The sequence below is a fragment of the Rissa tridactyla genome, chromosome 1 (genome assembly GCF_028500815.1).
Source record: "Rissa tridactyla isolate bRisTri1 chromosome 1, bRisTri1.patW.cur.20221130, whole genome shotgun sequence".
Taxonomy (NCBI): Eukaryota; Metazoa; Chordata; class Aves; order Charadriiformes; family Laridae; genus Rissa; species Rissa tridactyla.
The window spans coordinates 154,863,035-154,935,123 of record NC_071466.1 but is presented as its reverse complement, the minus strand read 5'-3'; the positions used below and the strand labels follow the sequence as shown (position 1 = coordinate 154,935,123).

The 72,089-nt window shown below is 39.4% G+C and overlaps 1 protein-coding gene across 1 annotated transcript; it reads left to right on the top strand.

Annotated features, from left to right (window-relative positions):
* Positions 1-15,018: 15,018 nt before the first annotated feature.
* Positions 15,019-56,773, top strand: MTPN (myotrophin). Its single transcript, XM_054197494.1, has 4 exons — positions 15,019-15,407; positions 44,153-44,266; positions 45,437-45,520; positions 53,483-56,773. The coding sequence occupies exons 1-4, from the start codon at positions 15,336-15,338 to the stop codon at positions 53,567-53,569; spliced, it is 357 nt and encodes a 118-aa protein (XP_054053469.1). The 5' UTR covers positions 15,019-15,335; the 3' UTR covers positions 53,570-56,773.
* Positions 56,774-72,089: the final 15,316 nt, after the last annotated feature.

Genomic DNA, 72,089 nt, shown 5'->3' with positions numbered 1-72,089 from the left:
ACTGCACTTAAGGTGAAAGATATAATTTTAAGCTGTTTAAAGTTAGGACGTCATTTATTCCTCCCACCCCCTGCTAAGACCATGGAGAATACAGTAAAAAACATACCTTGGGAGGAGGGAAGGGGCGGCACTGCAACACAACACCGCTCCAGACTGTGCTGTACTGGAGATCCTCACCAAATTGAGAGCAAAAGGTTTCATAATCCATATGATCCATGTAACAAGAAGAGAAATACACCCACTCAAGGAAGCTATTCCCTTTTGCGAAAGAAGGAGAACTTAACCCAAACTGTTACATAAATAGATTATGGTAAGAGCATTACCACAGTTCTGCCTCTGTTAATATGAAGGGATAGTCCATGTATTAAACAGCAAATGAGCAAGAGAAAGAGTGAAACATGGAAAGAACAAAAGAAAGAAATCAAGAATGACAAGGAAAAGGCTGAAAAAAAGGTTGTTGCTTCAAACTAAGAAAAAGGTTGCTGATAAAAACTAAACGCCACGTCACATGGGTATCTGAAAAACACCAAAAAGAGATCTCAAGAACAGTTTTTTAGTTGATATATCCTGTCCATATTTTTACAAGAAAGACACAACTGGATACATGATTGCAATATAAATTATGTAAGAACATGGATAATTATTGTGAAAAAAAGCCATTTTTGTTAATGTAGAAAACCAAACTTTTTCAGTGCTGTGCCAGGAACAAGTATCTGTAGTGCAGCTAAGGCCTTTCTTACATCTGTTTCCAAACATATTTATTTTTTGACACAAATAGTCTGCAAAAGCAGGACATCATGAAGAAATCTACTTTTCAACACAGCATCCCAACTCTTTTTTGTTTTTTATTAATTCTTCACCAAAGACGAGTAGTAACAATCATAATTGGTTCCTCACAGTTACCTATCCTGCTTCTCAGCATATGATTGTCAGGAACAATTCCGTCAATGACATACTTAGAGTATTTTTTCACTGATACAGCATCCTTCATCTGAGATTCTCAAGGCTCTTCACAATTGTAGAGAAGCATTGGATTATGGATGGGAAAATGAAGGCATAGAAAATGATGGTTTGGACAACAGTGTCTCCCTGTGGCACTGTGACTGCTACTGTTATTGCTTGCTGTTTTTTAAACATCACTGCTGAAAACGTCAAACCCCAAGAAAATAAAGAAGTTATTGTCCTTGCCCTTGTATTTATAAGCAGACACTCATTTTATCAAACACATTAGAATATGCAAAATATTCCTTAAGGTATTAGAGTATTTAAATTAGCACAAACATACATAACTGAATGAATTTTCCTATATTATATTGAAGGTCTTTTGTTTATCCTCTGATGCTTGCAGAACAACCTACATAAAGCCAGGACCATACTGGTCTGAAATGGTACATCTCACGGAGGAACCGGTGGTCCCAATTTTATTATGGTAATGAATGGAATAGTAACATACATGTTTCATCAGTGTTTTCAAATGTTCAAACACTAAATTCTCTGTATAGAATCTGTATGATTAAATTGGACATTCTAAACTTGAAAACTGTGGTTTTGATTAAAGAGGATTTATTCCATATGTCAGAATGTAGGTACTTCCTAGAACAATGATAGCTTACAGTAAACACACAAGCTATATACACTGTAAAATCTGTGTACAATACTCAGGTAGTTGCATTTGCTTCTGCTATTTACAGCTAGATCCATAAATACTGTTCAATAAAACATTCAAACGGCAGAAATACAGCGTATTTCAGCTTTTCTATGTGGGTGATATAAATGCTTATGTTTAAGTTTCATTTTGTATCTTGGGATGTTGTTCATTTTGTGATTTGGGTTGAAAGCGGAGGGTTTCAGACAGTGTTTAAAGCACTAAAAAAATTATGACACTGTTTCAAAATGAACAATATTTGGAAGCCAGCAGTCAATGTCTCTCCTGTCTGCAATCTCGCCACCATGAAAAAAAGGGGTCCCAGGAAATTCTCAGCTCACTAATGGTAAGGAAACCCTACCACACACAGAACTACACAGTCAACAGGTGGAATATTGCAGATCTAAGAAGCAGCAGCTCCAGAGGCAGGTTTTGTAGAGACTCAAAGCGTTCAGCTAAAAGCAGACCTATGACTGTTCTCTAAATTAAAATCTGTAAGATTGCACACAGCTGTCTGCTATCTCAAGGCACTGATCTGGATGGAAATGCAAATGGAAGCAAAGAAAGGCTGAAGTGTAAAATGCTTTATTCTGGCTTATCTTGAAACTTCAAAACATTATTTTGTTTGTTTCTTCTACTTACGGTATTACCCAACCCCTCCAGTTGTTCATTCACACAACATATAAGCTACACCAACATACGCTCACTTTCCAAACTGTAGCTTTCACACAGACACCTTCTCTGAATTAGGAAAAAATGCATGAGATGTCTTTTTTTTTTCCTCAATGGCTCTCTTTTCTAAAAAAGGCAGAATTTGATTGTATGCAATTCTTCTCTACAGAGCCAAGCAATTTCACTGTTTTAACTTTTTCTAAAATACTAGAATTTCACCTATAGTACTAGAATTTAGAATTGTCTCCATGCAGCTGAGCAAGTTCAATAGCCATTTATTCTCATTTAACTAGAAAATCACGTTGGTATCACTTCTAGTAGGCAGTTGTTTATTGCTTTAACAACTAGTACCGTGAGAAAAATGATGTTGCTTATGTTTCCTCTTTGTTAGTATCGGTCCCTAATGTGCCCAACTCTGATTTGCTTACCAGCAAAAGATTTAACCTTTGTCAGCACTGCAAAGCCCAAACTGTTGTGAAAAGGCAAACTGCAACCTATTCAGACTCTTGCACCATCAGCAAAGCTTTGGGCGAAGTTCTCCTGATTGTGATGCTCAGCTATACTGAACAGTCCCTTGCTTTGGAACAGAGACTGTGTTGTCACTCCTGCCAGCATGAGCTCTCCAGCGTTTAACCCTTCACTGCAACAGTTCGCTTGAAGGCAACTTCAGCCTTCAAAGGAATAATCAGTAATGAGTGATTGACCTTTTGTAGTCATCACTTGTGAGGCGGCAGCTGGAGCGCTGCTTCCGGTTTCGGGGTCCCCAGAGTAAAAAAGACATTGACATACTGGAATGAGTCCATCAGAAGACGCCCAAGATGATAAGCTGACTTAAGCACTTGACATATGACAAAAAGCTGAAAGAAATTGGCTTGTTCAGTGTTCAGATGACAAGGCTAAGGTGGGGAGAGGGGATCTTACTGCTGTCTTCAACTACCTCATGAGAATATAGAGAGAAGACAGAACCAAACTCTTCTTGAAGAGGTAGGTGTAGGATAAGAGGTAACAGATATAAAGGTACAACAGGGAAAATTTGATTAGTTATAAAGATTTTTAATTTGTTTGTTTATTTGTTTTGTGAAAGTAGTCAAACACCGGAACAAGTTGCCAGGAAAAGCTGTGGTTTCATCTCACTTTGAGATATTCAGAACTTGACTGGAAAAGGCCCTGAGCAACCTCATTTAAGTTACCTCTGCTTTGACCAGGGGTTAGATCAGATGTCCTCCAGAGGCCCCTTCCAACCTAAATTATTTTGTGTTGCAATAATTTTAGCTTAGAGAAATAACTGAGATTATCAAGAGATAATTTCTAGAACTTCCATTTCCTATGAACTGCTCCTGAAAAGAGAAGTAAGGTTATAGGAAAAGGGTATCTTCTCTTGGGTGACGGCACAAAGACTTTAGTTCATTTTAGCCATGGAGACAGTAATAAGGACTTCTACCCATACTCCTGTAAATACCAGAACTTAAATGTGAAATAAACAAAAGAAATCTATAAAAAACTACTGGCATTTTCAAATGATACTGAAAGAGAGAAGGTCTGCAGCCAAAAGGAGATTTGTAGTCTGTGTTAATAAATTTATGGGTTATTTAGGGGTCACACTTCCAAACCATTCACCTACTAATCTTTCCGAGCGTATTTGTCAACACTGATTCACTCCTTGCTTAAATTTTCAGAGCCAGTCCCTTCTTTAGCAATTGCCAAACTGACTGCTAGATCACATTTACTAAATAGTGTCCAAGGAAAAGGCAGTTCCACTCCATGGGAAGATGCATTTCCACAGCATGCTGCCCTTCCTCACTACCAAAGGCTGGCACTCGAGTTACTGCATTATTTTCCAAGGTCCAGCCTCATTGGGATTCATGAACAAGCACCAAAGAACCAGAACTATATGTCTGACTTTGTCTGCTTCCCCTGCTATTTCAAGGACCACAACACTTACAGCCAACAGTTGTTGGGTTTCCCTGGCTGCAATCCTGTGTGACCTTGGGAGGGAAAAAAATAACTCCTATTTCCTTTTCCTTTCCACTCCCTCTTCCTTCAGACACTTCATATCACAGACAGGCAAAGCTAAACCTGGCCCCATACATACATATATATACACACACACATATATATGTGTGTTTATATATATATGTGTGTGTGTGTCTATATATATATATTTACTTTTCAAATATTTGCACAGATTTTCTAAAAGTTAGGAAGACATTTATTTGCAGTAATGTCAGCAAATACTAACCTATTTCACCAAAGAGTCACACAGCTAAAGAAAGAAGTCAGGGACAGAGGACATTCTTGTCTTTCATATCTTGTACAATAAGGTTTGAGATGCATGGACCAAAGCCCAAAAATTTTTTTGGCTAAGATGAAGTAAAACTGTTGCTGAATTCAAAAAGTAAGGCGAAGATATTGACGTTTCTTCTCTGGTAATCACCACCACAGACAAACTGCACCAAATAGTACAAATGTGATAAACAAATAAACGGAAAGACAATCAATTGTCCAGTTTTCACCTCTCAATCCTAGATCTCTCTTGTCAGTTCCATACCTTTATCTAGTCTGCTGTTAACTTTATTATTTTCTCCTCAATACAATGCATTCTATATGATGATATTTTATATTACAGCTTGGCTATTGTTGCTGAACTAACAGCTGTTGTGTATGAATTATTTGGCACTACACAAAGGGAATATAGTAAATATGAGATCAAGCAGGCGTTTTTCAATAAAACCTGCAAGGGTACCAGTATGCGTTCAAGTCTCTTGCTTGGGTTTTTATGTTGTTCTGTTTTTTATTTGGATAGCTAAATTCATTGAATTGTCTTGTATTCCAGTCTATTTGTGTACTGCCTTTATGATTTATACAAGCATATGCACTATATAATAACAACATTGTATAACTGAATACAGTTGATAATAATGAATTATGATTTGTTGAAACAGATAAATAGAAAGCCACATTTCTATGCAAAAGTATAACGACAAATATGTGAAGATACATGCAAAAAAATTAATGATGTTTATATTTCGTAAGTGAGATTCGCTTATGGAAGTGAAGCTCTGGTCAGCAGAGCAGAATGAGTCTATGGGACACGCTAGCAGGTAAGTAGCCCTTCAAAACAGGGCTTAACCAATAAGCAGAGAGATGAATTTCATCTCAATGGAAATAACTGGGCTAGAGAAGGCACAGTTGGTCGATCTAGCAGTCTTCCTCCACCTTAACTCATTATCACTCCCTGTCTCTTCCAGCCATTTAAAAGATGGGGCAATGCATCTCGTGCTGCTTCTAAAATTTCTTGCGGGCTGCGGAATAGAAATAACAGTTTTTAATCAGACAGTGAAGCAGAGATTCATAGAGAACATATAAAGACATGCTATGCTGACTGTTCTTGCTTGTAATAGATTTGGCTTGTATCTCTACCAGTGTTAAAGCAGTTCTGAGTTTCAGGATTGTAACAATAGTACTACATTTCTTTTTAAATATCTGTAACTTTATAGTGCTTTCAAGAGAAAAAAGATGTTTAAGAAATTCCTTTGCTAAATTTTTATTCACTGTATTTCTTTCTCATTTTTTTTCTAATTAATATGTCTAAAACCCAAAGTTCTTACATGCAAACCGATTTCTAGGAGTTGGAACTAAACTCGAAAAAAGGAAAAGAAAGAGGGCTAAGGCAGTGCATGCAGCTTCTAAGGCATATATGACAGCATCCCACAGTGAGAAAATGGCATCAGGTATGGGTTTTTTATTTCTGGATGCATGCCTGAAAGATCCAGTATTAGTCACTACACAGACAAAAGCCATTTAGAATTTGGGCCTGAAGCTAACCAATTATTGTACCTCTAGAAAAGGCATGTATGAGGTAGAAGGGGAGAAATGCCCGACAAAACCATGTACTTTAGGTAACAGAACTAGTAGAGTGTGGCGGTGTGCTCTCCCCTTTCCCCCTCCCCGGCTCCTGCTCAAGCCATGGCCATCAGCGGGAGTTGCTATGAGTTGCACTTGAACTGTGGGAGATGGCTGGCAACATAAGCAAAACACTGTCTGGAGTGGGAACCTAGCTATCTTGTTCCCATGAGAATATGACTATAGGTCAATTATGACTATAGGTCAATTATCTTACTCCATAAATAGCGACAGGCCAAGAGCCCTTTGAGCTCTCCTGCACGGCAGCGGGCTGCACGACAGGACCTCCCCTTGAGTGGGGACGCTCGCTTAAGGTTCTTCTCCTCGAGGTCGAGAGATTCCTCGCCGCAACAGATTCTCAGTAAGTGACTAATAGCATGCTAAACTTTGAAATTTTAGCTAAGTGATACAAGGATTGATTGCGCATATATAATCCTTTAGACATAAACCATTGACCAAGTCTGGGACTAGGACTGGATCCAGCCGCACCCAGACTCCTCTCTGAGAAGGAGTTTAGAAAGCCAGGGGGTCCTTTCCGAACCTCGTGACTCAACGGGAGGGTCTCCCTGACAGCTGGTCTGACCCTGGCCTCTATGCGGTAAATAATCAGGTGTACCCTGGCATCGAATCTCGTAAAACACTGTCGCATTCACTGCTAACTTTGTTAAATCACTGTTTTATCTTAATAAACATTTCACTACTTCTCTCTTACAAGTGAGGTTAAGCACTCCGCCCGCCACACCTGGCGTGGTCGGCAGGATGTCAGGAGTTATCACTGATTATTTACGGAGGCATGGAGTGAACCCGAGCCCCAAATTCTCAGAGGAATGGGCTCGTGATAATTGGTACAATTGGGAAGTCGTTGAAGAGCACTTAGAAGCAATTAGGGGCCGTATAAAGGATGGAAAAGATAAGGGAGTCATCTGCAAGATGTTAGGCACTTGTTTAGAAGCCGCGTACCAAGACAGGGAGAATAGAGATAGGAGAGAGCAGGACCTAGAGAAGGAAATAGAGAGCAGGAAAGCAACTGAGTTACTACTATCTTTTAAAAATGAACAGCTGCGAAAACAATTGCAGGAAGAAAAGGGGAAAAGGCAGAAATTGGGAGAAAAGGTCGAAATGATGCTTATACAGGCTCCCCACCCCCCTGACATTGTACAGATTAGAAAACTGATAGTATCCCCTGAAGATTGGGATGGAAACATTTGGGGTGATCCCCATGATAGCAAGTCAGAAGAAGACGTTCCTTTGTTTCCCACAAATCCTCCCGCATACGAAGCCAGACCCATTGTTAAAACAGAAGTAACTGCGGGACCTCGGAGTGGTAATCCACGGCATTCTACACAAACTAGCCCCTGGGATCTGTTGCAATTGACAAGTTTGCAAGAGAGATATAGCAGAAATCCCGGTGAAACTGAATACTTGTGGCGAGTATGCTTAACTGGCGGCGACAGAATCATTTTAAGCCGGGATGAAGCCAGTGGTTATTGGGGTCCAGGAGTTTTCTTAAATTTAGGACCTGATCCGGCAGATCCACCCCATTCTATCACCAACCGAGTAGCTTATTGGGCGGGAGGAATCGACACCATGGAGCTGGGTGAGCCCTCTATAATCCCCATCAGATCTCTAGGTGAGTTATCCACAGCCCTCACCAAAGCCGCTTGCACACAAGCCATGCACGAACGAGGACACCACGAGGTCCCACTATCTGCTGCAGTAGATTTTGCAATATTAAAGCCACTGGTCAGAGGAGCCCCCGCAGTTCTTAAACGTCACCTAGCTGCAAAACGGGATGAGATTAGAAGAGATACCGAATTTAATACACAGGGCAATCGTCCTCCCAGGCAAATCCCTACCTGGGCAGAATTAATGCACAGCATGGTTAACTAGTGCCGTGAAATGGGCTGGGACGACGGTGCAGCAGTTGAAAAACAAAGCCAGAAATTCCGGGGAGGAGATCACAAATTAAGACCCGTTAAACAGGGAACAGGAGTTAAATCAAAGGGAAATAAAAACTTGCAAACAGAGTCTCGAGAAAAGAGGAACGAATTGTGGAGGAAAGCATTAGCACTAGGCATTCCCAGAGCCGCGATTCAAGGTCGGCCTACTGGCATTATCTTGAGTCCGATTGAAGCATTCCAGAAACGAGATAGCGGTGGAAGCAGAGACTGTATTTCAACTTCTTTAAAGGAGGATAATCCATTTCTCCCTCTTAAGGAGGAATTGCAGGACACCAAGTCAAAAAACGAGTAATGTCCGGAAGGCAATTGGGCCTGCCTGTCCGGCAAGTGGAGGTTTATCAATGGGTAGCTGATGATGGCCCATACGTATTAATTCCAGTTGGTCCTCGAAGACAATTAGTAAAGTTTTTAATAGATACAGGGGCACAAATTTCGATACTAACACAACAAGATGCCGAGAAGCTGGGCGTGCAGTCCGGCCGGCAAAGAGTTAGAATTACAGGTGTGAAGGGGGGAACTGATGTACGTCAAACTGCTGCGGCTAGTTTATGGCTCCCGGGCGAGAAGCGCACGTCGTCTACTCGCTTTGCAATTAAAGTTCATCATGAAAATATTTTAGGTTTTGATATTTTAAACGGCCGAACCTGGTGTCTGCTGGATGGCAGCGTGTGGTCTTTCGGCTCAAGCACTGACCGTACCCCGTGCGGAAACCAGGAAGCCGCGGTGCGGGTGCCCCGCTCAGCCCCTGCGCTCCCCGAGTCAAAGATGACAAACGTACCGCAGTACCCGATCTCTGCTGAGGCACGAAAGGGCATTTCCGAAGTCATAGCTGATTTAGAGAAAAGACATTATCTCCAGAACCCACTCCCCATATAACTCACCTGCCTGGCCGGTTCGGAAACCGGATGGGAGGTGGCATTTAACAGTCGATTACCGCCGTCTAAATGCTAATACAGCCCCGCTAACGGGCCGCTGTACCAAACATTGCGACTTCAACAGCTACTCTGCAAGCAGCTGCCCGCCCATGGATGGCGACATTAGATGTAAACACTATGTTCTTTATGGTTCCCTTGAAGGAGGAGGATAAAGACAAGTTTGCTTTCGCTCGGGAGGGAATGCAATATACCTTTAACAGACTCCCACAGGGGTATAAACATTCACCCCCAATTGCTTATGCCGCGCTCGCCGAACTTTTGCAGACAGTCTCACTCCCCCAAGGTGTGAAAATGTACCAATATATAGATGATATTCTGATTGGAGGAACTTCTCCTAAGACAGTGGGAGAAGCAGCAGCAGCAGTGTGGCAAGCACTAAATAAAGCAGAAATTGAGGTTCCACCTGGAAAACGTCAGGGACCAAGTAAAGAAGTAAAATTTTTAGGTACTTGCTGGATAGCAGGCGGTGCTGTGATTCCTCCGGATACCTTAAGAACAATTAAAGAGCTGCAAATGCCACAATCAAGGAAGGAGTTACAACAATGAATGGGAACTTTAGGATAATGGAGGAAACATGTGCCTGGATTTTCGGTATTGTGCCTATGACCTTAATTAAATCTCGTGGCCCACGTGCCTGGGAAGCTACCGATAGCAGTGGTGCAAAACACAGAATTAGTGCACGATGGATTTTTCCTTTTTGTTAATGGAGTAATCCGTTCGGACTCTCCCCACCGAAACAAGTCTTTGTTTTCTCTTACAGCACCCTGCAGGATGGCAAAAGGAAGTGCTGTGTTCCTGTTAATATTCCAAGCCTCAGCAATGCTGCTTCTAACCTGTGGTTGAAGAACCCTAGAGTGGCCATGGTTTCAAGCTCGTGTTAAGTATACCGGGAGTATGGGAATACACTCTAGGAAGGGAGATTTAAATCTTTCCACTGTGGTCATGCATGGAAGCAAAGTATACTTAGGAAATGAATGGAGCTGGGATACAGATGGAACTAATGGAGTTCTCCAACTTCAGGGAACAGCAGGGAAAAGAATTCAAATAGGGTGCCAGATGATCAATGGGTCTACCCATGAGAAAGCATCTCAGATTTCAGTGTATAGCACTGTATCAAATCCAATAATCAATGGTATGAAACAGTGGGCCTCTGTAAAATTGTACCTTCATTGGTACAATTTTACCTTAGTAGAACCTGGTTTTGTAGTCTGTCTCTGGGCTTGCCATAGTGTGGGGCTATCATTTCAATTCAAAATTGACATTACTGAGCCTCATATGACAACATCCACACCAATTGTAAATGATGAGAAAACTCTATCCCCACAAATTTCTGAAATTGGACCATATATGATCAAAAATACAGGCCAACAACAAGTGTTATTTAATCCATCATGGTCTCTTAAACGACTAGAATTAGTGATGCAAATTAACATCTCTACCATCAAACCAGCCTATTCATCATTCCTGAGTACATCGTATGCAGGATGGTTAGCATGGTTACATGGGCAAACATTCACCTCTCCAAGACGAACAAGGAGAGATGCGACTGGTATCACAGGGAGAAGACTGGGAGTCTTAAATAGTATAGAAGCTGAAGTACTTGCAAATAAACTAAGCACAACAATAAGTGGTTTAAACAAATTGGAACACCCATTGCAATCTTCCCTATTAGCACTCGGAACTAACAATGGCTTTTATCTGACGTATTGCCTCAGTGGGAAAGAGTTAATAAGAGGGATCACCAATTGATTGTGGATGCCCTTGGTGTAGCCCAAACCAATGTTTCTCTAGCTCTTAGTTGTGTCCAGGCTCAGCTGTGGATGCAATCTACGGTAGCAGCAATTGTACGAGAAGGTGAAGAAGGTACCTTGCCCACTGAAATTCATAAAGTAATCTGGGATAATGCAATTGAATTTGAAAGGGAATTTCAATCCTTGTGGTATTTAGTCAATTTTACTTACGACCCCATCAACAACAAGGCTACAGCTTTTGTCCTAACAATATGCAATGCTTTGGTATACACCATATACCCCATCATTGCACTAGGATTAAATCACAATGGAACTATACACTATCTATTAGAACATAGAGTATGGGCCCAATGGAATGGGAACAAATGGCAGACCGTTGATGTTAATGCATGCATTGTACGAGAACAACAAGGATTTATTTGTGAGAGTAACACCATCAAAGCCCAAGATGTTTGTCTTGACACTGAACAGAACGTTTGTCATTTTGAGATACATCTTGATGAAAATCCTGAAACTGTACTTATATATGTTGGAAAAGGATGTGTTTGTATGAGAACCCTTTGTAATACTATATTCATAGATAATGTCACTGTAGATACAAGTAATCACTCAAATGTTTGTATTTGTAATTTCACTACAATTATGGAATGTGTCTTCAATTATTTAGCTCCTGTTACGTCTTATCAGTTGCTACAATCTAATTATACATTGATTCAAGATTTGTTGCCTACACCTATTGGAATGAATCTTACATTGGTGAAGAAACTACTACAGCACAATGACCTGGTCAGCTGCTAGAATGAATTCGAAATAATGGACACAAAACTTTAATCACGGTTCAGCATGATACAGAAGAGATACACTGTGTCTTTGAAAGAGTGAAAAAGGGTGGAGAACGCCATCGGTGGGAAATTCTCCTTGGATGGTCACCAACAGCAACGGGACTGTTTAATTGTATGCTTCACCCAGTTGTGATCTTGCTAGTCCTAATTTTAATATGTTTGTTGCTTATAGTTATGTGGTATATAAAAGTTTGGTACTTGACCAAACAAATAACCCAACTTCAATCACCCAAAAGATACAAATTAACAAATAACAAATAGCAGAGCTTCACTGTCTACTTACCATGAATCTCTAAGCGCAAAACCTATTTAGCACACTATTTATGGCACAGAGGCAAGAGGTGACCGCACCACCACTCTGTGAAAGTAAGATGAATTGACTATAGTCACGGGGTGGAGTGTGGCGGTGCGCTCTCCCCTTTCCCCCTCCCCGGCTCCTGCTCAAGCCATGGCCATCAGCGGGAGTTGCTATGAGTTGCACTTGAACTGTGGGAGATGGCTGGCAACATAAGCAAAACACTGTCTGGAGTGGGAACCTAGCTATCTTGTTCCCATGAGAATATGACTATAGGTCAATTATCTTACTCCATAAATAGCGGACAGCCCAAGAGCCCTTTGAGCTCTCCTGCACGGCAGCGGGCTGCACGACAGGACCTCCCCTTGAGTGGGGACGCTCGCTTAAGGTTCTTCTCCTCGAGGTCGAGAGATTCCTCGCCGCAACAGATTCTCAGTAAGTGACTAATAGCATGCTAAACTTTGAAATTTTAGCTAAGTGATACAAGGATTGATTGCGCATATATAATCCTTTAGACATAAACCATTGACCAAGTCTGGGACTAGGACTGGATCCAGCCGCACCCAGACTCCTCTCTGAGAAGGAGTTTAGAAAGCCAGGGGGTCCTTTCCGAACCTCGTGACTCAACGGGAGGGTCTCCCTGACAGCTGGTCTGACCCTGGCCTCTATGCGGTAAATGATCAGGTGTACCCTGGCATCGAATCTCGTAAAACACTGTCGCATTCACTGCTAACTTTGTTAAATCACTGTTTTATGTTAATAAACATTTCACTACTTCTCTCTTACAAGTGAGGTTAATCACTCCACCTGCGACATAGAGCAAGAGGGAAGTGTGAAAGTTTTTCTGCTTCAGTGATGAAACAGGGGTAAGGATACCATAGGAAAATTGTTGGTAAAATTGAAAGACTGGATTCACAGGCTAGTGAATAGAAATATAGCGACAGAAGTGTTCAGCAGAATTTTAAAAAATATGGTCACAACTTGGCTCCTTGATGCATACTGAAATATCTAAGTATACAGAATTTTAAATATGTTTGCACCAGACTTAACTCAGGATTAGTCTGCCAAAAAAGGAAGAAATTGGATTTAACTTATTAAAAAATCCGAACTAGCTTACCATTTCTGCAGACTGAAAATTCAGCACTGAAAATTTTTATTTATGCATCTTGTGGGAGCATTTACAAAAAAATGCAAGGGCACTTGACCATTTGTCTTTCACAGTTTTTTGTTTTCTTTTTCTTTAATAACATTAGGAAAAGGAACGGGGACAAAATCATGTGTTTCAAAAATTCTGTTTATAAGTGAAATCCGTAATTAATCCAACTTGAAAGGTTATAATTTTTATTTCCTTGCAAGCAACATTCTAGATATTTCATTTAAATACCATTTAATCCCTGACAAAAATCTGCAAAGCCCTACATATTTAACATTTCTGTGGTTCAGAAATACAAAGAAAACACAGAAATATCACAAGCTGTATAGCACCACCACCCCCTCTTACAAATTTTCTTTGGCTGTATGGTGGAGTGCCCCCTCCTTCTCATTAATAAGAGCATTGGTACTTTAAACAGTATCTGTACATTTTCATACTGTTGCCAGACTGGGTGTGTTGGGGACAGTCACAGTGGAGCAGCTCCAATGGTGTTTAGGATGTTGGGGGGCTGGACTAGATGACCTTTAAAGGCCCCTTCCAACCCAAACTATTCTATGATTCCGCCCCTCTGCTCCTTTCTGGTGAGACCCCCAGCTGGAGCGCTGCGTATGGAGTCCTCACACAAGAAAGACATGGACCTGTTGGTGTGGGTCCAGAGGAGGGCCACGAAGACAATGGATGGAGCAACTCTCCGGTGAGGACAGGCTGAGAGAGTTGTGGTTGTTCAGCCTGGAGAAGAGAAGGCTCGGGGGGGACCTTATTGTGGCCTTTCAGTACTTAAAGGGAGCTTATAAGAAAGATGGGGACAAACTTTTCATCAGGGCCTGTTGTGATAAGGCAAGGGGTAATGGTTTTAACCTAAAAGAGGGATTTTTTTTACAATGAGAGTCGTGAAACACTGGAACAGGTTGCCCAGAGGTGGTTAGTACCTCACTCCCAGAAACATTCAACATCAGGTTGGATGGAGCTTTGATTGACCTGATCTAGTGAGAGATGTCCCTGCTCATTGCAGGGGGGGTGGAACTAGATAGTCTTTAAGGTCCCTTCCAACCCAAACTATTCTACGATTCTATGATTCAGTATGATGCTTGCCAGAGAGGGTTAGGAAGAGCGTCTGCCTGTTAGCAGTCAGGCATGATTCACACAACAGGCTGTATGCCCCATACGCAAAACATGTGGTTTCAGAAAACAGATGCAACCGACAAGTGCCAACACATTAATTAATTATCACATACTTCCTTTTATGTCTCCCTGCTCATGTTTTGGAAGCATTACGATAATTATTTGCAGCATGTTCAGTGCCTCGGGTTTTGCAGAACAGCTATTTAGACACTCAGTTCCTCAGTGGGAACAGACACTTCAACAGGCTGAAGCTCTTCAGCCGGGTGGGAGGCAGGAGCCAGCGGTCCGCCGACCCCCAGCGCGGCCTGCCGCGCCCCCGGCCATGCCGCAGCGCCCCGGGCAGAGACTCAACGCCCCACGCGCATCTTCCGCAGGGTCCCGGGCACATGGTGAGGTAAGCGTAGGCTTGCCCACGGCTGAGTTTCACAGGGCTCGCCTGCCCAGCCGGCGGCAGCCTCAGCGGCCCCGCCGGCGAGCGGGCCAGACGGCCTGAGGGGCCCGGCGCAGGCCGCGTCACCATGGCAACCCCCCGGGGCGGCCGGGGGCGGGGCCGCCGGCGGGGCGAGGCGGCGGGAAGTGACGGCGCATGCGCCGAGCCGCTTCCCCCTCTTCTTCCCCCCCCGCCGTATCTCCGGGAACAGGGGGACGCTGACAGTGGGCGCATGCGCCGCCCACAGAGTGCCGCTTCGCGCATGCGCCCCCCGCCGTCTCCCCCCCGCACTTCCCCCCGTCCCGCGTGGGCGTTTCGGTGGGGTGGGCAGGGGAGCGAAATGGCAACCGGAAGCGGAAGCGCCGCGCGCAAGTAAACCGCTTTTCCCTTCAGTCAGGCGGACGCCGCCGCGCTTCCCTCTGCCCGCGCGCCCGGCCTCGCTGCGCGGCGCCGAGCCCCAACCGCCCTAACTGCCGCCGCCCCCCGACCAACCGCCAGCCCAACCGCTCGCCGGCCCAACCGCCGGCCGGCAGCGAGCGGCCGCCAGCCGGGGGAGGGGCTCCTGCCCGCCGCGCCGTCGCCCTCGCCGCCGCCTCGCCCGCCCGCGTCTCTGCTAGGCGGCCGCGATGTCTGACAAGGAGTTCATGTGGGCTCTCAAAAATGGAGACTTGGATGAGGTGAAGGACTACGTGGCCAAGGTAGGAGGAGGAAGCGGCGGCGAGGGCCTGGGGTGGGCGAGGCGGCGCTGCGGGCTGAGGAGGGAGGGATGTGCAGGGAGCCTTCAGGGCCCTCTGTTCGTGGGTCGACCGGGCGGGGCCGCGGGGGTGGCAGGAACCGCGACATGCCTGGGGGCAGGCTCTGTGGGAAGTTCCCGCGGTGGTGGTGAGGGTCCAGGCGGTAGGGTGCGCTCCCCCGCCCCCTCCTCGCTGCTCTCTCGGTTCCTGGGGTTCCTTTTTTCACCCGCTGCCCTGTTCCCCTCCTGCCCCCCGGGTCGACTCTTGTGCGTTCATATGTGCTGGCAGTACGTGAAACTTTCTAGATTGACAGTCCATATCCCAGTCCTGCCTTCCTGATCCTACGTGTATATGCATATGTGTGGCCTTGGTTTGGTTATCCTTCATCTCTGTGCCTCAGGGTTCATCCTTAATAGGGTGATGCTAAGCTACCGGGTGTGTTGAGGCTTAATTCATTAACCTTCTGTAAAGTGTTTTGGTATCTGGTTAGGGTGAGTGCTATTGGAACAGTAGGCACCCGTGTAATGGGTGAATAATCTTCAGGTACATTGTAGTATTTGGAGGCTGGATTCTGTCCTCATTTGCCTTCAGTTGTCAATGAGGTTTGTGGGAAAAGTGTACATAAGGGCAAGATACCGCTTCACTGAATCCTTAGTGTTCAGGAATATCGTCTAGAAACTGTTACATCAGAGCAGAGGTTTACATGTAATTTAGCTATAATTATTTAGATCTCTGAACAAGTTAATGATTGTCTTTGGGAGCTTGACACATGCTGACGTATCTTGCTGTGATGACTTGAGTTCTTCCTGCTCCACTTGTCAACTTTGGTTGAAAAGCACTACCCAAACTTATAGCGCTCTTGGCAAAAAGAAATGTGTGCAAGTACGTCCAGCTGCTTTAGTACAAAGTCCAACAGATTAGCTTGAATAGTCTTCTCTGACAGTTTCAGCTACTGGACTTTGCATCAAAGTGGCTGTGCACTCACATACTCTGCTCTCTTTGTATAGTGCTAGAGGTAATAACTGGGAATAATATAATTATCCCACTTCATCTGTTTGATAAGGGTCATGTACCTATGTGTGTGTAATGAAGTTGAATACTACATTAATGCGTCTTATTTCTTCTCTGTTTTGGGGGCCTCCAGAGTGTTTCAGCAGCAGATTTGGATTCTTGCTACAGGTTTTACAGGAATTTCGTGTATACCTAGAGAGCTCACTGCACAATACTTGCGTATCTGTTGCTGAGGCAAAAACTTTGGCAGTAACCATCTTGAATCAGTTTATATCTACAAGATCACTGCAGTACTAATTACAAAGCTTTTCTTTGTATTCCCACTCTGGAAGAGTCGCACTGCAACTCATGTAGCAAATGGATTTATGTGATCACTCTTCATCCGCTTCAGTGCAAAGTCAAATACTTAGTTCTATCTTCTACTGAAAGAGGCTTGAGCCAGCCTCGATGATGCTATAGTAAACAGGCTGAAGGGCATCATCTAACTGTACTAATGAGGCAGAAATCCTTAAAAGAGAGATACTGTCTGTGGTTAGATGATTACAGTAAAAGAAGCCTACAATCCTTGAACAATCTTACATTTTAGAACTGCTTCTAATGTAGAATGGGAATAAACTATGGGAATTTAGAACTGCTTCTAACGTAGAATGGGAATAAACTATGGGAATTTTCTGCTTATTTGCAAACAAATCTTGTTAATTTCTTTCTCCCACGTGCAAATATGCTTTCTGTCATCAGCTGTTCAGCATCCTACTTGCCAGTAACACGAGAAGTCTAATGTTTTCTTTTCAGTTCATTATGTTTTCTTGACAGATTGCGGGCTAGTAAACTCTTAGCATGGTTTCCTGTGGAAACAAAGCTTATATGAGCAAGTTTGGACTGCTCCTCTTCCTTCCTTGTGGTTTGTTAATTTTTTGGCTAATTTCTGGTTTTATAGGGGTACTGGTGGGTTTTGTGAAACTGAACGAAGAAAAGGGAGGTACCTTCAGGGAAGAAAAGAGTATAAGAATGAGCTTATGTTTCACTGCACAACAGGAAATGTACATTGAGGAGGGGCAAGAGAACTCTATAAATCCTTGGACTGTACGAGAAGCCTCAGTTGGAACTTCACACTCTTCGTTCCCAAATTAATGAAATATGTGAGGGCAAATCATGCTTTCATAGTTACAGTTCTTAGAAAAGTATCTTTTCCATGCTGGATGTTCTCTTTTGACTGTCTTTCTTATCGGCTGTATGGCTTCTGCTCCCTGCTGCTTTCCTGTTCTAAGTATGATTTAACGTTCAGGAATTTTACTTATATAAACTTTGCAGTAGCAGAAATTTCCTCTGCCTGTAATGTGGGAGGCTGTCTTATATATCTTACAGTCTGCTTCTTCATAAAATTCTTTCTTGTCTGTCTTCCTGAAACTTGATTTCCAACTTCTCATTTGTTTTGTTTCTTGTTCTAGTCTTGTTTCCTCATTAGTTGATTGAAAACAATACAGCTTTTGACTATAGTATTGCCGTTTTACTGGCAATTACAACATAAAGGGTTTGACCTCTGATTTTGTTTCATACCTGAATGGCAGGGCTTGAAATGCTGACCAGATGACCCCGGGCACTTTAAGAATAATAGTAAAAATGGATGTCATCATTCAGGCTAGAAGAGTTGAACTCTGATAATCAGATAATCTTCAGTTGTGTGTAATAAACTGTGGAGGTTCTGTCTTTGGAGCCATTAGTATCTCTTTTTTTTTTTTTTTTAATCTCAGATTTGGTTAGTAGGTACCAAGAAGATGGTAGCTTAATGTCTCTCAGACTTTGATTCAAACAGCAGGTGAAACTTACTTAAAGTACAATGTGAAAACCTTTCTTTTCAATGACATGGTTTATCTTCTGTAAGTAGAAAAAGCTTCTGCCACTTCAGTAGTTCTTGGACAAAGAAAGGTTACAGAGGCAGAAGAGTCTCCATTTGCATTTTATGTATTTCTGTGTAAAGAGATCTTGCATTCTCCTAAAGATGCTTTATTCAGAAAGAATCTTTCACAGAAACAGTAGTTTTGAGGGTGGCAGTGAAACAAACCAATGCCAAATGATACTGTTTTGTTGCCTAGTAAAAGAGATCTTAGTGCTGCCAGTCTGTGCATTTGGAAGACATTGTTGTCTTCTACTCGATAAAAATGTGAAAGATTAATTGTAAAGTTTGAATAGTCCTGTAAGATGTCTGCCTTTTGTAAGAAACACCTTATTGGTCTCTGTTTCTTGACTTGTGTCAACTTTTTCTTTATGGTAAATGTTAAATTTCTACTGAAGTACTGTAGTTAATATGTTATGCTAACACTTAATGGTGTCATCTATTTTTATGATAACTAGATTAAACAGTAGTTCTTACTGTTAGCTTTCTTTGATGTCTTCCTTTTGAATATAGCCAACATATATTGTCTTCAGAGGTGTCTTTGCAGGAACTGAGGGGATTGAAGGAATTCCGCACTCTTCCCACGTACATCCACTCAAATTTTTGAAATTCACCAAGAAAGCAGAAGCTTTCATGGGAATAGATGAATCAAATGTGCAGTTAAATGCGTAAGGAGGACCCACGCGGACTAGAGACATTTGCTTCCCTCAAGGGAGGGAACAGAGGGTTAAAAAGTACTAGTTAGAAGAAGAGCAGGGTATATTAAGCCTGCAGAACTTCTTAACGTGAATGGTGTTTGCTTTTTTTCCTTTTCTTTATCCTGCTTCCCCAGTGGCTAAGTATAATTCCTGTTCAGTCTCTACACACAAAGTTTTTGGCAAGATAAACTTGGATTTGTAAGAAAGAGGTTACAATAAATGTTTGTTCTACAGTAATTTCATCTCCCGTAGCTTAACTGAGAATTCCTCACTTTGTGAGCTGCCGTAATCCCTTATATCGTTGCTTCCTAAGCACACCACTGCTTACAGTTATGTTTGATAAATCATCTAACCTAATACTAGTTAAGTTAGTATTATAAATACTACTAAGAATATAGGACAGTCAACCAAACTGGAAGCACCAGATTTTTCCTACTGGGAAGCTGAAGTGATGGTAGGCTGTGAAACAAATGTTTTCAGAAAGTATGTACATGTATCCTTGGCTAGTAGGCATTTCCGGTGTGGAGTCTTGTTTTTTTAAAGGACAAAACAAACAAAACTAAATCCCTAGAGGACCTTCAATAACTCAACTAGAAAACAGCAACTACCTGTGCATCCTTCACAAAATTATGATACTAGTTGCAGTTCTTTGGGGAATAATGATGTTTGTATACATGTTTTGAGAAATGCAGAAAACTTGACTACTGCAAAACTAACTGAAGAGACTAAACCAAAAACATTGTTTAGAAATACCGTTTTGAAAAAGAGGTAGCAGTCAGGGGTATAGTTAAGGTTTAAGTGTTGTGAAAAAGAGAAGATACTTAAATATGTCTGCAAGAAGAATGATTATAATGGAGAAATAACTTTTGAGGGGTAACCTCTATTCTTTTGGGTGTCCATTGAAATGACTTCTACTCCTTAAGAAACAAACTAAATGAAAAGGAACGCTTAAACGGTTATTATATTTGGATGGATTACCTGAGCTACAGATTAACCATACCATGGATATATTGAAATTCACCCTGCCTCGCTATGTTGAATGCTGAAATGCATTTCATTATTATAGCTGCATTGATATCTGAATTGCCTCTGGTTTGGAAACAGTTTTCTTGCCTTTAAGTGACAGAGAGCCTGCAATCCTTGCTGGATTACAGTGCAGTGCAAGTATACTTTAGCAGTTTGTCCAGGGGCATATCAGGGCTAGCACTGACCTGTGAGCTGCTGGACTGAGTTTATCCCTTGTGGAGCCTCTTGGATATCTCTGTATTGTAACTCCTCAGTTTTATGCTAATATTTGTACTATATGGGTTTTTCTTTATCTGGAGTATTCTAGGCCTTCTGTCGTTTTCCTCTTGATCACTGTTGAGTGAGCTGGAGTGTGATTTCTAAAGATACAGTTTTGGTTTACTGCTTAGTTCTACTTGAAGTTGGTGTTCAATTTACTGTTTGTAAATTTGAACATGATGACCTAAACCTTTCTTTTATGAAACAAGACAGTTGCTTGCTACAGTAACCTGCTGTTAGCAGGTTCCATATTTGTGGTAGAATTACTCTTAGCTAAAATGCCATAAATATACTGGAAAAACTTTCAGAAGAACACAGCTTGGCAGCTGCTTTTTAGTAGTGAGTACAATAAGACGTATAAGGTTGATGGACAAACACCTTTTCAGGATGGCTAATTAATATCCCTGGTCTGACCCGAAAGAGTCTGAGGACATGTGTCAAAGAGTTGCTCACAAATATTAATAGTTTGTGCATCAATTCTGTAAGTAGTTTATAGGAGCAACATGGAGTTACAAACTCACCTGTAAACCTGGCGTTGTGGTGGAATGTATGACTTGCTAACTGAACGAACATCTCAGAATTCTAAAACCTGTCCTTTTTGTGAAGGTACAGATATAACTGATTCTGAAGCCATTTTCATCTGCAATGTAAACAGAGTTCATAAGACAGATCACAAATCTGGAACTGTTGAATGTAGTAGTATCTTTCTGAGATGTTGATGTCAGGCCTATGATTGTTTTGTTTCATAGAATCATAGGGTTGGAAGGGACCTCTGGAGACCATCTAGTCCAACCCCCCTGCCAGAGCAGGGTCACCTAGACCAGGTTGCACAGGAACGCGTCCAGGGAGGTTTTGAATGTCTCCAGAGATGCAGACTCCGTCACCTCTCTGGATAGCCTGTTCCAGTGCTCTGCCACCTTCAAAGAAAAGAAGTTCCTCCTCATGTTTAGGTGGAACTTCCTATGCTCAAGTTTGTGCCCATTACCTCTTGTCCTGTCCTTGGGCGCCACTGAAAAGAGCCTGGCCCCATCCTTCTGAAACCCACCCTTTAAGTATTTATAAGTGTTGATAGGGTCCCCCCTCAGCTGTCTTTTTTCCAGACTAAAAAGACCCAAGTCCCTCAGCCTTTCTTCATAAGAGAGGTGTTCCAGTCCCCTAATCATCTCAGTAGCCCTGGTAGTTTGGTCAGTTGGCTTCTGCGCTCTGAAACTCTTGGTGGCTTTAAGAGGTTGCCTAAGTATGTGACTCATGTTTCACTTTTTTGTGCTTAAATAAAAAAAAAATTAAGTACTTCCTTATTTGTTTCTGTTTGGGCTGTTCTTATTATACTGACTTGTCCTGTGTCTAACTGGTGTTTGCTACAAAAAGTAGAGAGAGTGATCAAAATCAGATTTTAATAAGCTATTGAATTTAAATCTTTGCTGCTGAAAGTTTTACTAATGTATTCCGTTCCTTAAATTCCTGTTTTGTCTGAGTTTGTGGTCTCTAGTATGATAAGTATGATGGCACAAAGTTAGGAATAAGTTATGAATAACAAGCAGAGAATCCAGTGGTGTGAGGAAAATATTTGCTTCTAGTACTGCTCCTTTTCCTCCCACCCTGCCTTATTCTAACCTCAGTTGTCCCTCCGGTATCAGTTTTATCTTTACCAAATCCTTGTTTTTCAAGCCTAGCTCTTGTCTTGCAATTCAGTTAGTTAATTTTGATTTCAATAGGAAGGCATACGGAAGGTGAGCTAAGCTCTCTAGAAGTCCAAGAGAACAATTCTGTAGTGGTTTGTATTCTGTCTCCATTTAAAATAATGTGCGGAAAGTTGTTTTAGTTGTGAGGATTATGCATTGAATGCTGACTTGGGTACCATGGACTTGGTAAGTCACGCAGGCCGCATAAGTTAAAATACTGAATGAATGGATGTTGCCACAGTGTCAGAATGCATAAATAAAGAATCGCATGGACAGTTCACAATAGTCCAAGTAACTTCTGTATGCCTGTTCTGAAGGAGCATATTCTTAACTGTTGAGATGACAGGACTTAAAGGTCAAACGTTCTACCCAAGTTTAAGCAGAACATAGTGGACTCAGAAATGCAGGATTCTCAAGTCCGAGAATTTTTGAGACTGAAAGGCTCAAAGGAGTAGATGAAATGTCAAAGAGAAAATTTAGGAAAGATATGGAAAGCTAGGGGATGTATAAAATTGTATTGCTTAAGTCACATATTCATTTTTCTAATACATATCTCCAGCTGAGTGTTCTTAGCTGTTTTTCTATGGCTTTGTGTTTATATTTGTTTGAACTTCTGAGTATGTGTCCAGACAAAAGTATGAAAAAAAAATTACATCTTTGTACCTAATTTGTACACTTCCGAAGTTGAAGGTTTGTAGTAAGTTATTCTTAATTTTAGTTCCCCTAGCAAAAGCTCCATCTTGTATGTTGTATTTACCAATCAATACAATTCTGTGGAAAGAGACAGTTGTCACTTGTGCAGACAGATCTCCTATTACTAGGACAAAAGCAGTAGCTGGAATTACTAGGTGCCAATAACTGACCAGTTGGTTATACAAGAGCTGTTTTTCTTACAAGTTGCAGTTTTAGCAGTTTTGAATAATTGGATATTTTTCTCCTTTAGCTTGTTATGCGGACGGGCAGGTGCAAATTAGCACAGCTCATATTAAAGAGTTTGAAATCTTTATTGGATGCTGGATATACCATTGGCTTTTTTTACTGCAGGTTGATGTTAGAGCCTATGTTGATTGCAACCACCAATGGTGAATTCTCCAATCACATGCTACAGGTGGGGAGAGAAACAACAGTTTCCTTTAAATGTTTAAGGGACTGGTATCTGTGTTGTGCTCTCAACACAGTGCAGTTCTGTAGCTTTCTGACTTGGAAAGCAATACAGTGTTAATAAGTCCTATTGAACAAGCTACGGTTCTTGTCTTAATTCTCAGTTTGACTGGAATGTACTTGTGTGTATTTTGGTGTGTGTTGTTTGTTTTTTTGTTGTTGTTGTGTTTGTTTGTTTTTATATAAATAAAGGGACAGCAAATAACTTGATGTTATCCTGAAAGTAGTTGAAATCCTGATGAAGGAGAGTAGGAAGGGAAAGAGAAATATGGTCTTGTAAACTAATAAACATGTGAGTATGGCTTTGAAGTAGCTTGAGGGACTTGGGTTTTGGTGCTTTTTAGCACTTTGCCCGTTTTTACGGTCTCTATTAGTTTTTCGTGTGCAGTGTAGTTTTGTAGTTCATTACAGATGCATATTATCCCAAGGGTTATTGTGTTTCTCCAAAGAAAGAATTTTTGTAACTCTCTTGCTACAACAAGAATGGTCTAGATTTTTGTCTTTGCTTATATCCATTGCTGCCTTCCTCACTGATTACAGGCCAAAAGGGAAATGGTGAAATCATTTTACTTAGCCTTCAGCTACACTTTGAAAATCAGAGTAATTGCATGCAGTGGCTAATAAGCTGAACAGACCAAAACATCACTAGAAAGGTATTCTGGAGATCTGCCTGTCATACTTCCAACCAAAGTTCAAAGAATATTCTGAAGCATATCTAATTATGGAGTCAGTTTATAAAACAGAGTTGTGTGCTCAAAGTTTCTTATGAGCTAAGATCAAGTCTTTATAGTTATTGTCGAATGACTGACACTTTCTTTCCCCAAACTGCAGTAACTTATGAACTTGCTTTTTAACACACTTGTGGCCTATAAATTAGTGATTAGCTTCAAGGAGGAAAGATGAGCTGGAAGGCCATTTGAGACAATAGGTAGAGAGCTGTCCATAGAACAGTTGCTGTCAGCATATCTCTTCTAAACTGTTTTGTTAATGATGCTATGAATGCAAATACCATAGGAAATAAATGTTTTAAAAGGATTTTAATGTTTGTTCAAAAACGCTTCCAGTACTTGATTCAAGTAATCCAATTGAGAGGAGGAGGTTTCAGGTTCTTATATAAAAAAGACTGGTCAGGAGAGTTCCAATGAGGTGAAATCTGCATTTCTGTGTATGGCCTGTATAAAAAATTTTGCGGGATCCTCTGTTTTCAAGTGGGGCATTTAGGAGAATCTTTATTTCTTGGATTTCTGGCTTCTCAGTAACTTTAATAATACTATTAACTCTTCCTTGACTAAAGGGGTGGATATTTAGCATGGTTTAAAAAACTTGAATCTAGCCTGTAATAAAGCACTAATTATCTGTTACTTAAATTTATCTCGGAGATAGTAACTAACTCAACAGTAAATGCATTTAATTTCAAAGTAGGTATTAGAGTATAACAGTCTTCAGTTCTTGTGACAAGTTAATAGACTGTACTTACTAAAGCACTGTCAACAGTAGTTCCTGGTAAAAACTGGAGAAAATAGCTTAACTTATGTAGATGGATTGTTTAAATTATAAAAGTGCAATATCAATATTGGTAAGTGTTAATGACAGTATTACAGTGAACTGAATACTCAAAGCGTATATAACTAGTTTACAGAACCATTCTGTGGATATTAATGTGTATGGTTTTTTTAAGTATATACTGCTTGGAAAGCAGCATTTATTTTATGTATTTAAAAATAACTTTCCTGATCAAGTTTTTTTACTTCCATGTTTTGTGTGATTCCAGTCATCAGCTGCTTCAATATATCAACAAAAATCTGTGTTAAGGCACAAAACTTATAGAACTTTTAATATTTCATATCTTTTTATGCATTGCTGTGTGAAGAAAATGTAAACTCAGTGTGCACAGGAAAATAATGACTGCTAATCTTAATATGAAAACTTCCTTAGAAGCTAAGCTTCATTGCTTTGGGTTTGACAGAACACTTGATCTTGCCTTGGCCATATCCTTTGTTCAGATTCTAGAGAAATCAGTCATGCTTATGATGCTAAGCCCCAGTTACAACATTTGAATTCAGTATTTTTTAAACTATAGCAGTAATATTTTGAAGGTATATTCATCTTCCTGTTTATCCTTTCATGAATTCATGGAGTACAACCCTAACTTTGAGAACTCGTGTTTATTATTGTGGGTTGGTGTTTTTTATTATTATTGTTAGTTTTTTAGATCATGCATAGAAGTCAAAATATCAAGCTGGCATCTATTGAAACTGAAACCAAATAGCTGGCACCTACTGTTCTCCTAGAAGGAAATCAGTCACTTCCTGTGCATTCTTTGGACAACATGTACTGAGCATTTTAATACAGATGTTGAGGCTCTTACAGTAATTGAAAATGCTTTCATTCAGAGCTAGCAACCAAGTGCAGATTGGATGGTAATGGCTTTTATTCTTTGCTCAGATGGTTAACTTTTGGAGCAATGACCTAATGATGGAAATAGCCTGAATCCTATTACTAAACCTTTGGATTGCTTTATCCTTGAACTTAATATTTTACTCTAATACAAACTTAGTGGCACCAAGGAAGTGAAGCATGGTACAGTGTATTTTTATTTGTCCAAACTTGCTTTCAGAATTCCATGATTAGATGATCTGACGTGTTAAGCTTGAGTTTGTATGAAACTACATGAATAGGTGTTTTGTAGATTTTTCTGTTTTGATAGTGTTGTCTGTTGTCAGTCTGCTGATGGTATAGTACTGAATCACTGAGCCCTCATCTGATTTGTGGTTTAAGTATGGTTGATGTCTCCTGTTTAGCAATCATTTGGCACGCACGTGGGCTGGAGTATTTTCTGCTTAGTATACCCTCAGAGTGGATATCATCAGTGGGTAGAAATCAGATCATCCAAATCAGATCAAAATGCAGCAGTGTTAAAACATGGAGTCTGGCCAGTCACTTCTGGAGGAAAAACCCTTTTAAGCCAGCTCAGTGTTGCCTGTGAAAATGGATGCTGCACTGTGTTCGATGGATACAGTACTTAACACATCTCTTTAGAATGAACGTTAGTTTTATGTCAAGGTACATGGTCATTAGACCTGTCTGTGATTCCTTACAACCATTTAACCACTAATTCTTATTTTTGGTTGTGACACATGATCATGTATGATAGACAAGCCCTCGTGCTATAACTAAAGCATTTTAATTTTAATTCCAAACTCTAACAATTCTTCTAAGCAGAGGTAGCTTGGAAAGTGTCTGATCATTGACTGTTTCTGTTTGTGATCTAGAATACTTAGTGCAGTAACACTCATCAATTAAAATAGTAGTCTGGACGGAGAGTCTCTTGTTAGAAGAAATACCTTTGTCTGCTACAGCTTATTCTGTCAGAACTAGTTGCTGCCATTACTGTGAGCTGTTGCCTAACAGGCGAGTGCTTTTGGATGAAACTTCTAAATAGGAATTCATAAGAGCTAAGAGAAGCCACAAAACTGGTCCTTTTATTCCTGTTTCATCACTTGCTAATGGAAATGGTGAGTGGTTTCCACTATTTTTCACTTAAGTCTTAGATTAAGGATTTGTGGGGGGAGAACAACTGTTTTCAATAATGCATATGTTTGACACATCTCTGAAGCTGGGATTGTAGCATAAGTTTCTAGAAGCTGTAGCTAGGAAACAGTAGGTTCGTTACTGTTCTGTTGAACAACTCATGTATCAGGTTAGTTTGTCTCTAAAAGTGCTGATACAACAACTGAAGCACAAACGGCTCAGTAGTTCAGTTTATTTGGCAGTTGTTTCTGGACTTGTATTCTTTTGACTGAGACAAAAGACTTCAGATTGCATTTGATTATGGTTGATAAGCTAAATACTTGTTTACCACTAATAAATAAAACCTGAAAGTATGCTTGATAAGTACCTTTTTGTTGACTTAAGCCAAAATAAGTGTAGAGGTGCTTATAAAAGCTTTTCGGAGTACTTTAAATGCCATATCAAGACAGGCAAAAGCCAGCATCAGGCTAATAATTCATTTTCTTAACTTGTGTAGACCAAGTATTGATGTTATCATTAGCAGCTGAGGCTTCTGTCAAAGTAGAGAATTGCAAAGTAGATACTGATTTTAAACATACATGGACATCTACATCTTCCTGCTGTGGTTGTAGAACTTGCTGCAAAATGCCAACTGGAGAGAGTCACACTATCATCAGAACAGAAGATACCTCTTTTTGATAAACCTTTGAGGGTCCTTTAGCAGGAATGTTATGCTGAAATTCTTTGAGTAACCTTTTTTCAGCTTTTTAAATATTGAAGCTCAGGTGGATGTGGCAAGCAAAACTAATAGCAAAGACTAGATGTGGATCCAGAACAGCAATGAAAACTTGCTATTGATGTCTTCGGCCTCTTAGACACAGAGATTTAACTTTCTGTATTCAAGAAGTTCCCTTCTCAACATCTGTTCATTTGATTTTACTTTTTGATCATCTGCAGGATTTCTTGTGGATGTTTTTGCTATTTTTGTTTGTTTCAGTAAAATGTGATAAGAAGGTGGTATAAAGACCGCTTGTCCCAAATATTGCCCACAGCATACAGGGTAGAAAGAAGACAGCTTTGAGAAAATTCCTTGTTGCTCCAATTTATGAAATTTAGAGGACAGGGAATAAAAAAACCCAGCAGTGTCAAAAAGGCACTATTAAATATCTCTTGCTGTGAACACAAAGATAATCAGTAGAAAGGCTTAGCTAATGCAGTTGCTCTCAGCCATTAAACAAAAACCAAGGAACTTCCAGATCTTCTGAAATTCTCTAAGTGGAAAATAGTTATCCCATATAATAAATCTAGGTCACTTGCTTCTGTTCAGTTGTCCACAGACAACTGTGGTCCACTTGGGCTACAGCTGGAAAACTACTGGAATGGTCAGAATTTGCTGAACCTCTAACCAACAGCAGCATTAGTCTCTCTCTGGCAGGCTGAATGAGACAGGGTTACATTAATTTATTTAGTGGACTGACAGTAAGTAATTTTTGAAAATATAGAGGATTTAAATGAAAACTTGAATCCTGGACAAAATTTTTGCAGTTGCCATGGGAAACTGCCGGCTTGCAGTTACAATGAGTTGATTTCTCAGCTTTGGCAGGAACTTACTGCTGGTTTTTAACTGAAGAAATCTGCTTCAAAATCATAAACAATTCACAAATTGCAACACTTAATCTTTTTCCTTTCCTTTCTACTCTTTGGACTTCACCCAGCCTTTGATTTACTAGTTACTTCACTGTGTTGTTACTTTTAGATTGAACATTGACCAGGGCAACAAGGTCATTTTTCGTGTGAATCAGAAGATGAGACAAGAAAACTTGAGACTCGATAATCTTGCTGAGCAGAATATATAGAAAACTGTTGCTTCTCCTTAGGCCTCTTGCACTGTATGAGGAGTTTTTTCAACACATCAGATTGAGTGGAAATGTGGAATTTATCTTTTCATCTGCTCTGCCCAATTCTTAGTTCTGCAATCCCTGAAGCATCACATGTCAAGAGCTTTTTCCTCTTACAGGAAAAAAAATAATGTATGAAAACTTAAATAATGTGCTGCATTGACTTGTGTTATGAGCTGGTCACTTGAATTGTTCTTGTTTCTAATTAGTAAAAATGGACAGGAATGTGAAAATGGTATGGTTAGCCTAGGGTTATGGTGAAATACCCAGAAGCTTACAAAATTGGCTTTCTTGACTAAAGTACTAAACTAGAAGTTCAGTTATCTTCATGTTTGTATTAATACAGCTGATGTGAGGGTGTGTCTACTGTAGCAATTTAAAACTGAATCAGTTTCAGTAATGGATGCAGATATTTAACCCTTCTGCTCTACCCAGCAGAAACCGCTTCAGGCTAGCGTTCCATTTAGTTACCATGACAAAATTTCTAGAGAAAATTGTGTAACCAGCTTGGGAAAAGAGAGTATTTTGAGTAGTGTTAATTTTAACCCTTGAAAACTAGAAATAAGGTTTTAGGAAAAGCCATTAGGCCTGAATTACTGAGTTCATTTTAAGGGTGTTTCTGTCGGTAATCTCCAACCACCTTTGAAAGTGGTGGCGTCGATTTTGGTTGGCTAAATCAGTTTATATCTTGTCAAGAATGAAAACTGCTTCTTCAAAGTCAGTGCTGCTTTTTAGACCCTGATACTATTCTATAGGGGGGAAAAGCTCAGTTGAACTACAATGCCACCTCAAAAAAACTGGAACGTTGTGGTATTGTTGAAGTGAAGACCTAAAGTGCAGACCAAGTGAATAGTTCTATATAGTGACCTCTGTTGTTAAGAACTGGTGTTCTATAATGCTGTCAGATTTCTTCAACGTATTTTACAGAAATAGATATATTGGAACAAAGGACACCTACAAATCTAACTTTAAGGTTAGCAGTATGTGAATCAACTTGTTGGCAGTCATAAGGTGAGAACTAGGGTTACAGAATAGAATACATACGGAGCCACTCCAGAGACAGACTGAGGAGGATGAAAGCACTTTTGATCAGGTAATATGAGCAATCTGGGCTCTCTGCACATAGGCCCATAGAATGTTTCAATAGTGAGAAAATTTCAGTAGTAAGAAAACTGAGATAGTAGCACTTGACTTTTCCGTGGTAAACATTGGTTTATTTTTTTTGTACTGGCAAAAGTAAAAAGAGGGGTTTTTGTTTGAACTCATAGCATTCAATTTTAGTTCTCTTGAGTCTTTCAAGAAAGCTTATTTAAAACCAGGGTATTTGAGGTTCCAATTATCTGCTTAAGCAACTGATTGGTGGAAGAAGAATTCAGGGGAGGTGAGCTATAAAATTCCGTTTCTATGATGGAAGATCAGATTGCCTCCTTTTTTGGTGATGTTTAAATATAGATGAGATGATACTGCAGCCTGTCTAAAGTAAGGAAGGTTAAGATGTTTTAGGGGCCTTTCTTTGCATTCTGGGACTTTCTCATGACAGCATGAGAAGTGTTGAGTTGAGAGAGTGCTTTTCAAGGCTGTTACTTGGGCATAGAGCTTGTGTCTATGGTCACAGATTTTGAGGAATCTAACTGATACACAGAGTTACACAGAGGGTGAAAGCAAAATGGCCTACTGGAAGGAATGTAGAAATATTGCACGAATGTGCAGGGTTGGAGGTAAGACAGCCAAAGTTCAGTTGAAGTTGAAACTGGCAAGGAATCTCAAGGGCAATAGAAGGGGCTAGTGCATTGATAAAGGAAGAAAGGAGAATGTTCCTGGTGAATCTGAGAAAGCAAACATCACGCTTATATTCAAGAACAATGAGAAGGAAGATCTGGGGAACTGTAGGTATGTCAGCTTAGCCTCAGTCTCTGGGAAGGCTATGGAGCAAATCCACCTCCTCCTAAAACCCATTTCACCCTGTAAGGATACAGCGAGTGACCAAGTTGAAGTTTGTGGTATATGGACTGGGTAAGTGGACTGTAAGGTTGGTGGAAAATTGGCTGGGCTGTTGGACTCAAAGCATTGTCATCGGCAACATCGCTTCTAAGTGGTGCCAGGTTACCAGTGTCATCTATCAGGAATTGGTATTATTGCTTAATATTATTGTTGGTGACCTAGACAATGGGATGCCTTTACCAATAGGGACAATAGGATAGAAAGAAGTAAACCCAGGCACCTGTACAAGCTGGGGACTAGTTGGCTAGGTAAGAGCTTTTTAGAAAAGGTTTTCAGGGTCCTGGTTGACATCAAGCTGCAGATGAGTCTGCAGTGTGCCCTTTCATTATTGAAAGCCAGCAGCATACTGGGCTTTATTAGCAAGAAAACAGCCAGCAGATTGAAAGAAATTTTTCCCTTCTTACCACTTCTGAAGCTACATATGAGTACTGTGTCCAGTTCTGGGCTTCCTAGTACAAGAAAGGGCACTAACATACTGCAACATGTTCAGAGTCAAGAGTTTGAAGACCATCAGGATTGATGAGGACATACAAGGAGATGCTGTTAGAATTGTGGTGGTTTGGGGGTCTCTTTAGGTTTTTTTGTTGTTGTGGGTGTGGTTTTTTTTTTTCCCCTGAAGAAGAGAAGATAAAGGGAAGATTTTTATTGCTCTTTGTATACCGAGGGCAGGATATAGAGAAGTTTGCCTGGAGGTGCACAGTGAATGTGTAAAAGGCAACAGTTCTAGTTGGAATGTGAGAAATTCCAGTTAGGTATAAGAGAAAAATATTTTACTGTGAGGATGATCAAGTCCTGGGAAGGACTTGTGCCTAGAGATCTTGTGGGATCCTTCATCCTTGGAGGTGTATGGAGCTCAGCTGGGCAATGTCCTGAGCAGCCTGATCTGACTGGACCTACTTTGAGCGGTTGTTGGACTAGATAACCTCCAGAGGTCCCTTTCACCCTTAAATAGTCTGTGATTCCATGAGTCATTAGATTTACAAGCTTGTAGAATTAAACTGTCCTTATATTTTTAGATTATTAGTCAAGTCTCAGGAAGTGTGGTATTTGTGTTTTCCCTCATTACCACCAGTGTTTATGACCCATGGATTAGTTATATAAAAATATCATTTTATGTTTTTACTGTTACAGCAAGTAGAATAAGGGCAAAAGTTTTTGTTTGACTTAAAATTGTGAGCTTGAAAATATTGTTTTAGAAATTATAGAACGATTGACCTTGAAGAATAAAAGTATATAGAACAAAGGGGTGTTTTTTCAGTTGTTTCTGCTGTATTGTTTTTAAGGATTCTCAGTTAAGGTGTTTAGATCTGCAGTGCTAGAGAGGTAACTTTTCGATTAGATGAGCCCCAGAGCTGACATGTGACAACAGTAAACAGTTGAAAAGTCTGTGAACATAAAACTGAAACACACACAGGTTAAGCAGTGAGCTTTAGCTTAAATACTTAAGACACAACGATTTTGAGAATACAAGTAGAATGACAAAGACAGCTAAGTGTATTTTTATCTTCAGAGTGCTTATATGTTGTTTGGTTCTGTTTTGGTCATTTCTTTTTTCGTTTTTAAAGTCTTTCCAGAGACGGGTGAATCCAGAAAAAGTTATACTGGGGAATGATTGAAGGGGTGTGAGCTGACTCAGACTTTGAGAAAAGGAAAGAGAGTATTAGGGGAAGCATAAACACACACACACACACACCCCCGTCCCCATTGTGGAAGTGTGAGATTGTCTGCTGAACCCTGTTTGAGTATATGGCTGATAATTTTTTTCAAGGTGTAGTTTGTCCAAGCTTGCTCTCCTTCAGAAGACTAAGGAATACATTCTTAAGTGATTGCGAAGCTCAGGTTATCTATGTTCCACTTAAAAAACATATAACTTACTCTTTCAGGCAATTAGGTGTGAAAACTAAAAATGAGTTAAGTTGGAAGGAAAGATTTCATTCAGTGGATACCAATATAGTTTCAGTTATGGCAAAATATGTCTTCAAAATGTATCTAACAGCATAAATTACAGTTTACTTCTGCTGGTTTCATTTTACAAAGTTAAAATTAAATTGGGACACCTGACCGTGGTATTTTCAATCAGAGGGGGATCTCTGCATTCAGAATATCACAGTGTAAGAAAGATCTTTATGTTTCAGTTACATCCAATAGCAGTGATGGAGGTATATCAAAGCTTACCTAGCTATCTACTAGGAATTTGGTTTTATTTTAAAAGACAACTCATGGTCATGAAGATGAGCATAGAAAGTAGATGCTACACTGAATTTCATCTGTTTGTTTTCAAATGTTTCTTCTGTCATAAAATCCCAGGAGGATTCTTTTTTTGTTTTTACAACATGCACTTTAAAGTGAAGAATGTTGCATAAAGGGATATTACATGTGATTCTTCTGCTATAAAGGCCATGCATTATGCTGTGACAAAGAAACAAAAAGGCACAATACCTTAATTTTACTTTTTCTTTCATTCACACATATTTGCCTATTGCTCCTACACTGGAGTAACATTAAGTGCCCAAAACCTGAGATGCTGCTGCTTTCCATTGAATTCTTAACATCTTTTGCTATAGATCTGTACAGTGAGATTGCTTGGAAATACTTCTGATAAACTATTTCACTTAGTCTCTTTGACTTTTTAAAAACAGATACAACAGTGTGAACAAAAGCCTGTGGGGAAGATAGAAAAATATGAAGTGTTCAGAAGTAATATTCTCAGTACATAGTAAGATATTGCAAGTATCTCATCCCTAGGACTTAAACTTTTCTTTGTAGGAAGAGGATTCTTCACTCTTCCTCTTTTCCACTCAGACAACAACAATAAAGTTATTGCTATATTTAAAATGTCAGAGTTATCTAAGACTCTGTAAGAATGGCCGTCTCTTGTACGCAAAGAGATCAAAGTAATGCAACAGACTGTATAGTGAGTTTATCTTTTTCCAGAATAATGGAGACAGGAATTACCTAGTAGTGTAGTTCCTGTAGGATGCTTCCCTGTGCTCTAAGGACCTCTGATTGCATGGAATCTGTTTTCCTTCATTAAAACTGGAATGAAAGGAGTGCATGAAATGTGGAGTTGAAGTTATTTCTGTATGACAGGATAAGTACAGGTGGGGACATGAAGCTGTTTCCAAATTTGAAAGAGCATCTTAATGTCACCAATATTACAGATACTGCTCTACTAATACAGTTAACCTATGCAATAGGATTTAATGAGGTCACAGTTTTGAGTTTTGATTCCTGTGGTAGAACTGCAGTGTAAGTCCCAGCTACTTATTTCTGGTGTGTTCCAGGTGCCAAGTGGTGAATCAGATGAAGGAACGTATTCATATGGAAAGAAGAAAATGACCAAGTTAATTCTCAGACTGATTAGTTCCCTCATTGGATTCATCATTCAGCTACTAATTCTGAGGCAGGGGTGCAAAGAATCAAACTGTGGCTAGGAGTAGTGATACTATAATTGCTACACAGGAGAAAATTGGTGCTAAACTGATGGGTGAGCTGTGACATTAATAGCATGGCAGTAATGTTCTAGAGCAACACTACTGTCAAACCATGGTGCCCAATTGAATAGCTGGCTTGGATTCGGTTTCAGTTGGTGTGCCACTGCAAAGTGAGCCTGTGATTTAAGCACGTGGAGTACACTGTAGGGATGCTACAGTGGCACTGGATGAGTTTAGTTTAGCTCATTTGGCTTTAAGTGTTGATACTTTTGAAACTGGCAGGAACTGGGAGAAGAGGGAGCTAGTAGGTAAAGCTGGACCAAGGAAGGCATGGAATACAGTCTCTGTAATAGAGCTTACAGAAAAGGCAGGGGCTGTTCAAGGACAGTGTTAGTTTGGTGTGGTTAAATGATCTGCCTGGAAAATAATGAGCTTTAAAACTTGTAATTTATGACTCAACTTGTTCATGCAATATATTCAATGAGCTGATGTCATAATGTGCATTAGGGACAAAGTGAGTGAAATCTGATTCATTCTTTTAAGTAGGGCTGCAAAAGAATAAGGAATTAAATTTGGCAGAACTTATTCAAGGCAGCTGTTAAGGTGCAGATCCTTCCAGATTACTCTGGGACATCCAGCAGGCTTGACAGGAGGGCAGCTTGGCTGTCACAGAACTCCTCTCTGAGCTCAGATACGAAATGGGGGAATATGAAGAGTGAAATTTGGCGTGGGTAGTCAGGAATAATTTAGGCCCTTTCCCAGGGTGTGCAGGGATGGAACTAAAAAAGCCAAAGCTTGACTGGAATTAAACTGCAAAAGGACATGAGACACAACCAGGGGTTTTGTGTAGGTATACACACATATACAAAAAAAGGTAGATCAAGGCAAATGCGTGTGATAGAGGGTAGTGGAAGAATTAAGTTCAAGAGTAACTAATTTTGACTGCACTCACTTAAGACATTAGTTAAACATATCTTTTTATGGATTGAATTGCTCCATCCACCCAGAAAGTGGGTGATAGCTGTATTTGGAGAGTGCTATAATGAACCCTACTGTTAGTTATTTAAAAAGCAGAGAAAACTCTTGAAAGTATTTAGAACTGAGCTCCAAGTTTTTATTTTCCTGTCCTTCAGTGAAAAGTTGATACCCAGCTTTCAACTGAAGCTGATACTTAAAGTCTTTCTAAGTGAATATTCTGCTGTTATCCATGTATGTGAGTTTTCTAAGTAGGACGTAAGATCAATGTGTTACAAAAGTCTTTTTTCATGCTGTCTTGTTTAGAAATGGGAGATTCACAGAGAAGCTTTTCTTTACCTGTAATCAGAGGATTAAAGCAGATAGTTGTTAACTGCTGGTTCTCGTGTTTAACGTGTCAAACTGATTTTTAGTGTTATTGCATAGCTGGTGCTCTAGGTCTTTGGTCTGCAAAGAAAAACATTACTGATGTGTTTTATGCCAGACTTAGCCTTAAATGTCTAAGTAAACTCAATGTATTCTGTAAGGTCATTAAAGAGGTGATCGTGTCTTTCCTTTTGCAAGGGCAAATTCTTTTCTGAGGCTGTGCACAAACATTTACACAATTGTTAGTGAATTTGTAGGTCCACTCTAGAAAGTGAAAAGAAATAGTCTTCATAAGTGTAGACCTTTGAAGGTATGTTTTATTTTGAAGTTGATATGATTCTTTGATTCTGACATACTTAAGCCTCCTTCAAAGTGCCCTCATAACTATTAATGTTGTTGCTGCTCTGTTAGACTCTAGAAGATGGTGGAAGTCCCATAAAAATTCCTGGGATAATTCTTCTGTCACTTTTTGTCTAATATACATAAGACTTTCTTCCTGTGGGTTTGAAGGAAAAATCATGCTCCTCTTCGGCAGTTCTTGTGGGTTCTGACCATATGCCTGTGTAGAGTATGGTCTATTTTAAAGAAAATCTTAAGCAGCTATTTGGTTCAGTCTTTGTTTCAGCCTACCAAAATATTGGTTACTTCACTGTCTGAGGTCAGTATTGAGAGTCATCACCTGGTAAAATTGCTGATACCCAAGTCATAGCATTCTCTGTAGTGTCTTTGGCCAATATTATCTAAAACCACAGTAACTTCAGAAAACTTCATATAGAGATAGCTCTTTCCTTTGAATCTGTACTTCCTGTACTGTTTCCTGCCTCAGCCTGTTACGGGCTTGAGAGACCGCTTTGTCTGATTCTGTTGACATAAATAGCCACACCTTCATCAGAGCAACCTTATTTATGAGAGGGGGCTCAAATCTTGACCTTATGCTCAGATTTTCTTTTATTGTATGAAAATGTGAATTGGCATTTGGAGCTTGTTGCTATAGCTACAATATCTAATTTCTTTGCTAATGTGAATCCTTGAATTCCCTAGTTCATTCTCTAGTCGTTCACTTTTTACATGCCACCATATAGAGATGATGTGTTTCCTATACAAAATGTGATCTGTCATGGCTGGCCATTCTGTCAGAACTGAGAACCCAACTGCCCACATAAGTCAACATCTCTCCCTGACTTAGCGGAACAGGATACTTCAAGTAGACAAAGAAGACCAAGAGAATCCAACTTGGAGTGCTCATCCAGTGAAGACAGAAATCGACAGCCACAGGATTGTATATATTAAACTTAAAGGGCAACAGCAGCTTGTTTAGATAATCTTTGACAACCTTATCTAGGATGTTAAATGTGTTTCAGATCACTGTCTAGCCAAGTAAAAGGTTTATTGTTGCAGCTGTAGTAACTACTGTCTTTGGCACCAATGCATTACCAATTTGAATCATAAGCGTTCAAGCAGTTTTCTGACTTTCCCATTTTATAGGTGATTTTATATGCAACTTGTGTCTTGGAGACTTTTAATTAAGCACATAAATGGCAGCTGGTGTAGATAAAGATCAAAACTTTATATGTTTAATTTAAATCCTATTAAAAGTTGATGTTTCCATGCCTAAAGGCACTTTCTCTTTGCAAAAGTGTAACTATAAGGATATTCTTGTGAGTTTTATAACAGTTCATCTTTAATCTGAATAACTTTTGTGTAGGGGTAATGTTTAGGGGTTTTTTTTAGTTGACCTTTAAAATTTCCACTGAAAGTGTTTAGTTTTCCAGCATGAAACTGCCTCTGAAAAAGATTACTTTGTTTCCATGAATACAGATAGAGCTCTAGGCTAGTGGTCTCCAACGCCTTTTGATCGTGTATCAGTAAAAAAAAAAATTGGGCGTGCAACACCAATGTCTATATATTTGAAGCTGAAGGAGATCTGGTACCTTCTCCCTGCCAGACTGAAGGCAGTGGACAAAAGAAGGCTAGTGAATGGAGACTAGTCTGTACTAGAGGAGGCAAGCGAACTCCCTCCTTGCCCACATCACCTAATCAAGTGCCGCTGCACAACAAGTATGAGGCTTTTGAGGAGGTAGGCCAACCTATGGATGGCATGGAACATGGTTTGGTTACACCAGAAGAGATGCCAGGACCAGCAAGGCCTACCCCCAGTTTAAGAACTGCCTCTACAAGGAAGAAGAGGCGGGTTATAGTAGTAGGAGACTCCTTTCTGAGGGGAACAGAAGGCCTAATATGCTGGGCAGACCTTCTTGACAGGGAGGTATGCTGCCTCCCCGGGGCCCAGGTCAGGGATGTCACTTGAAGACTTCACAGCCTGGTTTGCCCCTCAGACTACTACCTGCTGTTGCTCTTTCACATGGGTAGTGATGAGGTGGCAACACATAGCCCAGGAACAACAAGAGAGACTTCAGGGCCTTGGGAAGGTTAATAAGGGAGTCTGGGGCACAGGTTATCTTTTCTTCTGTTCTCCCAGTTACAGGCAGGGACACTGTAAGAAACAGACATGTGCAGTCTGTCAACACGTGGCTCCGTGGCTGGTGTCACCACCACAGTTTTGGGTTTTTTGACAATGGGATGGCCTACACGGCACCAGGCTTGTTGGCATCAGACGGGGCTCATCTTTCTGAAAGGGGGAAAAGGGTGTTTGCTCATGAGCTAGTGGGGCTCATTGACCGTGCTTTAAACTAGGCTTGTTGGGGGAGGGGGATGCTACCTGGCTTGCTTGTGACGAGCCAAGGGGCGATGCTTCAAGGTCTGAGGGGTGGCTCACTAGTGAAGGCCCTCAGCCTGTTGGTCCAAGATGGGCTGGGTACGCTGCAGCACACTTGAAGTCTTATAGGGATGAGCCAGGCACTCCTGGGGAGATAGGAACCGGGGAGTCACAGATAAAACACCCCAGAGGAAGACCACCTGAAGAGCAGCATGAAGGAAAAGCAAATGCTTCAGCTAGTGAGACAGCTTAATTGGGCACCCAGCTGAAATGCCTTTATGCAAATGTATGCAGCATGGGAAATTAGCAAGAAGAGTTGGCGATGTGTGCATGCTTACAGGGCTACGATCTTATTGGCATGACAGAGTTGTGGTGGGATGGCTCTTATGATTGGAGCGTTGTAATGGATGGATACTGACTCTTCAGGAATGACGGGCTGGGAAGACGAAGAGAGGATGTTGCCCTGTATGTCAATGAACAGCTGGAGTCCATGGAGCTCTGCCTGGGGATGGATGAAGACCCAGCGGAGAGCTTATGGGTCAAGATTAAAGGGAATGCAGGGGCAGGGGACGTTATGGTAGGGGTCTGCTACAGGCCACCTGACCAGAACTACAGAGCGGATGGGGCCCTCCATAGACAGATAGGAGCAGTATTGTGTTTACAGACCATGGTCATCATGGGGGACTTCAACCACCCTGATGTCTGTTGGAAAGACAACACAGTGGGGCACAAGAAATCCAGGAAGTTCTTGGAATGTGTTGATGACAGCTTTCTTCTTCAAACGGTAGGGGAGCCAACAAGGAGAGGAACTATGCTGGACCTTGTCCTTACCAACAAGGAGGGGCTGGTGGCGAGTGTCAAGCTCAAGGGTAGCCTCGGCTGCAGTGATCATGAAATGGTTGAATTCAAGATCTTTGGGCAGCAAGGAGAGCATGCAGCAAGCTCACTACCCTGGACTTCAAGAGAACAGATTTTGGCCTCTTGAGGGACCTGCTTGGCAGGGTAACATGGGAAAAAGTACTGGAGGGAAGAGCAGTCCAGGAGAGCTGGTTAGTATTCAAGGATAGCCTACTCCAAGCTCAGGAGCAGTGCATCCCAAGAATGAGGAAGTCAGGCAAAAATGCCAGGAGGCCTGCATGGGTTAACAAAGAGCTCCTGGACAAGCTCAAAAGCAAAAAGGAGGCCTACAGAGGGCGGATGCAAGGATGGGTTGACTGGATGGAATACAGAGAAACTGTCTGAGCGACCAGGAACCAGATTAGGCAAGCTAAAGCCCAGATAGAATTAAATCTGGCTAGGGGCATCAAGGATAACAAGAAAAACTTCTATAAGTACGTCGGGGTAAAGGCAAGACTAGGGAAAATGTGGGCCCTCTCAGGAAGGAGACAGGAGACCTGGTCACCCAAGATATGGAGAAGGCTGAGATGCTGAATGACTTTTTTTGCCTCGGTCTTCACCGGCAAGGGCTCCAACCATACCACCCGAGTTGCAGGATGCAAAGGCAGGATCTATGAGAATGAAGAACCACCCACCGTAGGAAAAGATCAGGTTCCGGGACCATCTGAGGAACCTGGAAGTGCCTAAGCCCATGGGACCAGATGAAATCCATCCACAGGTCCTGAGGGAGCTGGCAGATGAAGTTGCCAAGCCACTTTCCATTATATTTGAAAAGTTGTGGCAGTCTGGTGAAGTTCCCGCTGATTGGAAAAGGGGAAACGTAACCCCCATTTTCAAAAAGGGAAAAAAGGATGACCCAGGGAACTACAGACTGGTCAGTCTCACCTCTGTACCTGGCAAGATCATGGAGCAGATCCTCCTGCAAACTCTGTGAAGGCACATGGAAAATAAGGAGGTGATTGGTGATAGCCGACATGGCTTCACCAAAAGCAAGAAGTGCCTGACAAATTTGGTGGCCTTCTATGATGTTGCCACAGCATTGGTAGATAAGGGGAGAGCAACTGACATCATCTACATGGACTTATGCAAAGCGGTTGACACTGTCCTGTCTCCAAATTGGAAAAGCATGGATTTGATGGATGGACCACTCGGTGGACAAGGAACTGGCTAGATGGCCACACTCAAAGGGTTGCAGTCAATGGCTCAAAGTCCACATGGAAACCAGTGACGAGTGGCATTCCTCACGGGTCAGTACTGGGACCAGTGCTGTTTAACATCTTTGTTGATGACATGGACAGTGAGATTGAGTGCACCCTCAGCAAGTTTGCTGATGCCACCAAGCTGTGTGGCACGATTGACGCACTAGAGGGAAGGGATGCCATCTGGAGAGACCTTGACAAGCTTGAGAGGTGGGCCTGTGCGAACCTCATGAAGTTCAACCAGGCCAAGTGCAAGGTCCTGCACCTGGGTCATGGCAATCCCAGGCACAAATACAGGTTGGGTGGAGAATGGCTTGAGAGCAGCCCTGAGGAGAAGGACTTGGGGGTGTTGGTGGATGAGAAGCTCAATGTGAGCAGGCAACGTGCACTTGCAGCCTAGAAAGCTGACTGCATCAAAAGAAGCACGGCCAGCAGCTCAAGGGAGGTGATTCTGCCCCTCTACTCTGCTCTGGTGAGACCCCACCTGGAGTATCGACTCCAGCTCTGGAGTCCTCACCACAAGAAGGTCATGGACCTGTTGGAATGGGTCCAGTGGAGGGTCACGAAGATGATGAGAGGGCTGGAGCACCTATGCTATGAGGACAGGCCAAGAGAGTTGGGGTGCTTCAGCCTGGAGAAGCGAAGGCTTCAAGGAGACCTTATAGTGGCCTTCCAGTACCTAAAGGTGGCCTACAGGAAAGATGGGGAGGGACTCTTTTATCAGGGAGTGTTATGACAGGACATGGTGTAATAGCCTCAAACTGAAAGAGGGTAGATTTAGATGGGATATCAAGAAGAAATTCTTTACTGTAAGAGTGATGAGGCACTGGAACAGGTTGCCCAGGGAGATTGTGGATGCCCCATCCCTGGAAGTGTTCAAGGCCAGGCTGGATGGGGCTTTGAGCAGCCTGGTCTAGTGGGAGGTGTCCCCGCCCACAGCAGGGGAGTTGGAACTAGATGATCTTTAAGGTCCCTTCCAACCTGAACCATTGTGTGATATTTATTTATAAATCATACATGGACTACTGTACTAATCTATTATGTACACTATAAAACATACCAATAAGTGGAAATTAAAGATGTGATAAAGATTAAATAAACGCTATTTTTACAGTGCAAAAAATATTTTCTTCTCACACCTCAGTGGATTGTCTTGCATGCCTCTCCAGGTTTTCACACCCTGCTTTGGAGATTACTGCTCTTCATGTGGGGAGATACTCCAGGCAAAGTAAATAAGACATGTAAAGGCCAGAGAGGAATTATCTATGAAGAGTCAGCAAGTTTTCTGACATATGTGTGTTAGAGACTGCATTTAAAGCAGGTGCTTGTGGTAGGGTATGATCCCTATATATGAAATGGTTTGATTTGTCTTCCCTTCCTACTTCTATGTGTCATGGACAGGGAGTAGGAAAGGCCAAATGAAGTTTTATAACATTCAGTGGTCTGTTTTACAGTGGCTTTTCACACCCATGGAACAAGTGGATATTTGACTTTCTTTATTGCAGAATCTAGGAGTACTTGCTTTTTATTTTTGTAATTATTGGATATACTTGTTCTGTTAATTTGGACTAAAACATTCTGGTGTTTGACTTTGAATGCTGTTTATATATTTTCTCAGTGCTAGTATTCAAATCCACATAGACTGTGTTCGTGATGTCTTTGTTTGCAGCCTTTTTGCAAGATAGTACCCTATAAACAAGCTTTCATTGTCTTTAAGGGAGACTTAGAAAACTTGGTGTTTGTGTGTTGGGGTGTTTTTTCCTTCTAGAAGTTCATTTTCCTGCAGGAATTTATTCCAAAACCAGCTTAGGAGACAACAGAGGGATCTGTGGTATATTCTTCAAAAAGAAAGGAAAAAAAAAATCCTATAGTATAAGCCAATGAGCCACATAATATTTACAAGCTTAAGAAAGGGGAGCTTTGTTGGACTGTCCTAATCTGAAGATATGATGATTCTAAATTTCTTTTTGAATGTGAACTTTGTGGCTTTACTGTGTGCTGTCCTGGGAGTTAGCTTGTTTGTCCTTGTCCCTTAACCCCTTATTTACCATGTCTTAGCATGTGTCAGACATTACAGGAGTTTTTAGGGACTGTTTTGGGGTAGTAACTGCATGGCTCTTACATGGTTTGCTTCCTAAACTTAAGCGTTCCAATCCTTATGTATCTGCAAACATCACGTGTTATTTAAATGCTAGTTGTTTTTAAATTGATGGGAAGTAGCAAGGTGCAAATAAGAATATGGGTAGAGCTTAACTTCATAGATAAGCCAAGTATGTTCTGCTTCCTTACGCGCTTTCAAACCAGTGTGGCTGTTTGTATGCTGTTAGTGTACTGTGATCTGTATATATATATATTAATTGGAACACAGTTATTAACATATCCCCACCAACACTTTGTACTGAAATTCAGAAAAAGAGAAGAAAAGTTACCTCACAATACTGTTTACCAGTACAGTTGTTGCAGATAGAGTTAGACCTTCGGTTAGTCATATTGAAATTTTATGTTACAAACTATTGTACAGTGTTGACAGTCCATATAGCTAAAGCTGTGTTGGACTTTGTTTAGAAGTACAACTTGTTACTTTTCTGAAAATCATAGATAAAAGTAAAGCTATCTTTGTCCTGATGTCCACTGTGCTTCAGAAGCCGTAGCCATATTTCAGGGTCAGTAACAGGAGTTGGAGAGTCTTTTTCGTTGTGCTACTTGCTGCTACTTCATGCTACTTTGAAGCAAAAACCTTCAATAGGTGTCAAAACCAGGTCCTGACCTCTGAGACCACAGTATTTTAGTTAAACACCTGAAGTTAAACACTGTTGGTTTTCTTTGACTTTCAGCAGGGTATATTATGAGAAAAATAGAAAATTGTATTGATAGGAGAGGAGAATTCTGAGGTCGTCTTGTTATTTGGCTGGTAGTGTAAAACTGGTAATATACAACATCAAATGCAGAACAAGATTTCCTTCTGACAGTCTACTCTTCTGTTCTTAGAAGGGAGGCGATGTCTGGAAGATATACTTCAAGTCCTCTGTTCTGTGAACTTGCTAGAGATTTGGGGCAGGAATGAGGGACCTGCAGGGGCTCAGAGAAGTATGAATTGGTGCTGCAGCTGAAATTCTTTTTTTTTTTTTCTGTGTAGATGCAGCACTCGAGGTATGATGCTAAATTTACCCAGTCCCTAAAATACTAATGTTACTTGCACATAAGAACAAGAAGTCACTTACCACGTACTGTGTCAGTATTTGGTTTCCAGTAACTTCTTGTCATTACTGAAGTGCAGCAAATCAGTTTATCCTTAGTTGCACAACCCAAGGTGAAGAAACAAAGCTGATTAGGCACTCACTAAATTAAATTTTGTTTACGCCTTAAGAGATGTCTCAATCCACTGTTAGAATTGGCATTAGAATACAACTTCCTGCGTTCTGATTTGGTTGAGTGTCTTCAGACTTCTTTGTGTCATGTAGAATTGGCAGGTGCTATTTATAAAACAGAATGGATGGTTTCATAATTGGGTTTTAAGTTATGGATGGTCTGTACTCACTTGCTAGTAGCTACGATGCTGACTTCTATGTATCTCAGTATGCAAAACTTCAATATGTGTAGAAGCAAGTAAAATAATTTAGCCAGAAAACTAGAATCCCAGATGGAGTGAAGGAGAAGCAAAATGAGCCAATGTGAGCATATTTACAAGCTCTGATGTTTTTAATTATTTCTTTTTTTTAATCACATGAGTTACCTAGTGCACTTGGGTCCTCACCACACTTGAGATGCAGTGTAGAAGAAGGGACAAAGGTTATCTTACAGTCTTAAATACATAAATGAGGGAAAGGAAAGCAAGCAACTTAATTTTCATTTTCCTTGGGCAATTTCTTAAATATTTGGATGGAATATTCTTCAGCATATCTAAAGATGATGGATTTTTTTTAAGCTCTTATTGATGTGTTAGCACTAAAATTTTGATTATTAGGTTTATGTTTACATTGAAGGGTGAAGATGTCAATCGGACACTTGAAGGTGGGAGGAAGCCTCTTCACTATGCAGCAGACTGTGGACAGCTTGAGATTCTGGAATTTCTGCTATTGAAAGGAGCTGATATTAATGTATGTACATCAATTTATAAACAGATGTTAAGGGTGTTAGGGTCTCTGTCCCCACACACGCACACATACAAGGGATTGGTATAAGTGCCTAAATGGTTATTGAAAGACTTAGATCAAGCTAAACAATTTGATGCATTTAAAAATATTTGAGAGGTGGTCTCCTACAGGTTAGAAGCTCAAAATTATGTTTATGAAATGCTTTTATTTTTTTGGGCACTCTAGGAAAAGTTGTTTCTAGCTATAAAAAGTTAAATTTAATTTGACTGTGATTAGAAGAATAAATCCAATAATCACATCTAAAGAAAGTTTGCATGAAATGCGTTATTACATTTATTGGAAAGGGGCTTCAGAAGACAGTGCAATGCGTCCTTGGCCAACGCAGGATCAACTCTGTTTAAATTGATAATGCTTCTCTTTTTTTTTTTTAGACACATTTTTACTTTTACAAATTTAGTCATTTTGCTGTAGCTTGGAATGCATGTCTTTTTGTCATGAAAAGACTTTGCTGCACTGTATTGGCAATTCAAAATAGTGTAGTTCTCCGTAAAGTGAAGTTTCTAAATACTCTAACCATATATCCCAAATGCTGTGCTTTTGAATACTTGTCTGAAGGTTAACGTACAACACATCTTAGCTTTAGTCCTTAACAAAATGTCTTGGATTTTTTCTTGGTGTCTGCAAAGATTATGCCTTCCTTAGGAGTTCTAACTGGAGAGGGGGAAAAAATAAGTCAATTTCATTTGCTCCATTTCTTATTCTTTCCAGGACTGTAGTTTAGAGAGGAGAAGACAGCGCAATGTTTCAGCCAAAACTGGTTTCTGAAGTCAAGCTGGCTGAGAAATGGGAAAATTAGGAGTACTGTTTTTAAATTGGGCAAAATTTGTCAGCTGAAACCCTGCAATTTCGAGCATTGGCCTTAAAAAACAGACAAACTTTGGGATACCTAGAAGTCTTAAGGAAGAAATATCTTGCTGTTAACTGACTGTTTTTTAAACAATGACTTTTCTTTTTAAAAAAGAGAGTAAAAAATTCTAAGGGCATGCATTTCTGGATAGTATTCTTAAATCTTTACCTTCACTCTACTATTGACAAACCAATATTAAAAAGTTAAGTAAAACTTTTTACCACTGTGTGAAATTGTGCTTCAAATAACTGTGTCTCAATTTACAGGCTCCAGACAAACATAATATCACACCACTCCTATCAGCAGTCTATGAGGGCCATGTTTCCTGTGTGAAATTGCTTCTGTCAAAGGTGAGATACAAATGTTTAGAACAAGTTATCCATTAGCAAAGTGTATTACTATGATTTATTTTTTTTAATAAGATGATGATTCTCCAGGTAAGTTCAGAACATCAAACAAATGCTGTTTACGTTGCCAAACCAGAGAGGGTACTCTGATTATGGTGAAGGCAGTTGAAGGAGAAAGTTCCAGGACACTTGCAGTGTAGCAAAAGTAATAGTGACCACTAAGAAAGTGTTGTGAACTCCAGCTAGAGAGCAATTAACAGCAAAGAAAAAAAAAGGCATTCCTTCAGCAGTCAGGGAGGAGTGGGATTTAGCTTTGGCAGCTGTTTAAGTGTTTCATGTGATGGAATCTCCACTGTGAAGTTGCTCAGAGGTGTGGTTTCCCTCTGCTTTTGCCAGATGACTGAAAATCCATCTGGGTTGGCAGAGCAAGGGGAAGTAAAAGTAGGTAGATAAGCCTTTCTCTGTTATAGAGCTTGTAAATTTTGTCCTGGGGAGAATAAACTTAATCTGTTTCTGTTCTCCCTTTGATTCATATTACAAAGGTGATCCATTTTACAAAGCATTAGTGAATTCAAGCAATGTTTTGTCTCCATTCATTATGTGCTGCTTCTTTTTACACCTCACTTACTTTGAAAAGAGGAGGTTAACAGTGCATTTTCAGTATATGAAGCAATTTAAATCATTTTGCCAAAGGATTTCATGCTGTGTAATGTTTTCATATGCCACTTCCAAGGTAAAATGGTTTTCCTTAACTGCCTTAATGTGCATGAATTTTACTTTCTTCACTTCTCTGATCCTGTCTAATGTTAGTTATGCCTTTCTGTAAAGAAATGCTGTATTATCTTAAGATACAAATGGTGCATCCAACTTGCTTAAATTTTTTGTGAGGACTGATCCTTCATTTAGGATCATTATACACGTTACCTAAAAAAAGGTATCCTTTATCCCATGCTGTATTTCTTTCCATTTCTATTTTGAAGTGTTTTGCATTCTAAATAAGTTGCTCAAATAATAAATAAGATGCCTCAAAAGTTGAGTTCACACACTAATTGTCTGTCAGCTAGTAAGAGTTGTGCATTCATTGTAGTATGCGTTGGCAAGGGCATTAAGGTGCTTCCTGAACCAGCTATTTTTCACGCAGCTTGTGGAGATGTATTGATCTCTATACCATTTACAATTTGAATGGAATTGGTTACGCTTAACAATCATAAAGATAAGGAAATCTTGCAAAGATGTGCAGAATGTTATAAGAAAGTGAACTTGGACTAGGAGATGAGGTTAGAAAAATGTTACTGCAACTGGGTAGTTTGGGAAAGCTTGTATTATTTTCAGATTTCATCATGCAGAGCTAAATGTTGTACCACATCTGCTTGCATCCATTCATGTGGGCTAGCTGATGAAATATTTATGAACTGCAACTTTGCTCATAATTTTGTTCTGTTTGAGGGAGATCTTGTATTAAGAGGTAGTTCTTTGTCTTAATACGGTTATCATATGACCCTTGTTTGAATATCTGTTGTCACACCTTGTTTGTAACAAAGATGATGAGAGCACCTCTCCTGTGAAGACAGGCTGAGAGAGTTGGGGTTGTTTAGCCTTGAGAAGAGAAGGCTCCAGGGAGACCTTATAGCAGCCTTCCAGTACCTGAAGGGGTCCTACAGGAAAGATGGGGAGGGACTCTTTATCAGGGAGTGTAAGGATAGGATGAAGGGTAATGGTTTTAAACTGAAACAGGGTACACTTAGATTAGATGTTAGGAAGCGGGGTTTTTTTTGCTGTGAGGGTGGTGAGACACTGGAACAGGTTGCCCAGAGAAGTTGTGAATGCCCCATCCCTGGAAGTGTTCAAGGCCAGGCTGGATGGGGCTTTGAGCAACCTGGTTTAGTGGGAGGTGTCTATGGCCATGGTAGGGGTGTTGGAACTAGATGATCTTTAAGGTCCCTTCTAACCCAAACCATTCTATGATGAACATACAGCCAATATGCAGTCACATTTAAATCTGCCCAGCCAGATACTTGAGTTTTCTTCAGAAGTTTAATTTGTGGTCTTCTGCAGCAGTTTTAATTACATAAGAGCAAAGGAATGCTTCTACGCAGTCTGTCTTGCAGTACTGTCACATCAGTGAGTGAGATGAGCATGCTGTCTACCAGTGTTTAGCTGTAGTCCCATGTTATAGCTAAGCCAGTGCAAAGGTTAGTTGCCTGCAGAACAGGTGATGCTGTTCAGTCTTTTAATACTCTTACCTGCGTATTCCTACTGCTTCCTTGCAATAGGCCTGGCATTTCCCCTGTTCATTTGTCCCTGTTGCAAGTTAATTTTCTGTAGTTAGTTTCCTGCCAGTTGAGGCCTCCAAATTAAAGTTCTGGTGCGGATTTAGTTCGTTATGTTAGTTTATGGAATTGGAGAAACATTGATGCCAAATCAAGAGACAGAATGGAGGTATCTTCAGCTGCTGCCATGGGAATTTCCTGCAAGCATTTAAAGATCTTCTGTGAAAGGCAGGTAATCCCACAACATTAGGTTTGACCTTGAAATGTACATTAGTCAAAAATGATGAATTAAGTACTGTGAAGAATAATTTGGTGGAATTTCCTGGTGTGTTTTACAGGAAGTATTTGAAATTTGATTTTAATAATCATATAGTGGTTACAAATGAGTACTCTAGCAGGTTTAAATAGTAATTTTGCAACTTCAGAAAGCAAACAGCTCTATAATGCTGTTTTTACTCTTTGGTAAATCCTTTCTTCAGTATTGAAGTTGTTGACAATGGTTTAGGTTTTTTGGTTTGTGTTTTTATAAGTTTTGACCTATTGTAATGGTCACATGGATTTAATCCCCAATATTTTGGTTTACTTGTTTTTTTTTCTGTTCATGAAGCGTAGCAAAAAAAAGCCTTCCTGATTCCTTGTTCAGATGTTTTAATTTTGGAATCAGCAATGCTTGGTTTGATTTATTACACTATAGGAAAATTAGATGCAGTTTGTAAGGAAACGTAGATGCTTGTTTTCAAGCACTGCTGTTGCACTAATCATAGTGATCAGCCACAATCAATTACTATCATGATTTTGACAGATTGGATTCATTAAATGGTTTTCACTATAGCACAGTTCTCATCTCTGATGGTTCAGGCCTGCCCAATATAAACTAAACCAAAACATCAGTAATGTGGTAAATTAAAGATCAAAACCAAAGTTTTTGTTGGTGTGTTTAAAATATTCAAACCATGTCACTCCTTCCAAACCTATAAGGATTAAAGCTCTAATGTTGTCCTGTGAGGAGCAGGGAATTGAACTTGATGATCTTTATGGGTCCCTTCCAATTTGAGATATTTTATGATCCTATGACATAGCCCATAAATTATAAAAACGTAAATCATACTTAAGTGGGGAAAAAACCTAAAATGTGAGGCTTTATACTTGAAACTTTTCTTTACAGTATGAAAGGCTTTACCTTCCATTTAGGTACAAGATTTTAATGTTTAAATTAACAAACTACTGCTACGTGTATGCTAGATCAGCCTCCGAAAAAATTAACCTACTATTACCAGTAGGTAATAATAGAGCATCATATTAATCCTCAAAAACTGAAAGATCCCAAGTACAGAAATACTCAATGGGTGAAGATGATTTTTACTGCCCTCAACAAGGGACAGTTAAGTTTACTAAAGTAGAATGAATTCAGTCTTAAGGTATTATGCTTACTAGAAGTAGCATAAACGCTCTAGGTCAGAGTTGAAACATGCTTTTCTAATAAACACTTTTTTTGGTCAGGCTGGAGATCAGAATGCTGTATCCTTAAAACATATCTTTTGAAGTATTCGTTTTGCATAGTTCTACAAAACTACCCTTTTTAAATAATCCTTCCTTTTTAAACTATCCAGCCTTACTTATACAGTATATAGCCTTGAAATCCCTTTGGGAAAATCTCAGTATATCTTTCAAATTTAGGAAAATGCATGGAATACCGTACCGTAGACATCCTGAGGAATAGACGTATGGAGGTTTGCAGAGTGATACCTAAAACTACTCTATCAGCATCTGAGTTTCAGTTGAAAATGTTTTGCTCTTACTTACTGTAATACATGCAAGTAATTAGCTTTAGACTAAAGAGCACTCCTGCATAAAGTTCAAAGGTAGACTTTGTTGTCTTACTACTACATTAACAGTAGCTAATTATTTTTATTAATCTTAAAATATTTTTCTGGGAATTTGAGGCATATCAAAATAGCCTTTGTAATTTTAAACAGTAAATTGGTTTGCAGTGTGTTTTGACTTCAAAGTGAAGCTGTAATGTCGTATCTTGTGTTCATTTTTCCACTTCTGCCATTTCAATATTATTAAAAATGTTAAATGACATAATAATATTAGAAGATATTCTACTGTTAGGGAGGAATTGAATTTTTAGTAGCTTTTGACAGAAGTCAGAACTGAATTGTCTTCCAAAATACCACATTTTTATTTTGCTCATGTTATGTACCATCCTTTTACGAAACAAAATAACAGATAAAGTAATGAGTACTAAGAACTGGCCTGAAGCAACATCAGTTACCGTATTTCAGTTGGCTTTTATTTTTTTCAGGGATAGAGGATTTAAGGGATAGCTATTTGAAAAGCAGAAAGACACACACACATATATATAGATAGATAAATAAAATTCAAATTGCTTCACATTTTTCTTTAAGAATCTTACATTTGATTTCATAAAGTAAAAAGATACTTTTCTAGCGTAGGAGAAACCAATATTGTGTTATAATAGACAAACTATTTTGAATGTTTGTAATGGAGGATAAATTTTGTTGTGAAAGATGTGACAAATCTCATCCATTTGTTCATCTTTCAAAATAGTTCTACTTTTTGTAAAATATCTAATGCAATTTGGTCTCTGCTTTCTTCTTAAAATGTGTTATAAGAAATAGCACCTTTTTTTCCTCCTCTGACAATGGCAAAAGGGATGCCATTTGCTAAGAGGTGTGAGTTTGACCATTTCTGCTCACTTATTCCTCTCATAGTTGTTGTATTGGGGATTTTAGAGGTGCCTACATCTGTTCCATTTAAGAAGTGTTTATAGATTTGTTGTCTGAATTCATCCGTAACCTTTTGGAACAAGCTGACATCCTCCTCTGTAACTTCATCTGACAACTCATTCTGGTGGTTTGCTGCTTGCTCTGTAAACCACTCTGCTACCAGCTTCATAAGTGCCTCCAGTTTCACGGGATTTGGTGACAGCTCTGCATTGCCTTTATCTGCTGCCTTCATGTTTGGCTTTACTTTTATTTTTTTTTTTCTGAACTGCAACTGTATCCTAGTCACTCTTGTGCTGCCTTCAAAGCATGTTTAACATTTGTAACTTGCCCAGTGGCTTAAGAGGGCAAACATTCTTGTTTGTTATTACCCTACCAAAGAAAGAGAGTTTATATATATATTTTTATAAATATATGTGTGTGTATTTTAAGAAAATAATATAACACAAACATAAAGTGTTAATAGCTTTTACTTTGGGGAAGTAGACAATACTGTGGAATCACTTTACTTCTATGCACTTTTCATTAAACTTCCAGGCAGTATTGTGCTTCTGAAAACTAAAGCCCTCTTGACCCAAGCTTTATTATTTCCTTCTCATTCTATTGTATGCAGGGAAGAATCTTTCTGCCTAGCTAAGGGCCCATTTTTCTAATTTATTAACACTGAGTTTATTAAACGGTGTCCTCCTTAGGTAGTCATGACCCTCTTCGCCTACATTCAGTGAAGCTTGTTTAGAAACTCAGGTCTTGCGAGTTTGTAACAAATGTGTGTAAGGGTGGAAAGCAGTCCTATGTCTAAACTAAAAGTTCTCTTTATACTTTAAAGTTACATCAGTTAACAGTTATATCTTTTATACTCTAAATTGGTGGAGAGTTTTATAAGTTAAAGTTCTTTAAACTATGATTCAAGATGAATACTGGTAGGTCAGTTACCGCATAATTCCTTTTTTCTTCAAGCCTATGTTCTTTCAGGTTTTCCGAGGTAACCATCAAAGAACAGCTTTGAAGCCCTTTTGATTTCCACATGGACTGTAATCTGAGAGTGCTATCTAAGCAATAGAAATAATCAAAATCTGCAAAAGAAGCCTTTTTGAAGGCTTTATGCATATTTTGAAAATATGCCCAAAACTTATGCCTGTATTCTGCTACCCGGAAGGTACTAGAGAAAGTGAAGGAAGGAATTCTGGAATGCAACCTGGTCTAGTGGAAGGTGACCCTGCCCATGGTCGGAACTAGGTGATATTTAAGGTCCCTTCCAACCTAAACCGTTCTGTCGTTCTACGCATTACTGCAATTATAAGTATCCCTCTCTGAATTCTTTACTGGAGTTCTCAAGACGATTTTATTTTCTGTGACAGAAGTCTGTCTCGCTGCCCCATAGCTGACTGCTGCCAAATAAAATAGTCTGTTAGCTCATGTCTTGCAGTGAGGGGGCTGCAAGGAAGATGAATGGCTGCAGGAGGATCAGTTTGGCTAGTGGACCACAGGATGAGCACTGCTGCCTTAGAAACCACTGTAAAGCCATCTTTTTTAGAATGACAGATTGAACATTTACAAGTAAAGAGAGTAGAGATTTCAAAGATGAAAGTATTCTATGTTATGAAAAGTAGTATTGTGAGCAAATCATAGTAATGCCAGATCCAGTTTATTAGATTATTATGGGGGCTGAGAGTTGTCTTAAGAACAGACATGGTATTATGTATGAAAGTTTAGTGGGGTTTTAATGTGTATCATCTTTTATCAGTAAAGAAGCTTTTGAAATTCTAGGTCCGTTATGTTTTTTTAAAAACTATTAGGTGTCCTTTGCTATTAATCTGTGCACTTCCTTCCTTGTAATTGAGAAGAGATTTGCACTTGCTCAATGGGGAGATTATACATAAAACTAAAGACAAATCTCTGCAGTACCTGCTCTTGCCACCCACAGTGTTTTCTCTGTCACTTGATTAAGCATATTTTAAAGTGAGACTTGCATATCTTCTCAAGAGGAGGTGTTCTGGAATATAACTTATTTTCAGGAAACATCTCTCTTGATCTCTGCAGTCACTCCTGTGTTCTCTAATAACTTTTATCCCTTTATTTAACTACTCTATTTATAATTTAGATAATTTAGTCTGGTTTTTCACTTTTATGTGTATGACCATGCAGTGCTCAAAACAAACGTGACTAGGTAATCACTCTTTGCTTCTCTTTTGCTCTCCTTCCATAATTCTGGCACTGAGGCTGTGTTTGTGCTTACTATTCTGCTATTTGTCTAGTTGGTGCATTTCTATTGTCCTCTATCCTCCTGTTGCCTCCCTATTCTGTTTTGTTGCCTTTTAGGTGTAGGCATAGCTTATTCAAAACAAACTTGATCAGTTTTAGACTTGGAATGATTTGGGCTTTTTTTCTATGTAGCAATAGCGATTTTTTTCAAAATGGGAGAGAGAAGCACAGTCCTAGATGGATGTAGTCTTTTATGATATAGAAAGAAATAGTATGATTTGTTAGTAAGTAAGCTCTTCCAGAGGCTACCTGTTTAATTTAGCATGTGAAAAAGCTTGCTGCAACATAGATTTGAAAGAAGGGCGTAATACTGAATTTTTACATCCATATGAGTAGTTGCTGGAAACAAACAAAAATCCTGCTGTTTCTATCCAAGATTAACTGATAATTTGTTGATCATGCAACTTGCTGTGTGACAAAGGTTATGTGACTTTTTTTCTCGTTCTAAAGTAAATTTTGAAATTTATATTAGCTGCATACCGAATAGTTTTGTACATAAATCTTGCCTGTTTGATGTCTAAATGAAAACAATGCACTGCATTAAGAAGCTGTAATGAATATTGCAATGAATATAACTGCATTAAGAATGTAATGAATATAATTATCCAAGGTAAGTAACTTTTCTGGTACACTTCATACAGGTTGGCTTTATGAATTAACAGTCCTTCTCAATATATTTACAGGGTGCTGATAAGACTGTGAAAGGCCCAGATGGACTAACTGCCTTTGAAGCCACTGACAACCAGGCAATCAAAACTCTTCTTCAGTGACGGATGGACTGATATCTTAAATGTCTCTCCTGTGGCCTCACACTGCTGCCTGTCTGTCACTCTTTGCATCTTCCAGCTTCTTCAGCTAAATACTTTGGGGGGAGGGAAATTCTTTATGAATCAGACTAGTTAGGGGCTTGTATCAAAGATAATCTGTTTGGAGAGGGTTGAAAACTATTACGAACAGTGTCCCTCTAGGACTTCTTTTCAGTGCACAATCTCTTCCCATTTCTAGTGAAAATGGAAGAAGGAAGACAGACCATAATCTTGAATTTTTGGCTTGTAAACCTCCTAGGTTAGTACTAAGATTTTTGTTGAAAGATTCCTATAGGTGGAAGTACTGTGCTATGTACCTGAAACTAATTGTGAAGGAGACAATAGTCCCATGCTATTAGTGTCTGCCATAATCTGAAGTGTAGTAATGTAGGTGGCTGGGTTGCTTTTCTCTCTTCTCTCTCCGTGGGTAGCTTTATTCTTCTTCTGCCTAAAGCTTACATTGCAGTTTTGAGGACTTTTGATACTAGTTATTGGGGCTGTTCTTTATATTGACTAATTGGATGTCACACTAATGTTTTTCTGACTCTTGAGTAAACCAGAAAAGATCAGTTGGAGCATGGTGGTGTTACACTCCATAATATCTGCCAAGGTACTTTTGGATGCTTGAATTTGAGGTTTTTCTTTCCGATATTTGTTCTAGTCTAGGACAGATTTTTAAGCAACTGTTTTTGAGAGAATTCAAAATGTCACTGTAGTTATTTCCAAAAGGATTGTAAGATAAAATTTCTTTACTCACCATGTCAGCATAAAATTTATAGACGCATGTGAAAGCTACAGGCTGTTTGGTACACAAAGATAATCAAGTCAAATGTGGAAATGGATGCTAATTATTTAGACATTCCTATCAGGTGAATATTGTTGCTAAACTTTTCTGGTAAACTTACATGTAAGCTTTCTAAGCTCAGGTGTTAGGAACGGGAAGATGTACAAGTAGAAGTCTTGTCTTGCTCTAACTACTGGAGGAAAAAAACCCTTTTAACTGTGCAGATCTTAGAATCAGTGTTTCAGTGTTGGCTGAATGAACCTCTTAAATTTCATTAAGGCATGGGGCTTGTTCTGAAAGTTCCCAATGCAACCATACCACATGAACCATTGACTTTTAGATAAGATTAACCAGTAAGTATGTCAGTACTATGACAGTCTTGATAATTCATGGGAAGGTATTTAGTGATATTATAGGGATTCCTGTCACATCTTATGATCCTCAGGAATGTCTGAGCTTCTGGCTTTCATCTTGAAAATTTTCATTAGACTGCAGATTCACCCAAAACTGAATAACAGGTTTTATAACAGAAAAGCGTGTACCACAAACTATACATCTTTCTCTTTTGTGGCATATAGATTTCAAGTTTTCTGATAACATACACAATACAGAAAACAAATGTATATAACGTTTCATGCTGAATTCTTAAACAAAAGTAGCTGATATTATTTTGATATCACTGTTGAAATTGAGAATATGATATGTAGAAGTAGCCTGGTGACTACCACTCATATTTAATGGAGACTTAGTTTTACTTGAATCATGTTGCATATTATGATGGAATGTTTCAGCTATAAAAAGCCTTGCATTTAAACTGTAAAAGGAGAGTAGAAACTGATTTACATGTAGATATCCCGTAAGAAAAGCAATGGAGAAAACAATCAATTCTGGCCATAAACTGTACAGTGCAATTACTGTTTGCTTCTTTGAGATGGGTGGCAAGGAAGAGCAGAAGAGTTGGAAATCAGTGATAAATCAATTGGTGAGCTGCTGATAAAAGAACAAGCGTGTTTGGTGAACAGTGCTTTTAATGACTATTTAAAGAGAACTCTTTAATCTTATCTCTGATCAGTGCTGGATTGTCATGTCATTGTAATAGTGTGAACGCAGACTATAGGTTTAACTCTTTATTCAGCTATGAAAGTAACCATCTTTGGCGTAAATTTGCCTCCATATTATGCTATTAAATAATTAGCTATTAAAATACTAGTCTAGAAAACTGCAATCTGTTTTCATGTGGAAAACTTGATTATTCAAGTTTTTTGTGTTGATTAGTGTCAAGTTGTCTGGCCATAGTGTTCTTGGGGTTTGAGTTTTTTTTTTCTCTGTATTCTTTCCTGCCCTTCCCTTCCATTCTCATTTAAGTGAGCATTATCATAGTAAAGAAACATCATCTTTGTACTAACTCTTCTGGTGATTCACTGAGGCAATTTTGCCTCCCTTTTTCTACAATTATGTGGACACCTGATTTTTTTCTTACTTTACTTGAGGAAAAAAAAAATGCAAGCAAACTTCAGTGAGACAAGTGTTTAATTTGGCTGTAATATATACCCAAGCTGCCTTTTGATATAGTTGGAAGATGGCATTTAATGTTTGGCTCATAAAGAAGAAATACTTTTTTGCTTTTTGCACTACATCAGAGGTGATTGATCATTTTGCCCAGGATTTAAAAAAAAAAAACCCAAACAATAATGTGATAATAAAAGCTTATACCTTTGTAATGGTCTAGATACTGGGCTTGTTTATTTGTTCCCTTCTTGATAGCTCTATTGTGGAAAAAATAATGGGTGGCTGCCTGTATCTTTGAGTAGGTCCTAACTAGATGAAAATACCGAACTGTAAATTATTTTGCATTCTATAAACAGACTTTAAATACTTTGTCAGACTGGAATCACATATACTTGGAAATCCACTCTGTTCTTAAACCTTTTCCTTTGGAATTTGTGCTGAATAAGTTATAACCTTAAGTATATTCTGGATTCTGCTCCATTTTCTTAAGGGGGAGCAAATGGGAAAAGGAGTATGATAGTTAAATGGAACTTTATCCTTGAACATAACATCGAATTTTTTTGTAGAAGAGGCTGGTTAGAATGGAGTGTCCTAGGTCAAGCAATTGCAGTGTTGCATGCAAAATTTCAAAATGAACTTGTCTTAATTATATTTTGTAAATGGGTAAACAATCATCTTTCTACGCAGTGATGGAAGAAAATTAGTGCTCTGTGCATTTTGATATTTGACTTCCTCTTTTCACCATTGTTAACTGTTTTGACACAGTTGGGTTCATCATTATCATGGTTCAGACATCAGAATGCTAAATGATACTGTATTTTTAAGTTTGTGTTGCAAGAATGAATGGAATAAACTTGAATTGTGCGATAAGAAAATGTGGAGTTTTAGTTTGCTTTCTGCTCCTGTGTTTTATTAATCTCTGGCTACAACTTTTTATTTGCGTGGAAGGCATCTAAGGTCCAGCTCACATGTACGGTGATTAAAATCTTCAGATACTTATAAGACTTAAATGTGGAATGGAAGCTGCTTTGAGAACTAAATGTACAAAGTTGGTTTTGTTTTGCTTTTTTATTACATCCATTTAAAAAAGGTTTTGTTGATTCTCTTCTCTTGTAGTCTGCATTTCCAGCTTGAATGGTAACGCATAATGTTGAAGATCTCTTACTCATGTTAAATTCTAAGAGACAGTTTGCAGATAGAGGCATGTTCCGCCCATTACCTGTGAAGACTAAGGCAATTCACTCTGTCCTTTACTTCATCAAAGAAACTGAAACATTTATTTACAAAAAGCACAGCTGAATTATAAATAAAATGTGCATTTATTATTATTGTTGCATATTTATGGTGACTTTGCTAGAATTTCCTATTATAATTTTGCTTGTCAGTGGAGATTTAGATCAAATTGCTTGAATTGTTTGACAAGATTTATTTTAAAATATACACTTTTAAAGAAAAAGTACAGGAAGGTGAGGGAAAACTATAAATACAGAAAAAATATTTCAAAAGAAACTTAATTTGTCTCTTTTTCAGTGCTAAACTTGGAAAACAGGGACTTCTAATGCTGTATGCACAGCCTTTCAGTCAAATATTGGAAAAATTCAGGACAAGTTCATCACTAATACGAAAGCAGTTCAAACAGTGTGATGGCTAGTGGCGATTGATGTGTGTGCTTCAGTTCCTGTGTTCATTTTACTGGGTTTTTGTTTTTTAATGGGTAGCTCTTCTGTAGGAATAAATACTAGTTAAGGTTCAGAACGTAGATTTCTTTCACTCACTTTCCTCAGTGCCTGGCTAACCAAATTAGTCTTTACATGTAAGCACTTTTCCTAATATTTGTTTATGGCTGATCTTTTGGAACAAATGGATTTCTCAGCTCCCTTCCAAAAGGAAGTTGGCTCAAGAAAGCAATTTTTTCAATTGGGTCACTTGATTGTTTCTCTGTTTTCAGAAAAGTGTATTCTCAAAATATTTTTGTTCTACTTATAATCTGACATCTTGGAACAGCTTTCAATTAAGTTATGCTATAAACTTACCAGATGTGTTGCTTGGAAAGCACTTTGTTTCATGTGGTGCCTTGAAAGGCTTCAAAAACATATAGTGTTTGCATTTTTCCTAGGGACAGTGCTCCTCTCTCCCTGCCTTAGCAGTCAAAACAATGTTTCTAACTTTAAACTAAGAAAAGTTGCATTTAGGTACCATTGCTTTCTATCGTGATCTAATGTTAATTTGGAGAGCCATGCTTCGAATAGGAGAAGTCCTGGAATGTCTTGATTCTTCACTGTTCAGATTGCATTTGGAAAGCACCTGTGTGCCCATCTCCATTCTCCTCTGTCCTAAATGTTACTGGTTTTATGAATACTGCAGGCCACCACAGAATACAGTGTGTACTGTAGTACCGTACTTTTCAGTGAGTTCCTGTTTCCCACAAATATACCTTCATTTTGCAACATTTCAAAATTATAAATAGAGGTCTTCCTTGTCATGCACTGAGGTTCATCTCATGACTGTTGAAGCTGAGAGGCGGGACAGTGTGCCAAAACCACAATAGGCTGTGTGTTTCAATTCGTCTATCAAACTTGCAAAGGGAAAATTTCTTTCAGTAGTCTCAAGCTGAGCATAAATTTGAAGGATACAAAACTCAGTCTCAAAAATAATTTCTTGACCTACACTAAATTCAGGTTTGGTTCTTATATAAAATTATTTACCTTTGAAGCATTCCTTCATGTGTGTTTCTTATCGTTTTCCTCTAACTGGAAGTAATTCCTCAGTACATTCAGAAGAAAATGCAGTTTGTTCAGCAAAGCTTTGTTTCAAAGTAAAAGAAACCATTTTGTAGTTTGGATCAATGTTTAACTATGTTGCCTTAAAAGTGTTTGGAGGTGGGAAGTCTTGAAAAGCATGTAGCTTTTCATGGAAATTAAGTTATACTTCCCCTTTCTTTTTGGAATGCACTTAATTAAGAAATACAGCCTTTTATTTAAAGAGTGGCAGCATATTGTGACATAAATCCAACCACCCAGGTCTTTTTCACTTATTTTCAGTGGAAAACCAACAGATACGTTCCAGGTTGACACAAAATTTTGTGGGTTTGGCTTTTGGTTTTTTTCCCCTTCCAATTTATCAGTGCAGCCACCAAACCAGATGAGTATTCGCATGTCTCTGTGTAATGATTCAGCTTGGTTTGTGTTTGGTGTGGTGATAGCCCTGCATGAGAGCTGCATGATGCCCTAAACTTTTGTAGTATTTCCTAATCCACTATAGCACAGGGCAGGTGTAGAAGTTGAATTAGGACTAAGATTAAGACAGATATCTGAATGGGGTTGTTATTACTTAATTCAGTTTCTGCAATGCAAAAGACTTCCCGGTGTCTTATCTCTTGGCATGCAGAGAGTGAGGATAGCTGCCATTGTTAAAGGCTGTTAAACAGTAATTTGTCATTATATACTGGGTGAACTATGGCCATCATAACATGGTAACCTTCTATAATGAAAAAATATTCTAATGTTAGGTTCCAAAAGTCTTTCCCAAATTTATTCTTGTTACTTGTATATATTTTATTTGCGGGGTGTTTGGGCCTTGCATGTGCTTTAGGAAGCTTCCTAAAACAAGAATGGTTTTTAGTTTTCTTTCTTTGTCCCTTTGCATACTTCTTTGCATAAAGCAAAGCTCTAACTCTGCCTTTTAGAACAGAGATGTATCATTTACATTATTTTTAAATGAAAAACGTAGCCAATGTTAGTGTGTGCTTATCTGTTATCTAAGAAGAGTTGTACTGAAGGATACTTCACAACTATACTTCTGACAAATTGTAATGAAAACCTAGTCCTACACCTGATAGCAATATCTACATGTAGGTAAATCCTAAATAGTAGCCATAAATAGAATATAAGAGGAAATGTTTGAGTTTCCGTTTGAGGCATGTGATGAGATATCATTAGAACTGAGATGAATACAACAGCAATGGGTTTGGTTTATGACCATGCACAAACTTATCTGTGTTTCACTTCTCAGCAGGAAAACTTAATTTCTTTCCTTCTTTTTTGTGCATTTAACCTATAAGCTGATTGAAGGGTTATCTCTCAGGACCTGACATGCCTTAAAGGGTTTTTCTGTGTGTTTTGCAGTTGGTGTCAATAACCTTCTCAAAAGCACTGAAGAGCTTATTTAAAGAGATATGAAACAGATGGGAAGTACATCAATTTCTAGTGTCAGAGGGTTAAAACGTAAGAACAAAACCCAAGCTTATAAATTAATGAAATTTCTGATGACAGCTATAAATGAAATACTTACAAAGCCATATTAAATAATAACTTGAAAGAAAAAAGACCTAGCCTACAGCAATAAAGCTGCATAACCTGTATACTTAAGGAGATGCATCTAAAGCTGTGTTCTCACTATAAAGAGCTGGATATATATTGGGTTTGTTTTTGTGGTTTTTTTCTTTTAAAAAATAAATAAATTAGCACTTACTTAACAGATGGTTGCTTTGGGGAAAAGAGGATCCCCTTGTTCCCAATTTGCAAAGCTCAGAGGTTGGGTTTGAAGGTTGGGTGTTTTTACTGTCGGAGGTGAGATTTACAGAAAGTGAAATGTACTATAAATTGATGTCAGAATTTCCCTGAGTGATTTCTAAAGGTCACGTTCTGTCAACTGCATTTGTTCTCCATATGCCAGAGCTGACCTGTGACATGTGCTCCCATTCTCTCATCTTTATGTGCCCTTCCTGAATGTACAGCTTTCAAATGCTGTACTTTACCCTCATCACAGCTTTCTCTTTTTTAATAAGTGCCTAGAAAGTAGGCAGGGAACTTTTTTGTAGCTGTTACTAGAAAATACTCCATCTAAGGCTGTATGTCATCTATAACAGGAAAGGAGGAATTAAAAGCATAAGAGGAAGAATTAAGTAAAGACTCTTTCCCATCCTATTTCCTTACTACTACAGGCTTGTTCTCCACTTTAAATATTACGGTAGCATGTCCTATTTCTTTTTTTATCGGATGTTTTATCTCCTTGCTGCTTTTCTTCACATCAGGTGTCCACTGAATAGTTGGAGGATTGGAATTATATGATTTACTTGCTCCTTTTTTTTGTTTTTTTCTGAATGCTACCAGAAGACAAAGTGGTTGCAAAATACAGTAGTATCAGTGGTGCCACGGGGATCCTTGGTGCTACCCTGAAGTAAAGTGGATGTAACACAAGTGTTTTAACCTACACATTGTTTGAGTGCTTGACACCCTTTTGACTGCTTCTCTCATAATGCTACAGGTAGGTAGGAAGAATGTAAATGACTCTTTATTTTGTTTCGACCTTTGGAGCAATATAATTTTCTTAAACTTGCAAGGTACTTAATTTACATACCGAACTGTTGAGGGTTAATACATCATACTGCTGGCAGAAACAGAAGACATCATGTGTATTGCGGTTCTACTGCATTTTACAGTGTAGTTGGTCTTGCGACTCCAATTTTCTTGTTAGTTGTGATAGAGCATAATACAGAATATACCTGAGCAATTGCATCCCTCCAAGGTTCGACATTTTAATGGCAGGATGACTCAGCAACAGATATCTTATTTTTAATTAATTAGACAAAACGGTATGGTAAAGATCAGCATTTAAAAGACCAGCTGTAATGCAGAAGGGTAAAAAGACAGACCTAGAAGCCGGAGAGGAGCTGGAGTAGGCCTTGCAGAATTTTGCACCAACAAACAAAGGAGGTAAGGGAAGGATATGAAAATAAGATCCCATAGTGACTGAGTAGTTTTTCCTAGACCATTTTCTATTTTGAGCTCACTTCTTCACAATTGCATTGGAGACAAAACATTTTTGATAACAGTTATAAGCCAAATTCATAAACATCTGAACTTCAGACTGGGGGTGGTGGTGGTGGGCAATAGTTGTTGAGGTGATAAGGCAAAGAAAGCTATTACATTCAGGTTTTGCATTCAACAAACCAGCATTTGATATTTTTATGAATAAGATTTGTGTGTGCATTTGTGAGACATAATCTGTAATCCCAATGACTGAAATTCATTGGCGTTTCATATATTTTGACTTACAATGTTCTGTGACACTTCTGTGTGTTCATGCTGAAGATGCTGTTTATTGCCTTCCTGCTCTGAAATGATAGATGCAACATGCTCTATGATTTCTTTTGTTGTTGTTTTTAACTTTTTTTTTTTTAGAAAAACTTAGGTGTTTGGTGCTACTCAGCCATTTGGACTGAGAAATGCTGCTCTATTGAACTTGAGTTTTGCTGTGAAGCAGAGGCCCGTGTCAATGCGGAGCTGCCTGCTGCATGCACAAGCATTTTCCTGGCAGAGAGCAGCTGTGACACATTGTGACTTCCAAATGCATTTTTCCCACTGGTGGCTGTGAAAACCCATCAATAATTTCACGGCTATCTAGGCAGAAAATTATCACCTTTTAAAAAAAGGTTTCAACCAGATTATTGTTCTTTTCAATAGTGACAATTTACCGGAGTGAGGAAATGGTGATTTGAAAGAGGTGACATGAGCTCGACCTGTCTAGTGTAAACCTTTTCAGAAAACGGTGTATTCTACTAGATCCTCTCCCGAGGAAATGTTCAGACCATTGCCAGGTAGTAGCTGTGTGCACCTACTGAATGGCCATGTTGTCTCATCCATTTACTGAGGATTTGGGATATTTGTTCAGATGTTTTGTGTTCTGCTGTTAAAAAGCTGATGGCTGAGACCAGCAGCCTTAAAGCTGCCTTTGTCATTCTTGACAGCAGTTGCGTTAAGAAAAGCAATGATACTCTCTGTGGATGCAGGACTGAGAGGGCAGCAAGTTTCTTGTTAAGTTTTATTTAATGTAAGAGCAGCAGTGATAAGGCTAATAGCTAGTAAGGGAGTTGGCCTATTAAGGGGTTTGACTAAATAAAAACAAAAGCTTGTCTTACAGAGGTTTTGAAATTATACTAAATTTATTTTTTGACAGGTTAATAGTAAGAAACATTGTCACTTTCTAACATGTTATTGGCAGTTAGGGTTTTTCCAGGCTTTCTTTTGGCAAAATGAGAAACTCAGTCAGCTTTTTCTTTGTGTTCACAAATTCATCTACCTATAATGGTAGATGAAGTGATTATTCTGTCTCTCAGTTCTCTGTTTTAACGCTGGGATGTGTACTTTGTATGCTCTATGATTAAAATAGAATAATCCCTTGTAGCCTGGGGGAAACTTCTGTATATGTAAATAGGCAGAGGAAGAGCTAGTATAGAAGTTGATTTCTATTTTTTTTAAGTTAGTTTGCTTTCTTTTCAGAGAGAGAGTAATTTATCTTACTTATGGACCATTGATCACCAGGTAATAAGAGGTAGGAATTTCCCTGATCCATGGACTTTGATACAGTTTTGTGATTAAAAATTGATACCTTCATCAGTATATCTTTGGCAGGGTTAGTATAACAACAAGAACTAATGAAATTTTTCTACCAGTTGAATTCAGACATCCTTGTTATCACAACTGATACCTAATGTATAAGAATTTCTTCTTGAGAATTGAAGAATTCAGGGCAATTTTGTTGCAAACACATGAGGAGTTAAATGAATGTACTTGGCTTTGAGTGGCAGCTCATAAGCAGGTGTGGAAATAGTCATGGGAATCTTCTACTTCCTTTGCAAAGGCCTGACTAAACTTCTCCTGGAAAACTTTAAAAAAAAAACCAAACTCAAAAAAACCCAAAAGCCCAAACCAACCAAACAATAAACAGACAAAAACAAACAAAAAAACTACAAACAAAAAAACCCCCAACCAACAACAAAAAACAACATCAAAAATGAGCTCTGTGCTCTTGCCTGTGATAGCTGGAAGATTAATGGCTTGTCCACCAAGCTGAGAATTGCAATTTACTCAAATTCTTATCTGTGTTTTGATACAATGTCGCACAGAAAGTCTACTTGTCTCCATGCCTGTGCCAGTACTGGTAGCATCTTAAAACAGTTTTCCCCAATGTTACGTGACTACACCAGAGAAACATGAAACATTAGACATCAAGGGTTTGTGTATTAGCAATCCGCTCTCTATTTTCCACAGTTTCTTCAGGCAACTATTTCCACATGGCACTGTTTCAATGGATAGCCAGGCCAAGTGCCTACAGGACGCCAGGCCTTCTCAAAAACTTTGATTATTTTTTTTTTTCCCTATTCTATTTCTGTGAGATGTAGTGCTTCCCTTTCTTCAGAAATATTAAGGGAAAATATTAGGGAGAGTATTAAATAGTTTCACTGTTTTGATCTGCAGTGGTTTGCTTTTGTGAAGCTAAAGTCGAGCTCGGAGCGTTCCTGCAACAAGTTATTTTTGCAGTAAAGGAACTTGGGCTGATACAACATAGCTAAGTAGTATATACGGGGGGAAGAAAAAAAAACTACACATAAACCAACATATGAAAAAGTACATGTAAACCAACATATAAATAAGCTAAGTCCCCAGAAAATCCTTGCATCCCACAGTTTCATGGTTATTTAACGAGTCACTCCTTGAAAACAATGGCTTTGACCTTGGGTCAAATTATAATTTCCCTCTGGAAAGAGGTGATCAAAAGTAGGAAATACTCATGAGTGTAAGCACTGTTAACCTGTGTAATACAGCTGCCCAGTATGGTGCTACCAAGTTGAAGAATTCTGAATTTGTCCTGCTTGCATGCCAAGAAATGGTATTTGTCTGGAAAATAAAAGGTGGTTAAACAGTGGAGCCAGTGACAGGGAGGAATTTTCAACAAACACAAGACAAGAAGCTGAAGGAGCATCCAGGATCACAAGCAGTGCCTGTGGCTGTACTGTCAAAGCAGCTGCATTTGTAGGTGATAGGTGAATATCACTTTTTCATGACTTGTTGACTCATCACCGAGAGTTAATGTCCTTCCAGAACTAAGGATTGCACTGGGACTGCAGTCATTCAGCTGTATTCATGGTACCTGCTAATCAAGGAAGAAAAATGTAGGATTGAATGAAACTGAGTCTCACTCAGACCTGTGCGAATAGAGAACCTGGAAATAAATATAGTCATCCTGGCTTAGGGAAAGGGTCCAAAACATTGCTTTCTCTTTGATTATGAATTGATGAGTTTTGGAGGAAATGACATTGGAAAGTGACAGCTGCAGAGAAGATCTCTAAAGGTAATACGTGAGGGGCACAGCAGGAAATTTTTAATTTTTATTAGGGAACATAGAAAATTATCAGGCAACATAAAGAGCAAAAATAATGCAAAGTAAGCATTGCAACAACACTTGGAAAAAAAAAATACGGAATGGCAAAATATGGCCAGCATTCATATCCACGATTCTTGCAGCAAAGCTATCTTTATGGCTAAGGCAGCAGAAAGTTTTTACTCTATGGGAAAGGAGAGCAATGAGTGTCTGTTGCAATGCATTTACTAATAAACCAGGTTTACACAGTCCAGTAGTTTCTGCTCCAGAGTGAATTAGCTCAGTACAGTGAAATGAGAGTTGAAAAAAGTTTTTATTTGTTTTTTTTTAATGTTGTAATTTAGGAGACAGCAAAAGAAATAAGTCTAAACTTGAAGATATTAATTGGAACCTATTTTCAAATGAATGAATTATGCTTTTTCATTTCCTTTTTATTTTAGTTGTGATTTTAAATGCATGAAAGCTGAATAAGTGAATGTTGCAGCTTTGAAGTTCTTTGGCTCAATATTTGCTTTCTAAATGGTGCTATTATTTAATCTTGAACTGTAAAACCACTATATTCTGCAGGGTTGAAATAGCATTGTGAAATATAGCGTTGCAAAAAGCACAGGAAAGCAGTTGTAATGTTTATTCCTGAAATAGATGAACACAGCAGCCCTCCTAAAATGCAAAAGTGTGTTTAAAATTGACAGTATATAAGTGAAAAACAATCACCAAGCACTTCTTTGTACGGGCTTTCTACACTTTCAGGCTCTGTCTCTCTTCTCTTTGGGAATGCCCAAGTTCCATTTATTTATTTATAGCTGGTTGGAAGTTATGAAACTTTCTTCTGTTTACATGTAGACTCCTTATACAGAAAAGTTTGAGAACCAGTCACCCAATCCAGTAATCCTTAATGCAGAAATAACAAAGATAAACGTATATTTCAACATAAATAAACAAGTGCTAAACTCTTTCCCTTTCGTAATAAGCAATCCCACTCGAGGCTGGGAAGCACAAATCTATTTGGCTGAAGGTTAGCTAATCCGGTGTGACAAAGCTTTGAGTCCTGTCCTTGAGGCAGCTCCCCCTCTTCTAGCTTGCAGTGGCAGGAGTGCCTGCGTAGGCTGGCTGCAAATGACTTCATTTTTCACAGCTGTCACCTCTAAGTTCGCTTTAAGCACTGCTACAGACACCTTTTCAGTAGATAATCTCACAGGCCTTGCTTGATGAGCTTCTGTGAACTGCAGTGGAGGAGGAAGAAAATCGCTATTCAAAGGGGTCTGGTGTAAAGGGTTCTTATGCAACTGGTATGAGATACAGTGGTGTAAGCGGTCATGGCTTTTACAAGTGTGTTGCTGTCACTGCTGCAGTAGTGGGAGAATTGCAGTGTACAGAAAGACACAGTGGCCAGTAGATTATTGCTGTCCGTCGCTTTCCTCTGCGGAGAAGAAGGATGTTCCAAACTATTAAGTGGTTGTCTCCAGATCCAGGAGAGCTGATTTCCTTATGATGTGACAGATCTTGTTTCATTTTTGGACAAATCATTTGTTGCTGCAGTTTGATGGAACAATTAAAGTAGCAAATGCTGCTGAAAAGGCAGATTTGTATTTCCCCCCTCCGCCCCCCTGTCTTGGGCTGAGCCCCAGCCTCTCTTCCTGCATTAGCACTAAAGCTGACCTGGTCCTGAAGAGAGCTGGAACAGCAGGAAACAGCCCAACAACAATAACAAAAATATCATAAGCCTGAGACAGTATTTTAGCTGTTCTCAGGCAGAAGCAGCAATTTTTTTCTTTCTTAATTTACAGCAGCGACAAAAATTCTGCAGAGCTATCTGTGGATTCATTGCATCTGGCACATTCCCCAGCCTTGCTAGGTCTTTCCAAAGCTTCTTGCAATCCTCACTGGCCACAAGAATCTGAAATAATCAGGGGGATATAGTCTCCTTGCTCTTCACCTTCCCTTTCAGTTCACTAATACGCGGGTTGAATGCCCTTGCTCCAGTCCTAAGGCTGGTCCCTAGGTCACTCTAGTATTAACCTCTGTCAACAGTGAGAAATAGCTATTTATGTCTAATTCTCTCTTGCTCGGATTTTAAACTGTGCCATGACTTTTCCCTGCCAGGTTTCTTTGATAGCTGCTTGTGAAGGAGACTGTAAAAAGTCTTTGGAAAGTTTAAATATTTTCTCTATGGAAGTTTACTTAAAATCAATTGGATATAGGGGTGGGGGGTAATAAAGAGAAACAATATGGGCATTTTTTTTAGAAAGCATAGTCCCTTAACAATCAGTAATTATCTTGTAACTTTACAGCCCTTCAGGGCTCCGGACTCTAACTTCAAAGGAAACAGAAGATGCAAACATGCCAAACACGTAAATAGACAGGCAATTAAAATCCAGCCAGAAGTTCTATTTTACCCCAAAGTCCTTGTGAAGCATTCTACTCTATAAACCACTCTTTACAAGGGTAAACATATGCTTAGGGGAGTAATCGATTCCTTTTCTGAATGAATTAATTGATTCCCTGCCCTTGCCTCTTGTAACAAACAACAAATTACCAGCTACTGTTAAGGCAACTTCAATACACGACTTCATCTCCTTCTAAACCAAGTTTGGACAGATCGTTAATAATGCAAGCCCAGGAATGGAGCCAATGCCTCTGCGATATTTTTCAGAAATCCATTGCAACTGGAAATCCGAGGTTTGCCAGCAGGCTGACAGTTCAAACAGCCTGTGATGAGCCATCAGACCATCTTGTATTTCGATTATTTATCATCGTCCTTCAGAATTTGAACGAACACTTCGAATGCCGTGTAATCTTTATTATAGAGTTCACCACTACAATGATAGTATGGGCAAACAGCCGAAAAACATAATTAGCACCGCCTGGTTCTTATGCACCATTTTGCGTGTGGGAGGCTTTAGAGAGGAAGCAGACACTTTGAGATAAAAGCATCATGGTCAAGGAGAGAAATAGAAGAAAAATTCACATCTCCAAATTGTCCGTCTGAAGCTCTACCGGAGCTTGCTGCTACCAAATCTATTTAATGTATTATGGTGGAGTCCAGAAGCCCCGGCCAAAGACTGGCATGTCTTTTCTTCTGTGATACAATGCCAACAGGTAAAAAGGCTATAGCAAGCTAATATTTTATATCCACTGCTATTTCAAATAGTTCTGAGAGATCAAAGGTCCTGAATTACGGTAAGGTAAACTCTGAACATTCTTCACGCAAATAGAGGAGAGCAGCAAGAATGATCAAAGGTCCAGAAAACAGATGCAATAACAGACCTTCCAATATGTAAAACACTCTTGCAAAGAGGAAAGGAAGCCATCTTTCTCCGTGACTGTGGTGGGCGAGATAAAATGGGTATAAACTATGGTGAGGACTCAGACGTCAAGAAATAGTGAAGTTCTGAAACTGATTTCTGAGAAAGTCTATGGAGTCTCCATTGCTAAATCTTTTAAGACCAGAAATGAGGGATTATTTTTTTTTTTTTGACAGAAATTACTCATGTAAACCTCTGGGACAAGGTGATGTCTAGATAATTTTTTCCAAACTCATCTTAGGCCTGCAATTTTGTGAAGTTTCATCTACTTGACGGGTATATAAATTTAATACAGATAAGTATATTTAAAAAGTATTAAAATACATGTCTAACAAAAAAAAGCATGAAAGAAATACATATTTATGCCATTTACAGAGATTTAAACATTTTTAGTCGTATTTAGAATGATTAGTTAGGTTGTCTTTCTGGGCAATGAATTTGGATTTGGTGTCCTCTGAAACGGAGTCATTCAGCGTACTTCACAGGTCTTTTCATCAGATACTGCGCTCGTTGAAGGCAACCTCTCTGTACAGCTTATTGAAAAAATAATGGACTTTGATAAGAAAGATAACAAAGGCTTGAAATTCTAAAAAGAAAATTATGAAAAACATATAGGGTGGGTTTTTTCCTCTTTTTTTTTTCCAAGGACATATCACCTGCAACTCTTTGTATTGATCCTAACACTGACTACTCTGCGGAATCCTACTGAGTCACTGTGACAGCTCAGTCTATGAAAAAGAGATCACAAACAGCCTGAAAAATATAAAAAACGGGCTGGATGTCAAACAGTGTCAAACTCACAAAGCTGTTCAACTGACCGAAGTCCAGTTCTGATGCCCTATGTAGGCACAGGTTACATGCTGGTGTAATTAATTCAGTTAAAAGGGTAACACATATATATATATATTTATGTGTGTGTGTGTTTGTGTTCACACTTGCTGTTTTAGTACTCCAGTGTGAAAATAGCTTACAGCAGTACGATTTATTTCCCTTCACACTTAGAAATGATGTCTGCCATCACTAGTTTCAAATTCAACTGCATCCACTGTACTAAGGTTGTGCTTCTGTAATTATACATGTCTCGATAGGGCTACTTTTTTTTTTTTTTTAAATAGATTTTGGTTTCCTTCATGATGTAGCATTGATGATTAATGGATCTTTCCTCCCAGGAAAATGGGATTTACACAAAACAAACCACTTGCCAACTGGCCTTAGAGATTTCTCCCATTCATTTAAGTTAATTGAAATTATGAAAATTCTGCAGCTTCTTAATCAGAGATTTCTTTGCAGAGTACCACTTCTGGTGATGCTTCACAGCTGTGTATGACTTCAGCAGATACAAATAAGTTACATCAAGAAAAGTGTGTTTACAGTCCCCATTAATTTGAAATAACATGGCCTGGGGTATTGTAATATCCAACAACATTTGTATTTGTATTACAACATTTGGGTTGTAATAGGCTTTTTCTCTCTGCTATGAGGATATTGTTCCCTGACTTCCAAAAAAATATAATTTCAGGATAACATATCTTCTATGATTCGTTTGTGCTTAAGGCACAAATCCAGTACTATTATAGTCCTTTTATTTGTAAAAAAAAAAGATAAGCAAATAAAAGAAAAGCATCATGCTCTGCATGTAAACTTTACATTTTTCAAATATGAAACCAGATGATAATTTTAGCTGCAGGACATGTCTACAGTACCAAGACTACTACTGTGCTATGCTAGAAAAACGGTGCAAGAGTGAACAACTACAATAGGCAAGCTACCCTTTTTTATCAGTCCAGCCACCCCCCTGGGGAAAAAAAAACACCAACCGAAAAACGCAAAACCAGCAAAAGATCTGGTATATCAAGATTTACTTCAACAGCTCCCATGGTCAAATATACCCATTAGAGATCACGTCCCTCCTGGTTGCAAAGCTCTGTTTTCCGTGGTGCATGGGGAGATGTATGTGGCCACTCTATTTCAGTGTTAGTTATCCAGGTACTTCCAGGAGAAGAGCAGACGTACAATACACACATTTCAGAGACTGGGGCTGCGAGTTATTTGCAGAGGTATTAGTGCTGCAAATTAAACGCAGTAACTCCAGGCAGCACGGGGAGCAGACAAGAAGAACTAGATGTCTGCAAGTCATTGCAGAGGTATGAACTCACTGGGATCACAGGGATGTGCTGCAATGGATGGATGCTGGCTTTTTAGGAAGGACAGACCAGCATGGTGAGGCAGGGAGTTGCCTTTTATGTGAAGAGAGTGGTGGGAATAAGAGCTATAGCATGGAATGGGTGACAAGCCAGTCAAGAGCCCATGGGTCAGGATTAGAGATCAACATGGGCAACGTTGTGGTGAGTGTCTGCTGCATCCTATCTCATCAGAGGAAATAGGTGAGGCCTTCTTCAGGCAACTGGAAGAAACTTCATGATCAAGACCCTGGTCCTTCTGGGAGGCTTCAACCCCTCCAATGTCTGCTGGAAGGACAAGATGGTGGGGTACAAGCAATCCAGAAGGTTTCTGGATATTTTGTTTCTGAAATAGTAAGACAATGTAAAAATCTGAAGAGCAACCTTGGCTACAAATAAATATCATATCCTTAAGGGACTCCAATATGAATATGCACATCAACTATAAAAGTGACTTCCTTGATCTATTCCTATGTTATTAGGGAGAAAAAGATGAGCTGTGAACAACCAGAAAGGTCATTTCTTCTGTACTTGCATCAAAATATCAGTTAATTCTTAACTTTATTGTGTTGCAAGCAAATCCGCATCTTTTTTTTCTATACTTACTAGGTTTTTATTGAGTTGCAAAATAGATATACAAATAATTACAGCTCTAGGAATGCCTGGAGACACAATAAAGCTTTGACTCTGCAATACTTTCAACTCTACTTAATTTTAAGCATCTTCTCACCTTGCTTGTCAACTGATAACACATCAAACACTTGTTTCAACACCTAACAGTGTCGTTGCTATAACATATTTTTTCCTAGAATAGTGATCATCTTTGCTGTACTTGCCTGTGACAACTGTAATCTCTTGATGTGATAAAATGCAGCGTTTTAGTGTACTTGTTCCATGCCACACATGATACACAGTGAAGGATCTGAATCATCCAGCTCTCCGTGTCATTTTTATAGCAGATTTCTTCATTCTGAGGCTGACAAAGGACATGAGGATCAATGGAGAGACAGGGAAAAAAAGGAGAGGAAAAGAGAAAAATGGGAAACCAATTTCCCATAACCTGGGAAAAATGGCTATGAGACCCTAGATGTAAACGTACAGTCTTCCGTGAGCTGAGAGCGTTTTGGCCTTTGACAGCAGACTTGTAAGTCGGTGGTTGATCTGTATAAGAGAATGGGGTTTTTTTGGTGTTCTTGGTTGGTATTTCGAGAAGTTATTTCATCGTTTACAGAACTGTTCCATATATCCTCATAATGAATAGTTAATACTGCGATATTAATTGTGTGATGGCTCTGAAATGAAAGTTCTCTGTTTCAGCAATTATGAGATATGCCCTCTTAAAAACACAGAGAACATCTCAGAGGTACCGTAGGTACCTTATTTATCCTAAGCTAGATTTTTGCTTCCTGTTAGCTTGGACACATTTAGTTTTCTTTTGCAGAAGGCCTCTGTGGGGGAACTAAAAGATGTCAAATAAGACCAAGACTGAAGAAGGGACCTCCTACACCTCAAGGGCAAAAAGCTCACTTGATTAACAGGCTTTA

Bases quoted from the DNA above. Each gene is read 5' to 3' on its own strand.
- MTPN (XM_054197494.1), top strand. From the start codon at position 15,336: ATGTCTGACAAGGAGTTCATGTGGGCTCTCAAAAATGGAGACTTGGAT. The intron at 15,408-44,152 runs GTAGGAGGAGGA...TTTACATTGAAG, and splicing joins TGAAGGACTACGTGGCCAAG to GGTGAAGATGTCAATCGGAC. The intron at 44,267-45,436 runs GTATGTACATCA...CTCAATTTACAG, and splicing joins TGAAAGGAGCTGATATTAAT to GCTCCAGACAAACATAATAT.